The sequence below is a fragment of the Pteronotus mesoamericanus genome, unplaced genomic scaffold (assembly GCF_021234165.1).
Source record: "Pteronotus mesoamericanus isolate MK-2021 breed Mesoamerican mustached bat unplaced genomic scaffold, CSHL_Meso_final scaffold_54, whole genome shotgun sequence".
NCBI lineage: Eukaryota > Metazoa > Chordata > Mammalia > Chiroptera > Mormoopidae > Pteronotus > Pteronotus mesoamericanus.
Genome location: NW_026555321.1, coordinates 30,471,051 through 30,543,139, shown reverse-complemented (window position 1 = coordinate 30,543,139; position 72,089 = coordinate 30,471,051). Strand labels below are relative to the sequence as shown.

Genomic DNA, 72,089 nt, shown 5'->3' with positions numbered 1-72,089 from the left:
CACATGTGGTAGATAAAAATTGGGAGAGATACCTCAGGAGCAAGGGGATCTTAGCCACACAACAGACCACCCAGCCCAGGATTCCAGTGCCAGGAAGATAAATCCCATAACTTCTGGCTATAAAAACCAGTGGGGACTGGGGCAATGGAAGAAACCACAGGATTCTCAAAAGTCTCCTCTTAAAAGGCCCATAATGGATTTAGGATTTACAGAGAATCACTCACTCACTCCGGGCTTCAGGGCCAGAGCAACAACTGGAAGAGCACCAGTGGCAAACGGAGAGAAACTGAAGCGACTGGTAACAGAGTGAGTGCTGGGGGACAGCTTCTTCTTAAATAAAACTCCAGAGGCCAGGCAGCGGCATCGTCTCCTTTCTAAGCCACCCCCCCAACACAGCCACAGAGCAGAGGTACCATATCGAAGACTCCACCAACCTGGTTCACATGGGTTGCCCACCCTGGTAACTACCTAAGACTCCACTCCATCCAACTTTGCATCCCCTGCATCCAATGGTGCACTTTCCTACAATAGGCCACACTAAAGAGACAGGGAGACAAAGCAGCTCTACTGAATGCATAGAAACAAATACTATTTTGGGAGGGGGCCAAAATGAGGAGACAAAGAAATATGGACCAAATGAAAGAACAGAACAAAACTCCAGAAAAAGAAATAAACAAAATGGAAATCAGCAATCTCTCAGATGCAGAGTCCAAAACACTGGCTATTAGAATGCTCACAGAACTCACTGGGTACTTCAACAGCATAAAAAAGACCCAGGCAGAAATTAAGGTTAAACTAAGTGAAATAAAGAAAAATGTACAGAGAATCAACAGTGGAGGGGAGGAAGCCAAGAATCAAATCAACGATTTGGAACATAGGGAAGAAACAAACATTCAATCAGAACAGCAATAAGAAAAAAGAATCCAAAAAATTGAGGGTAGGCTAAGGAGACTCTAAGACAACTTTAAATGTACCAAAATTAGAATCATAGCGGTTCTGGAAGGAGAAAGAAAGAGCAAGAAATTGAAAACTTATTTGAAAAATAATGAAAGAAAACTTCCTTAATTTGGTGAAGGAAATAGACATCTAAGTTTAGGAAGCACAGAGAGTCCTAAACAAGATGGACACAAAGAGGACCACACCAAGACACATCATAATTAAAATGCCAAAGGTTAAAGATAAAGAAGGAATCTTAAAAGCAGCAAGAGAAAAGCAGATAGTTACCTACAAAGGAGTTCCTGTGAGACTTTCACCTGATTTCTCAAAAGAAACTTTTCAGGTGAGAAGGAACTGGCAAGCAGTATTCAAAGTGATGAAAAGCAAGGACCTACAACCTAGATGACTCTGTCCAACAAAGCTATCATTTGGAATCGAAGGGCAGATAAAGTGCTTCCCAGAGAAGGTAAAGCTAAAGGAGTTCATCATCACCAAACCATTATTATATGAAATATTCAAGGGACTTATTTAAGAAAAAGAAGAAAATCAAAACTATGAACATTAAGCCCTTGCTGGTGTGGCTCAGCAGATTGACTGCCGGCCTGTGAACCAAGAGGTCACTGGTTTGATTTCCAGTAGGGGCACATGCCTGGGTTGTGGGCCAGGTCCCCGGTGGGGGGCACGCAAGAGGCAGCCACACATTGATGTTTCTCTCCCTCTCTTCCTCCTTCCCTTTTCCTCTCTCTAAAAATAAATAAATAAAATCTTTAAAAAATACTATGAACATTAAAATGGCAATAAATTCACAGCTATCAATGACTGAATCTAAAAAAAAAACCAAAGCAAACAAGTAGAACAGAAACAGAGTCATAGATATGGAGATCATATAGAGGGTTACCAATTCGGAGGGGGAAGAGGGAGAACGAAGGAAAAGGTGCAGTGATCAAGAAGTGCATATTGACAGGTACAGAATAGGCAAGGGGATGTTAAGAACAGTATAGGAAATAGAGTAGCCAAAGAACTTATATTCATGACCCATGGACATGAACTAAGGGGTGGGGGGATTGCCAGAGGAATGGTGGATACCGGATGGAGGGGGGCAAAGGGAGAAAAATTGGGACAACTGTAATAACATAATCAATAACATATATTTTAAAAAGAAGGAAAACCCAACACATTTAGAAATAATATAATTCTGTGATCCTGTGTTATCGGTACATAGAATAGCCCATGACTGAGAACACTATCTATAGTTTTCTAAAATGTTACCTTCTATTTGAATAAAATTCATTTTCTCTTACTTAATTTCATACTAAACCAATGAAGTAGGTTTTACTGTTTATTTTTTACAGTTGAGGAAACTGAAACACAGAGAGGTTAAGTGACTTGGCTAATGTCACACGATAGCTAAGCTGCAGAACCTATACCAAAGCCCAGATCTTTTCATTTCTAATCTTTGTATTGCCTAGTATATCATCACTATTTTTACTGTTCTACTCTTTCTCTAAAACAATACTTTTCCAGTACTGGACACATAAAGATGACCTCCATAATTATTTTTTCTTTCAATGTTATCTTTGACTAATATAATAAAACTTTCACAAAATCACTGTTCTTTAAAATTTATTGCAGATCCTTATTTTTTGTGTATTTTTTGTTGTTGTTGCCTTTTCGTTTTTTACATTTCACAGGTTCAGCACTGTGTGTGCCTGAGGACTGGGACTGTTCTGTATCCTCAGTGAGATGTCAGGCCCTGACACATGTTTGCAGAACTGTTTCAAACAGTTATCCCCAAGGTTACACAACCTCAATGCTTAGGTGTGTGCTGAGTTTCCAAAGTCACATAATCTTACTCTTTAAAAAATAAAGATGAATGAGAAAATGCATAACCAAATTTAAGTTGTATATTAGCCTTTTCACATAAAAGACACCACAAATTGCACGTGTTTTAAAAAATAGCTTCTTAAATAGGTATCCTGAGTTTCAGCAAGGAAAATACAATTGTTGTGGGATCACGATTTGTGTGAAATGCTTCATGACTCAGTTAACCTCTAGCTGATCTCACAATGCAAACCTTAGCTGGTCTCATCCCTCCTGTGGTTTTTCCACACTGTTCATCGTTTTCATTTAAAATAATATTATCTTGAGCCTCCAATGTAACCAGGCCTTTGTTCTCTTCTGACTGTTCCTCTAGCAGAACTGACAATAGAAGTCTTTTCTCTGGCTCTGGTTAAGTGCAAACCCATTCTCAAGGGGACTCAAGGAGCTACTGGGCTCAAAGCTTTTACCACCTATCCTAGTCACCTACAAATATATGTCAGTGACAACAGTATATAAATCACCATCCTGGTATTATTATCATAATATCTACCACTTATTGAGTCCTTACTATAGGACAATATTCTACTGAGCCTTTTAGATGAATTAGCTATTCATGTAATTTTAACCTTCACAACAATTCTGTGGAATAGAATCTGCAATTTTCTTTCTACAGATAGTGAACTTGAGAGTCAAAGAAGTTAAGAAACTTATCCAATGCCATGGAGCTACAAGAGATGAAGACAGGATTCAAACCCAGGTCACATCTGGTTTTGAATCTTTGTGATACCCACATTAAATATTAAGTATATATAATGCACACACACACACACACACACACACACACACACAGAAATATAGAAATTGGTCCATTCTGTCTCAGCAGCCACCATGGTTCCTGTAAAAAAGCTTGTGGCAAAGGAGGCAACAAAAAGAAGCAGGTTTTGAAGTTCACCCTTAACTGTACCCTCCCTGTAGACGATGGAATCATGGATGCTGCCAATTTTGAGGAGTTTCTTCAGGAGAGAATCAAAGTCAACAGAAAAGCCAGGAACCTTGGTGGAGGGGTTGTAACCATTGAAAAAACAGTAAGATCACTGTAACTTCTGAGGTGTATTTTTTCAAAAGGTGTTTGAAATATCTCATCAAAAAAATTTGAAGAACAGTTTATGTGACTAGTTGTGCAAGGTTGCTAACAGTAAAGAGAGTTATTAATTGTGTTACTTCCAGATAAACCAGGATGAAGAAGAGGAGGAAGATGAGGATTAAAACTCATTTATCTGACATATTTTGTATGTGTTCTTGAATAAAACCTAGGGATGAAAGAAGAAGAGGAAGAAGAAGAAAAAGAAGAAGAAGAAGAAGGAGGAGGAGGAGGAGGAGGAGGAGGAGAAGAAGAAGGAGAAGAAGAAGGAGAAGAAGAAGGAGAAGAAGGAGGAGGAGGAGGAAGAGGAGGGAGAGGAGGAGGAGGAAGTTGAGTTGCATTTGAATATTATCATATTTTGAATATTTATTTAAACATTGCTTAATTATTTTATAGTTTCCTTTTCACATTTTGGAGCCAATAAATATTTCTGGTGCATCCAACACTTTGGTCAGCTCTGGAAAAATTCATAGGGTCTATGAGCTAGACCTGTGGTTTCTAACAAGTAAAAAATGTCATCAAATTAAAACAGCATTTAAGGAACATGTTGATCTGGGAAATTCTTATTTTGGGGGACAAGGAATAGGAAAGAGTTAGAGTATGTTTTTAAATTTTTAGATACTCATTTTAGATACTCATGCCATTGTAATAAACAATAGAAAGCAATCCCATGTACCTTTTACCCAGCTTCTCCCAAGGGTAACATCTTGCAAAACTATAGTACAATTTCCCAACCAGGATATTGACTTGATAGAATTCACAGATTTTAGCTTTTTCAATGTGGCATACTTTCTTTTATAACACATGTAATCCACAAAATTAACCCATTTAAAGTACACAGTTCAATGATTTTAGCATATTCACAGTTGTACAACCATTGCAACTACCTAATTCCAAGACATTTTTGTCACCCCCAAAAAGAAACTCCCTACCCATTAGCAGTTACTGCTCATTTCTTTCCCCACCCCTATCCTCACTAAAAATAAACCACCACTATTCTATTTCCTGTCTCTATGATTTGCTTATTCTGGACATTTAATATAAGTGTAATCATATGTATGTTGCCTTTTGTGCCTGGCTTCTTTCACTGAACATAATATTTTCAAAGTTCATCCATCTTATAGCATGAATCAGAATTACATTCCTTTCTAAGGCTAAATAAGATTTCATTGTATGGAATATATCACATTTTATTTATCCATTTACCAGTCTATGGACATTTATGTTGTTTCTGCTGGCTTGCAATTATGAAAAATGTTGCTACGAATATTGCTATACATGATTTTTAGTGTGGACATATGTTTTCATTTCTCGGGTATATACTTAGGAGTGGAAGTGTTGGGTCATAGGGTAACTCTATGGGACGATCAAACTGTTTTCTATAGCATCAGCATCATGTTGCATTCCCACCAGCAATGTAAGAGGATTCCAATTACTTTACATGCTCACCAACACATGTTATGCCTTTTTGATTATAGCTATCCTGGTGGTTGTGAAGTGGTAACTCATCATGGCTTTGATTTGCTTTGCCCTAATGGCTAATGATGTTGAGAATCTTTTCACGGGCTTTTTGGCCATTTGTTCATCTTCTTTGGATATGGGTAGGTTATTTTTTAAAGTTCTGAATCTACCTGATGATAAAGTAAATGTGACAACGTGTTTACTGAATTTTGATGTTAAAAGAAAATGTATTTTATCCAATTACATACTTACTCATTAGACATCTTCTGAGCACCTATGATATTCCAGCTAACAGACGTACAGGGAGAAGAAGAAAACACAGTCAGTCATGAGAGGTGGCATAGATAAGGTTCTGGGCACTTTTATAAAAATATGTTTCTGACTTTTCATCCAGATGATTCATCTACATTCCTGGCAGGGGCAGAAAGACAGTGAAACAATGTCCTTGGTCTCTAGCAGCTCACTCTCTAGTGGGGAATACAAACATATAAACACATCATTGCAATCCTATATGGTCAATACAATGGCGGTTGTTTATCTAAAGAGCTATGGGAGCACAGAGGAGGGAGTAATTAATTTTGCTAGGCATCTAGGAAGGATGCATAGGGGAGGTGACATTTGAATTTGGTGTTATAGAATGTTTAGACATTTGACAGAGGGAGAAAGCAGAAGGGTATTCTAGCAACAGGCAGAGCATGAGCTAAGGTGGAGGGTGCAAAGTAGGGATGGAAGGGATTGTGGGCCAGGCTGTGTAGAGCCACACTAAGGAGCTTCTATCTACAATATGGATTTAATTGTTTTTTTAAGCATAAAAACGGTGTAATTGGATCTGAGGTTTAAGAATTACTCTGGAGGCAGCTAAGTAGATGAATTAAGAGGTGGGCAAATTCCATAAAGGCCCAACTAGTAAATATTTTTGGCCTTACCAAAATATGATCTTCACCACAATTTCTCAACTCTGCTGTTATAGTACAAAAGCAGCATAGACAATACTTAAATGGATAAGCCTGGCTGTATTCTAATACAGCTTTATTTACAAAACCAAGTAGGGTGGATTTGTATGGAAGGCCATGGTTTACTGATTCCTAGGTTAGACCAAAGGAAGAGTGAAAGTAAAAAGACCTGACTTTCCTACCTCTCATTAGTGGTAAAAATCAAACCGGAGCAAGGAAAGTATGACTTTTAACTGAGGCAGAGGGCATCTTTAGACTTCAGGAAGAGTCAGGTCTTCGGTGTGGTTTGGGCTGGAAAGTGAAACTGTACTCACCACCTCGAGGCAGGTGTTTCTTTCCTACAAGGTGAGGCAGAACTCCCTATCAACCCCAAAGCACATCACTCATTCAGGCCACATGCAGGTTCTGTGTCAACCACGTGGAGGTGCGGAGCCTAAACCAGTGGCAGGCCTGTCGAGGAACCCTCAGCCAAAGAAAGGAGAAGCCTAGATAAGGAAGCAGAAAGACTTGGCAAAGATCATTAGGCCTGAGGCAGGGAGGCTTGATTTCAGTTAATTTAAGTAAAGAATTTGTTCAGGGCACTTCCTAGAACCAAGAGGTGGGGTGCGCAGGTGGTCCTAGACTAGAGTCAGGACAAGAACGTTAGGAGCAGGTGCCCTTCTTGGCCTCTCTGGGGCTATATTGACTCCTTTTTCGGTGCCTGTTGTGGGCCTTGCACAGCAGCTTTCTACCTCCGCATGCAGCCAGCTCATCAGTCAGTGTTGGGTGGAGAAGCGGAGAAGGTTTATGAGTGGCCCTATAAAAATGACAGGGCTTTCAAAAAGCCCTTTAAAACTCTCTGCCTGCTGATGAAAACTGCCAAACTTCTTTACTCTTGGATAGGGTTATGTCAACTCACGGTAGTAATACTGGTTATCCCAGACCAATCAGCTGCTCTGATTGGCTGCTGGTGACATAATGTAAGTTCCCAAATGTGATTGGTGGGTCAGGCTCCCCAGCTAAGCCACTGGAGGGAAGTTGAGACTGTGAACGGCGCATGTCCAGAATGGAAATAGCACTATAGGGGGAAAGCCAACCAACACACTTTAAAGCTTTGGGCTGAGTTTTAAACCAAAAAGAAGCCTTCAAGTGTATGAAATCTATGTACGTCCCTGAGGTGCACCTGGGTTCCCTTGTGTTGTTTCTGCCTCCCCTTCTCCCAGGTGTGCCTTTCTCTCTCCCCCTACAGACTGGCAGGCAGGTGCTGACACGTCTGCCTCCACTCCAATCCCCCTCTCTCTGCCCAAACATGCTCTCTGGAGCCCTGAGATGGGCAGGGAGCTTCCCCGCCTCTGCAACCCAGGCCAGGCTGAGCACTCGGGTCCTCCCTGCTTCAAGTGGCAGCGATAACAGCATCTCAAACTGTGGCCTTGTGCGGCCGCAGGCACCCTCCTTGGAAAATTCTCCAAACAGCAAAGCCACAGCGTGAGGGAGAAACCTAACAGGAAACACTAACGTGTGGGCACAGTTGGGAGGAGAGTGTTTTCTTTAACAGGAACAGTAACTAGGGCTTAGGGACCGGCTCACCTGGTGAATCACTGCACATTCTCTCCTCTTGGCTGGCTACCAAAAGAGAAGAGAACGCAAGCAATAGCTGGTGGCCTCAAGGGACAAAGTGGGGCGTTTTAGAAAGGCTCTGGGTTTGCAGAAGAGAACGGCACAGCACATGGTAGGGAAGCTGCTGTGGGTTGGGATTCCGTTCCTGGCTCTCAGGAAACTTGCTGTGCGGTGTGGGGCTTCCTCTTTGAGTCTCTGCTGTCCCATCTGCTGAATGGGGGAATACCAATCAATTGTGCCTAGGCCTTTTCCAGCTCAGTTTTCCCCTCCTCACAGAACACTGATGTTCACAGAGCTGGATGAAGTGCTCTGATGCCAGTGATATTACCCATGCCTGTCCTTTAGTAAACCTTCTACTATGTGCCTGGCACTGTGCCAGGGGCTTTACGTAGATTAACGCTAATCTTGAGAATAATCCTGCCCTGTAGTTATTATCTCCAATTTAAGAAGAGAAAGCAGGTTCCAAGAGTTTTAGTAATTTGCCCAATGTCACACAACTAATATTCTTGATTTAAATCCAGGTCTTTCTGATCCCAAAGTCCCCCAAATATGATTTTTTTCTTTTTGATTTGCTTTTAAAAAAATAAAAGCAAAGGCCCTGGCCAAATAGCTCATTTGGTTGTAGCATTGTCCCAATGCTCCAGGATTATGGGTTTGATCCCCAGTCAGGGCACGTGTAAGAGTCAACTGGTGAATGCATAGATGGGTAGAATGACAAATCAATGTTTCTCTTAATCTCTCTAAAAATAAACAAAAAAAATTTTTTTAAAGCTAGTCATTTTAAGTTTTTCTCCCAACATTTTTACTTGATGACTATTATTAAGTATTAGCAGAACATTCAAAACTATTGGCAAAAGGATATTGGAAATAATGTCATGGAGACACTTGGAAGCTGGAACCTGAGTAGCTCAACAGCTTGTTTTCTCCATGAGCCAATATTCTCATGGCTGTGATTTTGTCATTTATAACAGTTTGCGCAGTTAATTAAGCAGGCATTTCTAGCCCAACCCAGATGCTAAATCCATCCATATATTCTGAATTAAATTATGGTTCATATAATGAGCAACAAAATGCCAGTGTTTCATCATCTTCTGCAAAGGAAGCTGACTTTCAGGAGCTCTGCTACCTAAAACAGGTTTGAGCAGCCTTGTTCCCCAACTCTATGAATGCACACTTTATGCACAGGAAAACTTCCTGAACAAAACAGAGCAAGGGAGAGCATTCTCATCACCTTATAAGCCATAACCCTTGGGGTTGTTTTCTTCTCTCCCCTGGAATCAGACGATGTTTCTTCCCTTTATGTACAGACCTGGAAAGTTTTCCATCAAACCACCCTGACATAGGCAGGACTTCCACGCTGCCAACAAAACCAGTAATTGAGTTCAGTGTGGCTATTAACTAGATGACCAGGCTAGCACGAGATCAATTACTTGTGCCATGGGCAGAAGAGGGAGCACTTCCCATGAAGCAACCACACGCTGCAGGCCCAGGGGTAGAGCCTACAATCTCCTGACTCTCCAGACTGCCCCTGTCCTAACTACTTTCCCTTTGAGGTTGATGCCATGAGCTAGAATACTTTACTTATTACTATCTCCAAATGACCTCCAGACATTCCCTGTGAGCTTTGGAGACCTGCTCACCATCTTCCTTTCTGTCACATTCCCTGCCACTCTCTTGGAGATTATCCATATCCATGTGAACAGTTCACCTTTCAACTATGTTTTTCAAGACAGTATTACGATTGCATCAAGGAGACTAGGACCTGGGTAGTCTGTAGTCACCCCGTTAGAAACTGTTAGAAATCATAAGAGATGTGTGTGCTGAGCAATTTTAAAATAAAGTCATGGCAGAGTGCTGGTGGAATTCAGACCGGGATGTCATGATTGTTTACTGAGCTAGTGTGAGCTGGATCCTAAAGATAACATTTGAGCTTTTACTTTTTTATTTAGAGCTAATCTAACTCTGAAAAGGGGTTGGGAATCTCCAAAAAGGCATTGTGGTGTTACTAGTGATGTCAGGATTAATACTACTGCAGTTTTACAAATAACAAAACTGAATAAATATTGCCCCCAAAATCACATAGTAATTTGTATAATGAACACTTGAACTTAAATCTGAGAGATACAGTGAGAAGAGCAGAGTGCAAAATGGGAAAAATTAATACCTATCTGACAGGATTATTGTAAGGATGTAAGGGAAATACAATTTATGTAAAGTGCGGGGGGGGGGGGCGCAGAAAGTACTTAAGCAGTGCTACTTTCCATTCAGTCTTCACATTCAGAGTTCTTTCCATTACATCACACTGCCTCTTCATCACCACAGTTCATCAGAGAGAATATTATACGTAAGTTTTATGATGAATAAAATACTAAGATAGTCATTTAATTTGAGCGTCATGCCAGCCCTTGCAAGGTATGTATTATCCCCATTCTCCAGGAGAGGAAACCCAATTTTTCAAAGGATAAATGATCTCCCAAGGCCATTCAGCTGATAAACAGTAGGGTTGGGATTTGAACTCAGGTGTGACCATCCCAGAGGCCACACTGTTCCCATGAAGCCACACGGTCACTTTCTAAGTTGATAATTAAGTTTCTAACAGCAATAAGCATAGAAAGAATGTGCATATGTATTTCTTTTAGATAAGTTAACACTATGTGGAACTATCATTTAGGAACTGGAAAGTGGGACTGCTTTCCCTCTGCTACGTAATCCTATAGACACACGTAATCATATTTAAAACAACCACATAGTTAACATATCAACCTGAGGGAAACAACCTGCTTAGTACATGTTTTTAAGATAAATGTATTTCAAATGTATAAATGAGTTAAACATTTATAAAACTCTCATTATTCCTTTTTAAAATTTTTTTACTTATTGATTTTAGAGAGAGAGAGAGGAAGGGAGACGGAGGGACAGAGAGACGGACAGAAAGACAGTCATCGATTTATTGTTCCACTATTTATGCATTAATTGTTTGATTCTTTTTTTCTCTTTTAAAGATTTTATGTATTTGTTTTTTTAGACAGAGGAAAGGAGGAAGAAAGAGAGGGAGATAAACATCGATGCACATGCACGAGAGATACATTGATTGATTGTCTCTTGTCCCAACTGGGGAGCTGGCCCACAACCCAGACACATGCCCCGTCTAGGGGCATGTGAGAGGCAGCTGATCGATGTATCTCTCACACATTGATGTTTCTCTCCTTGTCTTTCTCCCTCACTCCCCCCTCTCTAAAAATAAATAAATAAAATTAAAAAAAAATTAAAGAGGGAAGTAATACAAAATTGGTTTTGCTTCATCATTTTCCTCAAAAACTTCTGTGAGAGCTTACTGTGGGCAAGGCATGGTTGACTAGAAGAAATAAATATAGTTCTTACCACTTATCAAATGAAGAGAGAACCACCTTCTTCCCACTTCAGAAAGAAACCAGTGTATAGACTGTCTGAAAATGTCCATGGTGGTACTGCTCGGTGGAGTCCAAAGTGTTTAGTAGCACATTAAAAAAAGTAAAAAGGAACAGGTGAAATTGGTATTAATATTAGCTTTAATAATATACTTTAGCCCATGTGTCCAAAATATTGTAATTTCAATATGCAATCAATATTAAAAATTAATGAGATATTCTACATTGGTTCTTTTTTCATACTAAGTCTTCGGAATCTGGTGTGTATTCTATACTTACATCACACCTCAGTTTAAACCAGTCATATTTCGATGGCTCTGTGGTCACACATGTCTAGTGGCCACCTAACTGGGTAGCACAGATCAGTGAGACCTTTGGAGAGAATTGCTAAAGTGTTAACGTATAAATGTTTAATATTTGAACACGTGCCCTGTATTACAGGGGCTCTGAAGTTCTATAGCCGACAAAGGTCTGACAGGCCCTTTTGACATCAGCACCATCCAGATTTCCCTCCAGGAATGGAGCCAACATTCCTTCAGCTGCCAGGACAGTTGATAGCTGATGGCTCACAGCTGAGACTTTGTGTGGGACTTACCACTGGCAAAAGGAAGTCACCTGGCCAAGGGTAGGCCCCGCATCCAATAACCAGTTGTTGCCATGGTACAAAGCCGGCTTCCTTGCCTCAACTAGGACCACTCTGCAAAGCCACCCAGCTCCAGAGCTCCCTGGAGGAACAACTGAGGTCTCTATTGCAGCTGCATCCCAGCTCAAATTCTCCCTGCTGCCCTCACTTTCTTACAGGTATTGTTCTTGAAAGTATGCTTTTAATAGACCTCCTGCAGGCAGATCCCCTTCTCAGAGTCTGTTTCTCAGGGAAATTGCCTAAGACTTATGTCCCCACTGTTATGTTGTCCTCAAGGGAAGTGGCTGTATCAACAGACTGAAACTTGTGTCTGTCATACTTGCATACAGACACCAAAGTCTGTGGGACTCTTGCCAGATGATAGGCCGCATATCTGCAGCAAAGGAGGAAAATATGTAATCACTGCAAATTCCCTCTTAAAAGTCCTTCCAGTTTTAGGAATCATATTTGCTTCTCTAATGTCTATAAAAGCATGATGAGAAACTTGTCACTCAATATACAAATGAGGTAAGATTTGTTGTCACTATGAGCCCAGCATTTCGGCCCTGCTTTCCTCATGTGGTGAGGTCTGTAGATACTCAACTTGAAGGTACCAGCAGCCTCTCTGAGAGCAACACCAGATGAATTATCCTGATTTTCGGTGGATGGATGCAAGCAGGGTAGCTAATATCCAGGTATTTTTTGGCACAGCATTTGAGAGGAAACCAAGTGAGTATGACACCTTTTGACTTGTCTCTGTGATCTAAAATCTAGCTTGGATTAGAGAGGCAGCTTTGGTTTGAGACCCTAAAATTAAACCTCAATTTCTCAGGCCAAAATAAATAAATAAATAAATAAGTCATACTCTCCTGTTCCCTGTCACTCCTTACTTTTCTATCTTTGTGCCCTTTTTCACGTGTCCCTTCTCCATTTTCTCAACTCCTACCATTCCTTTGCGCTATCTCAAGTACCTTCGACTCCATGAAAACAAGATGTGGTCTTTTGTGTGTGGCTTCTTTCACTTAGTGTAATGTTTTCAAGGTTCAACCATGTTGTAGCATGCATCAGAATTTCTTTTCTTTCAATTGCTGTATAACATTCCATTGTATGGGATATCCCACATTTGTTTATCCATTCATCAGTGATGGACACTGGGTTGTTTCCACTTCTTGGCTCTTGTGAGTAAAGGTGCTATGAATATTCATGTACAAATGTTTGTGTGGGCATGTTTTCATTTTTCTTGGCTATATAGCTAGAAGTAGAATTGTTGGATCATATGGTAACTCTATGTTTACCCATTTGAGGGCCTGCCAGACTGTTTTTCACAGCTGCTGCAGTATATTACATTTTCACAAGCAGTGAGGGTTCCACATCTTCACCAACCTTTGCTATTTTCTCTCTTTTTGATTCTAGCTACATAGTGGGTGTAAAGAGGTTACCTCATGGTTTAATTTGTATTTTCCTGATGACTAATGTTGTTGAGCATCTTTTCATGTGTTTACTGGCCATTTGTGTATCTTGTTTGGAGAAATGAGTCTTCAAGTCTTTTCCCCATTTTAAAATATGGTCATTTGGCCCTGGCTGGTGTGGCTCAGTGGACTGGGCATCATCCTGCAAATTGAAAGGTTGCCGGTTCAATTCCCAGTCACGGCACATGACTGGGTTGCAGGCCAGGTTCCTGGTTGAGGTCATGTGAGAGGCAACAAATTGATGTTTCTCTTGCACATTGATGTTTCTCTCCCTCCCTTACTTTCTCTCTAAAAATAAATAAAGCCTTTAACATTTTTTAAAAAATATAGTCATTTGTCTTTTTGTTATTAAATTGTAATAGTCATTTATATATGCTTAAAAGTAATTTATACATTCTAGGTACAAGGGGGCCTTATCAGATACATGATTTGCAAATATTTTTTCCCATTCTATGGGTTGTCATTTAGCTTTCTTAATGATGTCCTTGAAATAAAAACGTTTTAAGTTTTGATGATGTCCAATTTATTTTTTTCTTCTGTTGCTTGTGCTTTTAGTGTCATGTCTATGAAGACATTGACTAATCCAAGGTTATAAAGATTTAATCATGTTTTCTTCTAAGATTTTTATAGTTTTAGCTGTTACATTTAGCCTTTGATACATTTGAGTTAATTTTTATATGTGATATGAGGTGAGGGGCAGCTTCATTCTTTTGATGTGGCTATCCAATTGTCCCACCGCCATTTGTTGAAGAAATCATTCTTTTCCCCATTTAGTGCCTTGGTACCCTCTCAAAAATTAACCGACTGCATGAAACCTTTTTTGACCCTCAATCTGACATTTTCCACTTTATCAGTCAGGATAGGCTAGGTTATGCTGCAGTAACAAGTATTTCCAAAATCTCAGAGGCTACAACCATAAATGTTTGTTTCTCACCCATGAGAAACTCACGGTTCTGCTCCAGGTGATCTTTATTCGGGACCCAGACTGATGGAGTAGCCGCCAACTGGAACAGCACCCGTCCTGTAGCAGAGGACAATGAGACATGTCCTCTGAGAAACTCTGGGCTGGTTCTTAAAATTTCAGAAGTGACACATATTACTTCCATTCTCACTGCTTGGGCTAAAACAAGTCACAAGGCAAAACTTGAGGTTTGTGGAGGAAGACAATTAATCCTCCCATGGGAAGGGACACTGCAGGGAGGGGAAATCATTTACTCAGGGGAGCAGTAATACAATTTAATGTTTCCTTACCATCACCGTCTCTGCTATGACTTGACATCCAGTTCTCCTGGTTTTCCTCTGACCCCTCCATTACCCCTCAAAATTTCTTTGCCTATTCCTTTCATGTTGATGTTCCCCAGTGTTGTGCCCTTGGCTCTCTTCCCTTCATACCCTACAGATTTCCTGGGGAAATCTCATCCACTCCCATCGTGTCTTCAACCACCATCTGTTAGCTTCCAACTCTCACAGTTACAATTCCAACCCCAAACCTGTGTAGCTAATTGTCTACTGAACATCTCCATCTCCCACAGCCATCTCAAACTCAGCAAACCCAGACCTGAATTTATCACCATCCTCATGCTATCCCCAAATCTGCTCCTCCTCCTGAATGCCTAACTTGGGAAATAACACACCATTCTCTCAGTTGCTCCAGCCAGAACCTTGGCACTGCCTTCTCTATATTCAACTGACAAGCTGTACTTGCAGAAGTGCTCAACCTTTGGCATCTCTGGGTCACACTAGAAGAAGAAGAGTTGTCTTGGGCCACACATTAAATATACTGTGATACATAATCACGAAAAAAAAATCTCATAATGTTTTATGTAGATTTATGATTTTGTGTTGGGCTGCATTCACAGACATCCGGGGCTGCATGTGGCCCATGGGCTGCAGGTTGGGCACCCCTTGTACTGGATCAATCTCCCAAACATCACTTGAATCTGTCCCTTTTAGTCCCTTCTCAACAACAGCCGTAGACAACTGTTATCTCTCAGTTGGACGATGTCAGTCTTGCCCTTTCTAATCTCTTCTCCATTTTGCAACCATGATTTTTAGAAAATGCAAATCCAATTTTGCCACACTCCAACCCCACTGCTCTGAGACCATGATTTAAATTGACAGGCCATATAGGATCTTCATTACCTGGCCTCAGTCATTTCTCCAGCCTCACTTCTGCCTGGCATGTTTTTCATCTTGAGATAACTTTAGTTCCCTAAACATGCTGTGATCTCTTCATTTTGGGCTTTTGATTTTTATTTATTTATTTAATTGATTTTTAGAGAAAGAAAGGGAGAGAGGGAGGGAGGGTAAGAGAGAGAGTGCCAGAGAGAGGGAGAAACATCAATTTGTTTCATTTACTTATTCATTCATCGGTTGATTCTTGTATATGCCCTGACCAGGGATCGAACCTGCAACCTTGGCATATTGGGACAATGCTCTCCAACCTATTTGGCCAGAGCCATTCAGGGCTTTTGAACAAACACTTCCCTATATCTGGGACACTCTTCCTTCTCCTTTGGGTACCTTGCTTGTTCTTAAAGTAACGGGTTGGACATCACTTGCTCCCGCCATTCCTTTGCTTCGCTGGATGAATGCTAAGTGATTGAAAGATGATTTAGCTAAGAGGTTAAGTGGGAAGGCTCTGGAAACTGACAGCCCAGTTTTGAGTCCTGGCTGTCATCTACTACCTGTGAAACTATATGCAAGATATTATTTCTCTGTGGTTCCATTTCTTAGGGATAAAATAGAGAGTAATAAGAATTCCTATTGAGAAAGCTGTGGTGAGGATTAAATGAACAAATGTATAGAAAGTGCTTAGAACAGTGCCTGACACACTGTAAAGGCTCAACCAATAGTTGCTATTACTTCTATGCATCTTCGTATCACTGACAGGCATGGATATATTTTTACCTCCTTCATTCTCCTGTTATTTTCTACAAGGAGTGTTGGTGGTGGTTAACTTTACAGGTTAGTTTCTAGGTTATATAGTTTTTAGGTTATACAATAGCCAGGCCAGATTGTAATTACAAGAGGAATTAGCATCACCGAGATGGATTTAAGGCTCATTTTCTGCCAAAAAGCAGAAAATGAACATCATACAAATTTGTATGAAAGAGCATTTTCTTTAGTACAAAGCATAGTTGCATCATGTTAGGTGGAAGCTGGAGCCTGCCATTACTGTAGGAAGATTATGTGTGAATTGAAGGGTGTACATGGATATTCAGTCACTGGAGGAGTGGACATGGCAGTTATTTACCTGATGGGCCGCAGCCACACACTCATTCTTTTATACTCCTCTCTACACTTCTGGGGGTAAGTGTCTGCAAACATTTCCCTGGCTTTCTTACCAGGTGACTCTCTAATGAGCTTTGCCAGCTGGAGTCAGTGGTGTGAGATCAAGTGTGGGGCAAATAGAAAGTTTCAGTGTTTGGCTGCATCATCAGCAGCAGCAGCAGCTGTTCATGGTCCCCAAGTGCATCTGGGCAGTGGTGGCACCTCTTTGGCAGTTGCTACAGTGGCAGGGGCATTGGGCCAATTATCTAATGATGCATAAAAAGTCTTCCCCAAACTTAAAGACTTTGACAATAATTTTCTTATTCTCCCCCAGAGTTCTGGCAGTTGACTGGGCTCAGCTAGGCAGTATGGTTTGGAGTCCCACGCTGGGCTGCAGTCAGGCAGTGACTAGACCTGGGGTTTTACCACAAAGTCTTGCTCACTCACTTGTCTGACAACTGACACTTGCTGTCAGCTGGAACACTTATACTTGTCCTTTCCATGTGGCCTGGGCTTCCTCACAATGTGGTGTCTGGGTTCCAAGAACGAGTGTTCTGAGAGAGGGCCACGTCAAAGCTGTGTCATCTTTTAGGACCTCACCTTAGAGGTCATAGAGTACCTTGCCTGGTGTATTTTATCTATTAGAATCAAGTCACTAAGCCCAGCCCATATGCAAGGAAGAAGAATTAGACTCCACCTACTCATGTGAGTGGAACCAAAGAATTTGTGAATGTAATTTTGAAATCAATACAGGCAGCATCTCCAGGAACACAGCAAGCAGGTCCACTTGGAGATTCCAGCCCAGGAATGTTAGTTGCCTCCTGACCTCTGGGAATCATCCTTTCTTCCTTCTCCAGCATGCCCCTTCTTATGTTTGCCGGTCTTTTTAACATCTTTGTAATAAATATTTTATTAAATCCCCTCTATTTGATATACTTGACTGGATTTTGACTTATGCACATGGGATTATCTCTAGCTATCCAAACTCACCATCTGAATTAAATAGCAAAGTGATTTGTAGAAACACTATCATCATGGATTAAACTAGGTGCTTTAATACATTATCTTATTTAATTCTAACACCAGCCTGCCAGATGGGTATGAGCATACCTACCTTATGATATAGAAACTGAGTTTCAGAAAGGTTAAATAATTTGCCCAAGAACATAGCTGAAAAGAGGGCTGACTCCCAAGAACATTGATTTTTGGGGCCTTCTGGAATTTGAGAAGAGCTACTTCCTGCCAAAGAATTCCATCTATCTCAGAGGAAGTCTCACCTCTCACCCTGTGTACCTGTTTGATGATTCCCAACTTAGATATCTATATTTCTAAATGAATCAAGGAGAAAGAATACATCTAGGGAATACATCAAGTATTCATGTGGAAAAGGCACTAAACAGGAGCTTGCAGGCCTGGTCAAGTCTCAGCTCTGTTATTCACAAATAGTATAACACTAGGCAGTCACTCTTCTCCTGGAGCCTCAGGTAGTCCCAGCTGGAAAATGACACTAATGTTCTGTGCTCTAGTGAATATCTATTTTGGAAAGTAGTTGAGGACATAAAAAGCTCTATCAGACACTGGGGACAGAAGATAAAGTAAAATAAAATCAGTTAACAGATCCTGAGTAGACTTGTTATGAATGTTTATGTCCCCGCCAAATTCATATGTTGACATTCTAACCCTCTAATGTGATGGTATTCAGACATGGGGCCTTTGGGAGGTAATTACATCATGACGGTGGAGCCCTTGTGAATGGGATTAGTGCCCTTAAGAGACACGATGGCTTGCTTGGGCTCTGCCCTCCCCACTATGTGAGGATATGAGAGAACAGCCCTCTGCAAACCAGAAGAGGGCTCTGATCAGCACCCAACCAGGCTAGCACCTGAATCACAGACTCCCAGGCTCCCGAACTGTCAGAAATAAATTTCTGTTGCTTATAAGCCCAGTGGATGATATCCCCATTATAGCAGTCTGAACTGACTATTGGTAATGAGAAATTCTTGTTTTATCCTGTAAGTAGTGGGGAATTACTTTAGCTTCTTGAGGAAGAGCCAGACACAAAGGAACATAAGGGATTAGAGAAGAAAGTAAGAGCAAAAAAATAGTACAAAATAATAACAGTGATAATCATTTACCGAATGCTGTTAGGCAGTGTTCTAGTACATAGGTCCCTCTGCTCACAGGATCTTCACAAAAGCTGAAGAGATTTGTAACATTATCCCCCTTTCACAGTGAAACTGTTCAGGGGCTAAGTAGCTTGCCCAAAGTCACACAGCTGGTCAGCAGTGGAGCAGAGATCCAGCACGGTCTGGTCATACCCTCAGCCTGTGCTCCGTTCACTATACCATGATACTTCTCATTTGGGTTCAAATCAGTTGAACCCAAAGGTAGAAAACACATAAAAAAAATTGTCCAAATTTACAAAAGAACCTAAGGGTCTGCACTAGAGCACTGCACAATGGAAACAGTGAGAGGTGAAGAGACAATTTGAAGAAAAGAAAGACAAAACCTGAGGTTGGACTGAAGACACTGACGTGATGATTGAGCTGGACAAGAGAGTTCCCTTCCAGCAGCTCTCCCCTCAGTTTCCGTCCGGCGTCCACTCCTTCTCTGCAGCCCGTGGGCTTGAGGGGAGGCTGACTCTTGGGTAGGGCAAGTGCCTCAGGCCTCCACTCCTCAACCTGGTTTCATCCTTTGGCCAGTTACTGGCTTGGGGATGGACAGGTAACCCAATTAGGGCCCATGACACCAAACAGAGGCTTGGTGGGGACTGCTGGAAAGTTTCCTTGTTTTTCTAAGAGGGCTTCTTAAAGGAACCCTCTCTGTTTACCTAAATGCGGATGGGGAAGCTTATAGACCTTGAAATTGTTGCCAGCAGTCTCAGAACTAAGAGGGAAGCTGGCCTTGGTATGATGCTAACATGGCAAAGGGCAGAGAGAGGAGGGATGGAGAGACTGAGTCCTGGATGATTCTATTAACCTGCTGAATCAAACCAACTGTGAAGCCCACCACACCTCTAACTTTTCAGTTCTTTGAGCTAATGAGTCTTTTGTTGTTCAAGACACTTAGCAATGGGTTTCCTGTTACCCAGACATTCCTCACTGTTACAATAGTGAAGGCTTTGCAAAGGATCTGCTACAGGTTCTTCTCCAAAAGTCACTGCCACACATCTTCATGGAGAACTAAGAGAAACAGAAGCCTAAATACAGGAAAATATTGATGTGACACTTGAGAGCTCTCACTGGGGAAAAAAAAAAAAAAAACCAAGTGGACAGGGATGGAGAATAGGAGGAGAGAGCCAAACTCCCCCAACCTGTTTCTCCCAGGGCTGTGTGTCCATAAGCATACACACAATTTTCTCAAGTTTCAGACATTTGCCTGCCAAAAAATGCAGACCCTAGCTAAAGCTCCCAGAAAAGCAGGACCTGGGTGGTTTTGTATGCGAAGAGGCTTCTTCTCTTCTCATGCTAAGTCCCTAAAGGTATTTGGTTCTCCCCTGCATAAATATCTAAAACATACATTTAAGAGATCAAGTATAGTAAGTCCTCACTTAACATTGTCAAAAGGTTCTTGGAAACTGCAACCCTTTAAGCAAAACAATGTATCACAAAATCAATTTTACACGAAGCTAACTGAAAAACAAGAGTTAAGTTCCTATGGCATATTTCTGGTCATAAAATCATCACCACACTTCTACATAAAGACCAAAAACTCTTCTAATATTAGGCACTGAAATAAGAGTGAGCTATACACATGTTTTAGAAAGATAAATAAAAACAAGCAAGAGAATTACTTTCAAGCCACTCATTCCAGTTCATGGTGGCAAGTGGCAGGAGCTTGTCCTGGCAGCTCTGGGTACGAGGTTAAAACACCCTGGACAGGATACCCTTCCAATGCAGGGGGCGCGCGCGCGTGCATACACACACACACACTCTCTCTCAGACTAGGACAATTTAGACTTGCTGATGAACTCACATGCACATCTTTGGGATGTGGGTGGAAACCAGAGTACCCAGAGAAAACCCACACAGGCATGAGGAGAATGTGCAAACTCCACACAGATAGTGGATCTGGCTAGAAATCAATTTTTTTCCCCCTCATCAACATCATAATGAAATGACTATGAAAGAAACAATGTTATTTGAGGACCTGCTGTATTATGCAAACCAAGGTATCTTCAAATTCAAGCAATGGGTGAAAGTAACAGACACTGTTTTGTCAAAAGGGAACAGTTTATTCATCTATACATGTATAAAAGCAAGCAAAATCAGGATGATTTCCTCAGCCATCCTTTCCACATTTTATGCAGTTTTAGTGAACTATAGAGCAACGATTTCTTCATGCCTAAAAGAGAAAAGAAAAGACAGTGAGAAAACTGAGGCTTACTGAGTGGATGCTCAGCTAGAGGTTCCGTGATATCCAGACCAGAGACTTGTCTTTGGAGCGGAGCAACGATGGGCTGACTGAGGTGTCTAGGAGACCCTGGGAGCCAAAGGTTATTAAAGGTCAGGATGATCATGAGGGGAAAAGATTCTGATCTAGGCATTTATTAAAACATTGATATGGATGTCAAGGTACCTGAGTTTCTGGGGTAAGTGAATCTTTTGAGGTCCGAACATATTGGCAGCCTTTGAATTTAGTAGCTCTTAAAAAAAAGGAGAAAGGAAGAACAAAGACAAGATCTGTATGCAAGTGGGCATCCTTGGCCCTTTCTAACTCCCACTGCCTGCCTCCCAGCCAACCCCAGCTCACTGCTTCTGTGTCACTGCATTTGCTGCTGGTCTGCCCAGAGTGAATGTCGATTCCATCACTTTCTGCTGGGTAGACATCAAATCCCCTTTCAGATTCCTTCTGTAGAAGTGTCTTCCTTGACTCCCCACGCCAATTCAGACACTGGTCCTCCTCGATGCACACCACCTGTGCTGACACACAGCCCAGCACTCGCCCCACTGTTTGTTAACCTGTCCCTCTGCCTAGCCTGGGAGTTCCCTGAGGACAGGGACCTTGTCCTATTCATCCCTGTTTCCCCATCATCTAGTACAGTACCCAGCACATAGGAGGTACTTGGTAAGTGCTTTTGAAATGACAGAACAGATGCGCCTCTTTCAGATATTTGACCTTCCAGCACCCTCTATCTGCTTAATCACAAGTACCAGATGAAACTAGAAAAGTTCTCCGGGGGACTTATAGGAAAGAAGTAAAATGGAAGGGACAGAATAAATGGGACGTTATTTGTCTGTCAGAGCTAATAGGATCCTATTTGCAGACAGCATTGCGAGCTCGACTTTTTTTGTGTTGAGAATGAGATCATTTAGTCTGTGTTTCAGGGTGTGGCCCAGAGATCCAGAGTCTTTTTTTACCATGAGATACAAGCCGTGGTCTGTGCTGCAAGTATGAAATGCACACCCCTAGCAGTGCACTTTGCAAGCACTGCTGCTGAGGAGTCCACTGGAACTAAACTAACAAGATTAGTTCCGGGGACTCCCAGCACTGGGGTTTGAGGGATCTCTTGAAAATACCTGGCCCTGTTTACCTGTAAGCTGCCTACTCCACTTAGGACCTTTTAAGAGGCTACTGCAGGCAGCGGCAGGTTAAAAGGCAAGGTACCAGTAAAATCATTAGCAAATACTTCTAGAAACTCTGGCCTGGCTTGTTTACTGACTGGCTGACTACTTGCAAACTGACATAGCCTAGTCAAGAAACTCAGAGCTCTTTTCCTTGCCTCCACCCCTTTTAATTTTCTCCCTGGAGCAACCACTCTGGTAAACCTCACCCACTTGAGCATTGAGACTGGAAAGTTATTACGTAAGGTGCTTTTTAAAAGTTCCAACCAGAGCCAATCAAGACACTAAGCAGAATACAGGTAGTTGTATACGGTAAGGTTAACGCAGCAACCCCAGGGCACTGAGTCACAGCTACAGGAAGATGCATCGACCATGATAAGTCCCAGTTCAACTTCAAAAAATTACTCACAGACTCCTTGGAGCTTAACATTTAAGGTAAATACATAAGGTATATCAGAGACACCATGTAGCTTTTTTTGTTGTTGTTGTTTGCTGCTAGTCCATAGAAACCTCCCTTAATTAAAAACAGTCTCTCCCTTCGATGGCTCTGCCAGAGAGATATTCTCAGAAAGACTGCAGCAGAGACCTGTGTTACAAAGAGCACTGGAATAGCAGTCAAAAGGCCCAAATTCCAGTCCCAACTGGGCCACAAACTTACAGTGTAGCTCCCCCTCTCTGGCCTTGATTCCCTCATCTGTACAATGACTGGCTTGGACTAAGTTAAGGATTCTCTAACGAGGGGCCCACGGACAGGCTTCAATGTTACTCTATGAATTCCCTGACACTGTATGTAGCAGTTTGCTGTGTAGATGCAAATGTGCACTTCTGTTCAGAGGGTCCAGAGTTTTAGCCAGATTTTCATAGGGAGCCAGGATTTGCAAAAGGGTAAGACCCAACAGAATAAAGGGTCCTTTCCGCCTCAATATTCTAATTGCAACAAAGGTGGAGGACTTAAACTTCATAAACCCGGCAGAGGCCAAATTTCATAAATAGGACACAAAAAGCTGCTAACCATAAGGATAAAATGGGTAAATTGGACTAAGTAAAATCAAGAACTTCTTTTCACCAAGAGACATCATTAAGGGAGTGAAACGACAGGTCCCAGAGAGGGAGATTTTTGCATTACATATATTCCAGAAAGGACCTATATCTAGCTTACACAGAGAAGTCAGTAAGGAAAGGCATACAACTCAGCAGAAAAATGAACAAAAGATAAGAAAAGGTACTTCACAAAAGAGGAGATCCAAATAACCATATGACCAAATGCCTAACTTTATTAGTTGTCAGAAAATGTAAATTAAAACTCTAGTATAATACCACTGCTCACTACCAGAGTGTCCAAAATGAAAAAGACACATAATATTATTAAATTTTGGCCAAGGAAGTGCTGCAATAGAAACTCTGCTAGTGGGAGTGCAATTTGGACAATTGTTTGGTAGATACCACACAGTTCAACATTCACACACTTTATGATCCAATTAATTCTGCCCCTTGGTTTATCTCTAACAGAAATACATAAATATGCTTACCCAAAGATAGGACAAAACCAGCAGCGCTACTTGTCGTAGCCCCAAACCAGAAACAACTCAAGAAGCAATCAACAGTAGAGTAGATAAATTGTGTATAGTCACACAATGGTGTGTAAGCAATGAGAATAAATGAACTACTGCTACTCCGCTCATCATGATGGATCTCACTGATGTTATGAGAAGTGGGAGACATAAGAGAGTATATATTTATATAAAGTTCAAAAATGGGCAAACCAAAAGGATGGCATTAGAAGTCAAGATAGTAGTTAACTCTTGGAGGAGTAGTGGCTGTAACTAGGGATTTCTGGGGGACTGGTTGGTACTGTTCTATTTCTTCATCTGGATACTAGATACATGAGTGTGTTCACTTTGTGAAAATTCACCAAATTTATGATTTGTGCACTTTTCTGTACAGATGGAGATTTTCCCTACTACCAGAAGATCTAGAATCTTTCATTTATTCAGTCACTGAAATACACCAAATGAGTATTTACTGAGCACCTACATATAAGACACCAAGAGTTGCTTGGGGACAGGGTAGGAACAACAGTTACAGCCTCTGCCCTCAGAGAGTTTACAATACAGAGAATTCTACTTGGCCTACGTTTAGCTTACTTTTGGTTTCTGCTTCCTTTCTTTAAAAAAGGATGATGATTTAGAAAGCCTGCATTAAGAAAGGGTCTTGAGGGAAGACAGCCTCCTAAGAGAGAAATTTTACTCCAAGACCCATCATCATTGTCTTTGTTCCTTCCCCAAAGGATAAAGATGAAACATTTGAAAACAATGTATCTTCTTTAGAAAGATGCTTATTTACCTATAGTTAGTAGGAATTCTGATTAGTATCTAAAGTCAGGATTTTGTTTTGGAAGGATAGAGAAATTGACTTCAATATATATCTTTTGTTGATTTCCAGCTTGTTTTATATGACCTACAGCAAAATTACTACAAATGTAAGGCTATAAATTGCATACGTGACCTTAAACTGATGGATCCAATGACAGGCAAAATTCTTTAGGAAACCATGTGAGGCAGAGATATAAGTAGGTTATAAGGGGGTCTCTACCTTCCCATAATTCTATATTTCAGATCTTTAGGAGAGAAAATCAGTAAGCCCTCAACATCCTTCTTATTAATTTCCAACCATAGTTAGATATATCTACAAATATATCTCTTTTGAAATAGAAGTACAACTTATTTTAAAAGCTTTCAAGTTCAAATGATAAGCTCATTACCAGAAAAAAAATTAAATATTAAATATTATTATGTGTTCTTCTGATTTAAATATGTAGGTACCCCAAAAAATGGAAGAAGTGTTTTAGTTATAAGAAATCAGAAGTAGGGAACAATGAATGATCCATTCTATTGCGTTCCAGGAAAGGGCAGGTAAGAATCAACTGAGGCATGCCAGAATCTTTTTAGGAACAAGACTAAACCTGTCTTATTAATTCAGCTGACTTTTTTGAAGCTAGAGAAGTACATAGGTATCCGTCCCCAGAGTTAATTCTGATTGACCATGAAGTCAGGTGGGGAAAAATTAAAGCAAGATTTCAAAAATTAAACTCATTATCCCCTCCCAGTCTTCCTCACCTCCTGAAATGGCACCACCATCTGCTTCCCAAGCCTAAAACCTGGGAGTTATTTGTGACTTCTCTCTCTCCTTCACTTCCCAAATCCCTCCAATCACTAAGACCTGGCCATCTGCCTTCTATCTACTGCCGGCATCTTGTTTCTCTGCCTCTACTGCAGTGACCTGAGTTCAGGCTGCCATGATGCCTCACCTGCCTGGCTGCAACCATATTGAACTAGTTTCCTAAGCAATAGCTTTATCTCCCTTCACTCTGTTCTTAGTTCTCTAGCTATAGTGGTCTTTCTGTAGTCCTTCAGTGGCTTTCTTCTGTCCTCAGAAGAACCTCTGATTTCCCTTTCATGGTTTTTAAGGCCTTCCCTTGTCTGGCTCCTGCTTACTTCTCAGTTTAATCACTAAATGCTCCCCCACACCAACCCCGCCATTTTTCTCCTAGTTTCCACAGCAGAATACTCAAGCAGTTCTATTTCTCCCCAAACAGATTAGAAACATAAAAGACTGCTGGTTCTCAGAATATGACAGCTTGCTTCAGCCGGTCTTCTGTTATCAGTTTGAGATGTGATGCCATCTGCCGCTACTATGAAAGGAGGAGCAGGCAAGCATTGGGAGACTAAACAGTCTTTCACTACTGCTGAGCTGGCTGGCTCCAGCTGCTGATCTGCTACCTTGACGAGAACTATGCTATTCTACCAAAGAGCACAGTCTAAGAGAAGTCAGCATTAGTTTTTAAATGATGAAAACTCAGCCTAAAGGGGAAAAAAATAGTATTTGGTTTTGGAAGCATTTCTGTATTCACTTCTCTGGGTGTATCTGATTGTCAGGGAACTTCAAGGGAGCTCAGAGTGTGAAAAGACCACATGAGAACACGCTGCCCTGTTATCCCACACAGTTTATGAGAAAGGGTAATCCTCTGAGCTGCTGATAGATGCCTGGCTTCCATCTTTTCTAGGTGAGATTTAGATCTAGACTCAGCCAAGTTTATAAAACACCTACTTGGTACTGGTTAACAGGCCGGACACTCTCAGAACACACTGTGAATTGAGTATTAGTAGCCCCACAATTTCAAGGCAGGGGGCTAATTAACATACCAAGGTTACAGTGCCGAGAAATGAACAACTTCAGGCCAATGGTTTGTGACCCCAATCTTAGCTCTTCAGTTAGTTACCTGTCTGAATTGAATATAAAAGGTATTTGCTTTTGGACCTTCCTTTTTACCCCTATGAGTAAGAGGTTGAAAAGAAGCAGAGTGATAACGGCTACAACGGAATAACATCTCAACCAAATACACTGGGTTTTCTCATTCTGCAGATGATTCATCAGCTGCCTGAAATACTGAACAGAGGCAGAACTCTGGGGATTCAGGGGAGACCGCCCTGGCAAATGCATGGCAGAGCAACAGCAACTACAACTGCAACAAGAAGACCTCTAAAGAACAAAGTGCAGGGGGATGGAGGTTCTGGGAGCTTGCTGTGAAATTAGAGGGAAAAGAAACAGACAGATTGGCCACTCAGTTCCTTTCATTGCTAGTTCACTCCAGCGGGAGACCTGGTTAAGGGACTAATGCTATTTGAATATGCCAGTGCAAGAGCCATGTTTTAAGAGAGGTCAGGAAACTTTTAGGTAATGATTAAAAAACAACAACAACAAACTAGGCACAGTACCAGATACTTTTATATATTTAAGGTATGATTTTTAATTATTCCCATGAAATTAAAGCTGAGAATAATTAGGTAACTTGCCTAAGTCAAAGTGGTTAAGTTGGAATTCGAACCCCACTCTCTGGGGCTCACAAACCCCTGCCCATGGCCTGTGCTGCCTTCATCAGGCCACCGCCTTCAGCAACCAGACAAGACAGAGCGTAAGGTAAGTAAACCTATAGAATCTGAAGGGATGTTCAATCACTTTCTACAGTTTCTGCAACCTCAGTGCAGGTTACAGACATTCTAATACTCTGGACTTCCTCAGTCCAATGACGTAGCTTTAGAAGGAAAAGGGAAACAGGCATTAAGCACTCAGGGGAACCCACTATGGGCATGCACCCCACCGCCACAAGGAAATCTGGGTTGTGTTCTGTGAGGTGTTAGTCACTGCCCTCTGCTGGTCACTGGAAAGAATGAGTGGAGAGAGGACCAAAGGTTCTTAGCTTGAAGTCAAGAGATGATGATGATTGATTTTTAAAAAGCTTTTATTAGAGAAAAATGTAAATTTATAAAAAAAATAGTATAATGTTCCCACGTATCTTCACCCAGCTTCAACACTGTATCAAGTCTTGACCAACCTTGTGTCATCTACTCTTTATCCACTTCCCTCCACCATGTTTTATTTTGAAGCAAATATCAGATGCCCTGTCATTTCATCTGTAAGTATTTTAGGATGTATTTCTACAAAAAAGGAATTTTTAAAAACTCCATTCTACTACTATTCTCACAACAACAACAAAATCATCAGTAAAGGTAGTAATTCCTTATATAAGCACATGAAGCTTAAAAAAAAAAAGGAAAGAAAAAGAAAATAAACAAAACTGCCCAAACCATTCAGCCTCACCCAAGGAGGTATATTATAGAAAGGGAATTTAAATCATGCAAAACACAGATTAATAGCCCAAACCACCCAAGCAAACAAAAGTACCTCATCTTCAGCCTTGCTGGGATAAACCAGCAGAAACACAGATTATATAATATCTTAATTAGAAATGCAAAGCTATCTACTCTTGAGTGGAGAAATATCTTCAGATTTGGCACATGTGCTACTAAATCTTTCTTGACTCTGGCTGAATCTTTCCAAAGATTCAGGAGGGACCACACAGTGTCCTAGGGGCCAAACACACAGCTGTGTATCCAGGCAGCTGGGGTGAAACGTTAAGAGGCGTGACCATGCCAGCCCCCTTGGCAATCTCAACCCAGGGATCAGAATCAGGTTGAAAGGTCACTCCCATCTCTGTGTTACCTCTGAATCATTTATGCCCTATTTATGCAGTATGACTGCAAATTTCTATTTACATGTCTGTCTCCCTTTCTAGACTATGAACTTCTTGAAGACAGGATAGGGTTCTGTGTTTACCTTGAATACTGCATGGCTAGCACGTGAGAGATTTTCAGTATATGGTTACATAAGAAATATGTAACTAGAAAAGTCCATGATTTGACAATACCAAGCACTGGAAAGAATGGAGAGAAACAAGAACTCTCATTTACTACTAGTGGCATTGATATAACTACTTGGGAGGGCAATTAGGCAATAGTAAAAGATATGTTCAAATGCTTAAGCCTATAAATCAAGAACAGAAGGTTTTAAGATTTTTTAAAAAGGATTATTCAGAGAACAAAAAAAAAAAAAAAGAAAGAAAGAAAGAAAGAAAGAAAATGAAAGAGCTCCTAGAAATGAAAAGTGTAATAGAAATTTAAAAAGTCAATAGAAGGATTGGAAGCTAAAGTTTAGAAAATCTCCCAGAAAGCAAGACGAAAGGATAAAGAGATCAAACACAGGAGAGAAAAGAAAAAAAAAACCAAAGGACTAGTTTAGGAGGTCCAATATTTGAATAAAAGGAGTTCCAGAAGGAAAAGAAAGAAAACAGATGGGAAGAAAATAAAAAAGAATAAATACAAATTTTCTTATATTCCAAGTACCTAAATTGAAAGAGCAATGGGTAACATAACAGATAAAAACAGACTGTGATCAAAGCACATCAGAGTCCTACAGGAAAATGAAGGCCTAACAAGCCTCCAGAAAGGACATACACAAAGGATTAATACTCAGAATATCTTTGGATTTTGACAGCAATCCTGGAAATAAGAAGATAGTTGGAGCAATGATGTCAAAGTTCTAAATGAAAATTTATCCCTTGCCTAAGTCTCAATTATGTGGGAGGGTAGACTAAAGATATGTTGAGACATACATGGTCTCCAAATTTGCCTCTTATGCACCCTTTCTCAGAAAATGACTACATGATGTGCTTCCCCAGAATAAGAGTATACATCATGAAGATGAAAGAATGAGAAACAGGAAAGAGGGTATCCCTCGCTTGAGACAGGTAAAGATAATCTCTGTGGGCAAAGAAAGTTCTACAGAGAAGGAAGAGTGTATTATGTGGCGCACCTGTGAATCTCATTAACATAGTCATATGGCATAAACTCTGAAGACTGACTTTACTAGAGCTACAATATAACTGTATTAGGAGGACTGAGGGATGCGAGGGGTGAGTGTGTGTGGTGAGGTGGGGTAGAGCAGTAGAATTTTAATCTACTGTAGTGAGGAGTCAACAAATAATGTCTAAAATTGAAAAGCAAAGAAGGAGAAATATAAAATTATTTAGTGAACTGGCAGCAAAAACAAAATAGTAAGAGAACTGAAAGTGGTTGTCTCTGGAGCAGCGGAGTGGGGGAGAAGGGCAAGTACTGCTCTTTCTGCAATGATATGGATGTGTAACTTTCATAAACAGAAAAACATGAGGGGAAACCTGCACACAAGGTGAGTTATTCAGAAAACTTAGAGGGGTATTAAACTTTCCAACAGTACCTCATATGTTTTAACTTTTTCAGATGACCAGATCACAGTGTTGTCTGTCTGTCTGTACATTATTGCAATATCCTAGTTTATGACCATCAAAAGTCAGCATTTCACAAGTATTTGCAGGATACAGACAAAGCTTTACATTTTAACCAGGGGCCCTGAGGCCACTCAATCCAGCAGTATCATTAAGTATGGATTTTCTAAAGTTCTTACCAGCAGTGAAAATGCCTTTGGTGCTCTGTCTCAGACTAGAAGGTCTCACGATCGCTGAAAGCCCTGTGAGGAAAAAAAAACCAACAAGGATGCCAAAAAACCCAGATGTTAGTCATCTCACACTTTTAAAACCTGGAACTAAATATTTTTTCAGTTATCCAATAAAACCAGCACATCTATCTCTGTCCTGGTGTCACAGAATGACAGTGAAAAGGGTACCAGGACCAAGGGCAGAGAGGCTGGAGTTGCCAGCGGTGACAGTGACCAGCTATGTGAGCACAGGCAAAGGACCGACCCCTCTGAGCCTGGGCCTCCTCGCTGTAAAACAGGGTGGGGCAGGTGACCTTCAAAGGTCATTTTATGCCTTTAAATATACTTAAGGCTGCTGGTTCTCAATTCCAAGATATAAAAGGACTAAAAAAAAAAACAACAACAAAGAAATGAAAATTAAAACAAAACAAATGTTTCTGCCCAGTACTAAAGCTTTAATTCTTAAAACACACAGAGGAGACTCCTCAGAGGATCAACAGTATGGTCCTTCATGCCCTATGAAAGGCAGCAGAGATCATACTGTGACCAGAATAGTGTTAAAATGAAAAAAAAAAAAATAACAACAAAGAATATGCCTCCACATTTATCTCCAAAGTGGGTATCTAGTGACCTCAACCTATGTTCCAACAACCTGGCAGGTCCCTGAGAGACTGTGCGTGGCACCCGCCTGTTGCAACTCATGTTCAATATTGTCATTGTGAATATCTAGCATACTGGCTTGCACCTTGAAGGGTTAAGCTCAGTAAAGTACGTAGTCAGTGAAATAGCAAAATGCACTCATCTGAGGGAGGGAGTCATTTTCTATTTCAAAATTATTTGTGTTCTGACTCATCTCATAAATTACCTTTAACACCTCAAAGGGAAGTGGGTCTCTGAAGATAAGGGTCAGATTTTTTGGTAAATATTAGGGAGGACCCCGGAATAATGTGTAGAACATAGGCCAGGCCAGATGAAACCTGCTGAACACTCTATGAGACACACTGAATGGGAGTCGGCTGATGAAGGCTGTGTTTTTAATGTTCTCTGATGGAAGCTGTGTTCTTGATATTATAAAAGCATTAAAAGTGTCACTAGTCTCCTTGCTCCTCAGACCACCATGAAGAACACTTGCCTTTGAAATAACTGCTAGAAGTTATGCTCTTGGGACCAAAAGAAACGTTGTTTTCCCCCTTTGACAGTGATTTAGGGCCCAGGAATTTGAAAACAGAAATACTTTTATACCACCCTACTTCAAATAAATGAAAATTTAAATTTGGAAACCCCCAGATTGTTAATGCTTTCTTCTTCCTAGAAGCAATCTATTTCTTGATCTCACCAAGTAAGAAAGAATAAAGGATACATCACATCACAAAATTTGCTTTTAACCAAGGCCAGCACTTGCTCAACGACAAATTCATAAACATACCTAGTCGCACCACATCTCCACAGTCAGGATCATGAGCAAGTTGTAATAAAGTTTCTTCCACATCTCTGTTTTTTCCAGGAGGGTCCATAATACAATTTATTTGTTGCTGTAAGGTTTTGGGCAATGTCATTAGCTGAGTGAATTGTCCTTCTGGGCTTTTGTCTATCTAAAGAAAGAAAAAAAAGATGATGTCTATGGAAAGTACTTTGAATTCTATAAATATTCAAAGATGCGTGGCTTCTCTTCAAAGTCACACAAACATATATGAACCCATATGCTGGACGAGACAGCATGCTAAGGAGACAGTCTCCTTTCTGAAACTAAATGTGTTAGTGTTCAGAATTCTAAGTTCCTTCAAAATAAGCCAAATCCTTATTTAAAATAGTCCATTTTTTACAGGAAAAAAGAGATGCCTCTTTCAAGGATTGATTTCTGATTCTCAGTTTTAAAATTTCTATTTGTTTTAAATCCAACAGTAAAAGGAAGTAAGGCTGCAGCTAACAGTTACTGTGGCCCAGCAAATCCAGGCTCTCAAATTATTTCTTCCATTTTAAACACAACTACACAGAGTAACATAGCCAGGATCACAGAGCCAATAAGAGACAGTAGTATCTAAATTTACGTCTCTTGCCTTTAGGGTCCTTTACATACCATGCTGTATTTCATAAACTATAGGACTAAAGAGATGATGAAACTAATCATATTCCTTTTAATCCCATGGCACATAGTAGGTACTCAAAAAAACATTAGTTGAATAAGGGAATTACTGCATCAATAAGCATTAGTTGTCATTATTTCTTAAACAGGAGTAAGTTATATCAGTGCTTTCTGTTCCCAACATACTCTAAAATACATCAAACTGAAAGATAAATACAGAAATAAAACATATAGAACTATACATCAAACTTGACTTAGGGAGAGATAAACAGCTGAAGGAGACAGCCATAAACAGATTACTGGAAGTCTTGAACTGACTGCCTAAGGTCAGACAGGGTTGACATCTGACATCATCAGAGGCAGACCCAGAAAGTAAAAACAGCAATCTCCAACCATAGAAGTTCATACCACAAAGTCAGGAAATCAAGACAGATCAATTTAAGAAGCAGAAGCAAAAGAGAAGAGTCTCATAAATAATGGGAACACAAAGAAATTCACCCCACTCAAAGGGAAAGGAGGAATCCCCACAAAGAGAACTAAATGAAATAGGGGCAAGTAAACTACCAGATACTGAGTTCAAAACAACGGTTATGAGGAAGCTCAATACGCTCAGTGAACTCAGAGGGAATTACCAAAAACTACAGGGAAACTATGAGGAACTTATGCAAACTATATCAGCATGAAAAAGGACATAGAAACTATCAATAAGAGACCAGAGGAAATGAAGAATACAATTTCTGAATTGAAGAACACAGTAGAAGGAATCAAAAGCAGTCTAGATGAAGCCGAGGATCAAATCAGCGAGTTGGAGGACAACGTAGAAAAAAGCTCCCAGAAAGAGCAAGAAAATGAAAAAAGACTCAAAAAGAATGAAGAGGCGTTTAGGGAAATGCAGGACAACCTGAAACGTAATAATATCCGTGTAATAGGGATATCAGAAGGAGAAGAGGACGAGGAAGGGATGAAGAACCTGTTGGAAAAAGTCATGATGGAAAACTTCCCTAATTGGAGGACAGAAAAAGTCACACCAGTCCAGGAAGCCCAGAGGGTCCCATTCCAGAGGAACCCAATGAGGCCCACTCCAAGACACATTATCATTAAAATGGCAAATATCAAAGACAAACAGAGAATCCTAAAGACAGCAAGGGAGAAAGAGGTAGTAACATATAAGGGAGCCCCGATACCGCTAGCAGCTGATTTCTCATCAGAAACACTGCAAGCCAGAAGGGAATGGCAAGAAATATTCCAAGTAATGAAAAACAACGGCCTGCAATGAAGACTGCTCTACCCAGCAAGGCTCTCAATCAAAATAGAAGGTGAAATAAGGAGTTTCCCAGACAAAAGAAGGCTAAAAGAATACACCTCCACCAAACCAGCACTACAAGATATGCTAAAGGGACTGCTTTAAGATGAAGAAAAAATTTCTATGAATACCTAGTTTGTTTCACAGTTGTCAATACTTGATAATACCAGTATTTTTAATACTCATTAATGTGATTGTGACAATGTCATTTAATTTTGTTCTTTTATTATTTGTTGAAACTAAACTTGTTTTAGTATATTTCTTGCCTATTTCTATTATTTAAAAAAAAAGCTTTAAATGACTTTTTGGTATTCTTTATCCATTTATTGATTAAAGGTCTGTAGAACTTTTTTCCTCAAAAAACAAAAACAAAAAATAGCCTATTATCCATGTTTTAGATGTGTTGCAAATACTTTTCTATTTTATTCCTTGTCCTTTAACTATTTTTATATGTATAGTACTATATAGGTAAATGTTTATTATAGTCATATTGTCAATATTTACTTTATAGCTTCTGGGTTTGAATATTTTACCTCAGGTCATGAACAATATTAGTTCTATTTTCTTCTAAAACTCCTTAGATTCTACGTATTGGTTTTTAACTCATTTGAATATTTCTTGTATAATGTGTGAAATAGGACTCTATATTTGTTTTTTATCAAGTAACAGTGGTCCATGCACCTTATTTATTGAATAAGCCTTATTTTACCCATTGATGTGAAATATCAACTTAATCATATAGTACATTGCTAGACAGATATATACATTTGTCTCTAGAATGCTCATTGTATTTCACTGATCTACTTGATTATTTCTGTGCTGGTGTCATGTTGGTTTAATTCCTGAGATTTTATAATGGTTTTAAATTTTTTAATATTTTATAATTAACTTTGACATTTAAAAAAATAGATAAAATTAATCTGCATTTAAGAAAGAAAGAAAAAGAGAGAGATGTAACTCCTACCTTTTGCGACAACATGGATGGAACTGGAGAATATTAAGCTAAGTGAAATAAGCCAGTTGATGAAAGATAAATACTGTATGATCTCATCTATAAGTGGACTCTATTCAGCAAAATAAACTAACGAACAAAATAAACCACAGGCACAGAAACATGGAGCAGACCGAAAGTGACCACAGGGGATGGGGAAAGAGGACAATGGTGGAAGGAATGGGAAGGGACTAGACAAAGAACATGTATGAATGACCCATGGACATGGACAACAGAGTGGGAATTGACTGTGGGAGTGGGGGATGGGAGTGGGATGGGTGAGGGGGGGAAAGGGGTAAAAATTGAGACAACTGTAATAGAATAAAAACAAACTTGACTTAGGAAACTTTTTAAATTTTTTTTTTATTTTTTTCAGTGTTGAAGAGAATTTTTATTAAGGGCAGCAGAACAGGATCACAGAATCTTGGAAAGCCTACTCTGCCACGGAGGACAGGGAGGAGGTGGAGGACCTGGCCTACTTAGGTTCAGTTCAGGCAGGAATAAATTCCTAAGTGAGCTCAGGTCAGTGGTGACAGCTCTCCCCTTCCCCAGAGGACCCAACTATTTGGCTGTGGAGCTGCCAGGGCACCAGTGTGCTCAAAGCCTACCCTGACAGCTTGGCGACCACTGGCACTGCTTCAGGTTGGATGAAGCAAGCCACCCAGGCCAGATGGAAGGACCAACTATGGCCTTGCTCTCCCAAGGCCAGGACCCTCCTGACTGGGGTAAACAGTGGGGTGTAATGCCAGGCCTGAGAGAACCCTGAGGGGCTGCCTGTTTGACAAAGGTACCTCCCATGTGAACAAAGAAATGAGAGATGACGGGTAGGCAGAACTACGTTGGTAGAAATATGAAGCAATGGGACAGCTTCCAAGAATGGCAATAATTTTGGATTCAGAGAAGCAATGATGGTGGCTTATCTGGATAGCTTCTGACAGAATTTGGCATTTTACTACAAATCTGTGTGTGAGTGAAATAAAGTCCATCATCACCTTTCTGCTAATGAAGAGACAGATGTGGAAAGCTGGCTCAGCTCTCCTGGGCATACAGGAGTCTCCAGAACCTGTCCCATGAGTAAAGCAGGTCTAAAGAAGCTGAATTCATTGACACCCTTCAGGGGCCACACACCTGTACAACTAATCAATGTTGTGCTTCCAAACCTACCCATCACTCCCATTTCTGCACAGGCAAAACCAAGCTGTCTTATAGGTCATAAGCCCTGGAAAGATCTAAATTTTTAGAACTAAAATTAAAACAAAGCAAAATTTCTTTAAGTCATTCCTCCACAGAATCTAGTACCCTGGAGAGCCAAGAAGGATGCCACCAGTGGCCAAAGTAGAGTTGGTGCCTTCCTCTGGGTGTCAGTGACATGTACTCTGGACTATTTCAGGGACAATCCCACTTGCTTTACAAAAGACAGTAACATTCAAATCCTGACAAGTTCATCTGAGGATAAACTCTAAGGTCAATTTTTATTTCTACAAAATAATGCAGTCAAAACAATATAAAAACATGTGTAAAGGATATTATTGAGTGAGCTTCAAGTGGAGCTTGGCTTTGCAAAGGCTGTGAGTCCAGAGGGAGAGGGAAGGCCGTCTTGTTCCTGGGCTGGGCTGGGCTGGGCTGGGGTGGCCCGGCCCACTGCTTTGAAAGAAGAGGCCAGCAGGGCTCCAGTGACCCCAGACTGGTGCTGGCTATTGCCGAGTCCTGCCAATTCCATCCCAGAGTGCTGAGGGGGTGCTGAGGTGGGGCTGCCGCACTGAGAAATTGGAGAGCAAGCTCTGTGGCACATTTGGATGAAGTTTGCTGACAGGTGACCATGGAATTTCAAATAGGTATTCTGGCTTTAGCGTTGTCTGCAATGACCAACACATCTTCTAAAATGGCTGCAGGGAGGAGCGCCAACCTTTGACCTCAGAAGCCTCTCTGATGAGAAATTCCTCACACAAGTGCAGTGTCTTCTGGCTGGCAGGCCCTCCCCTCAGGTGGCCACAGGCCTGATATTGCAGGGTTTTCCCTAGCATGCCGGGCCAGGCTAGAGTTCAGTCACACACACAGACACTGGGTTGCCATTTAATCAATTTATTATGGTAACATTGGCCATTTTAGAGATGTGTTGGTCATAGCAGACATAAGATTTTTACATAAGGGCTGGGCCTCCCTTTTCACAGCTTTTTTTGGGGGGAGGGGGGTTGTGGGGGTGATAGTTTGCTTGTTTTTAAATTTTTTAAAAAAGGATGTTATAAATTGGAACCAGTAGAATTTGAATAAACTCCCACACCAGGCAGTGTGCAACACAGAAGAGAAGCCACCAGACTGGGCAGAGCTGTCTCCTCCTTTGTGAAGGAGACAGGGCTGGGTCTGGGGAAGTGAATCAATGAAAAATAAACTGAATGCAAGAAAGTGGGAGTTGCAAGGGCAGGGGAAGAAAGGGAACCACGTTTTATGTTAAACCTTAAGGTCTAAATGTAAATTGAAGACTGTGGATAAATTTGGACCAAGAAAACAAACACCATTCTTTTGGAGTATATTGAAGCAGTGATTTTTAAAACAAAGAGAACAGAACTAGAACATCTTACATTTTTAATGCTTTCTTTACAGGTTACCTATATCACTTTTGATTAAGAAAACCGTAGAAAGTTAGGAACTGCCACAAGTGAACGCCAGGCGGTGGCACATGTCAACTTTCCAGAGACCTGCTTTGTAAGGTGTCTGAATGCACTGCTCTGGTCTCTGCTTACACTCATTGGAATTACTGCAGCAGATTTTAGTCCTCAGGTCGCTTTTCTCCATATTTCTTTGTAAACTCTTCAGCATTTTTACAGAATTTTTTATGGTCCTTAGAATATTCTTTAGCTAGGTCAGCCCGCAGGGGATGCTCGGACTGGGGGTCATTTACCCGTGCGATAGGGGACTGGATTACTTGGCTGGTTTTGGTTGATGGCTTCCAGTTTTCAGCACTAATTACTGGCAGACAGACCTGCCCCTTTTCATTGATGTTGGGATGATAGATCTTTGTTTTAAATGTGATCTTAAGTGGTTTGAATAGGTACTCTGCTGGAAAGTTGATTTCAATTCTGAAGGTCCCCTTATCATATAGAGGGTTGTCAGGAACAATAAGCCCTTGTAAGCCCCTGCCAAGCCAATATATTAGCCTCATCAACCTGGATGTTACAGAAGTTTTTCATTCCACATTTGCAGATTTCATCAAGCTCTTTCATCAGCCTCCTGCTGGCTATCATCTTGGATCTGGTCTGACTTTGAAATTTTTAAATCAAAACTTAGTCACAGAGCTGAGGCCACACCTAGCTTCCTTAATTCCCAGCCTAATATACTTTACTTCATGGAACTAAATTTTTACAAAATCATGTAAACACTGACTGTCTGCCAAGTTGAGAACCAGTAACACAGCCCCTCAACAGCTCATCACATTATTTTCCAAGTAAGAATCTCTCTTGTATTCTTTTAAACAAATGTTTAGGTTTTAACTTTAAGAGAACAATAAGAAAACAATTAAGGGGGCAAGGAAAAGTGGTGGGGGGAAGGCAGAGACAAATGTATTTGAAAAAATAAAGTAATTAAAAAAAAGAAAACAATTAGACAAATGAATGTACTAAATTTTACATTCAGGTTTTCCAGACATGACCAACTTTCTTAATTAGAATTCAGTCATTTTACCACTTTTTTCATTCAACAAATATTGAGTACATGCCAATGTCTTGATTTTCTAGTTTTATCTACAAAAATCTATGCAAAGAAGCAAATGCTATTATTTAGTGGCTCCAATCAAGATAAAGGTTTTTATTTAACCTAAATATTTCATATTTATCATTAAGATGGTTCTAAATTCACAGAATTCAACCTCTACTTAGCTTTGGAGAATGATAAAAAAGTGGGTACTTCTGTAAAATATGCTAGAAATGACATTTATGGACTCATATTTTGGAGCTGAGTATTACTAGTGAAAAGAACCAAATATTTCTGTAAAGTTTTACCTATAAAATTTCTAGGAATTTTAGAGAAGCCAAAATGATTTGACTACTATGAGGAATCAGAAAACAGTATTTGCTACTGCTTTCTCTTGCAGAAAAGAATGAACTGGAATTTTTGCTTGGAAACATGTTTAAAGACAAAATATTAGGTGACATGTTCAAATAAACTGTTAAATTCTAATTATCCTTACTATTTAATACTTCATGTTTTAATTACATGAAAATGAAAGCATTCAGTTAAATGGTGAGCCAAATTGCAATTTTAAATCAGATGTGGGAAAAGTCCACATATTGTATTTATACAAAGTATCTAGAACAGGTAAATCAGCAGAGGCAGAAAGTAGATTAGTGGATGCCTGGGGGGAAGGGAAGCTAGGGACTGCTAATGGGTATGAGATGAGATTTCTTTTCGGAGTGATGGGAATGTTCTAAAATTAGATTGTGGCAATGGCTGCACAACTCTGAATATGCTAAAAACCACGGAATGTTATGGTATGTGTATCTCAATAAGCTGATTTTTAAAAAGCAGATATGGTCATATGATAGTGGATGCTGTGTTGCATCACCCATATCCTGGCTGGCTTCAGGACCAAAGTACTTGTTTCAGTGGCAGCTGACACTTTCAGAGTCCCTCCCAGAACTGTTCTCCGCTAAAGTAAGCTGCCTGTATCCAATGACTGGAAAATGTAGAAGTACAAAGGCCTGGTGTCTCTGCCTGCTGTTGGGACAACTAAGAAGCCCCATCTGCCTCCACAGTGCCACCACAGGATCAGAAGAGGTCTTTGTTTCAAATCTGCCCAATCCTCATCTTACACAATTGGTACCAGGAATGGTCCTAGAATGCACACTCTAAGGTGGCATTCTGGAGCTGTTACAGTGTGGAAAGCAAAGCAGGAACCTTTGAAACTGCCATTCTCATTCCCTAGCTAAAAGAGTAATTAAAAAATAAAAGCATCCTGAGAGATATTACAGAGACAAGTGTCACCTGTAGACTTAAAAATGCAGGGGTGTGTTTAATTTAATGTGTCAAAGTTGGCTAGGCAATGGTGTCCAGTAGCTTGGTTAAATATTAGTCCGGATGTTACTAATTTAGTTACATCTAAAAATACCTTTATTAGATGGAATTAACATTTAAGTCAGTAGGCTGTGAGAAAGGCAAATTGCCCTCTATAACATGGGTAGGCATTACTAATCACTTGAAAGCCCTAAAAAAAAAAAAGATGAGTCTCCTGAGGAAGAAGGAATTCGGTTTTTAGATTGCCCACAAACTCAAGACTACCCCATATTCTTCCCTGGGTCTCCTGCTTGCCAACTTGCCCTGCAAATTTCAAACCTGTCAGCAACCCACAATCATGTGAGTTAATTCCTTAAAATAAATCTCTCTCTCTCTCTCTCTCTCTCTCTCTCTCTCTCTCTATCTCCTATTGGTTCCGTTTCTTTGGAGAACCCTGACTAATACAAGGGCTGATGATTCTATCATATGTCCATTAAGTCTGGCCCTCACAAAATCTAAATGGAGTTTGTAGACTGTAGTTGACTGTACAGATTGTAGTATATTACTATAGACTCAACCCAGGCAGAAGCCCCAATTATGTCTACTGTGCCAGATGTAATAAACCTGCCAGAGCAGATCAACAGAACTACTACAGGTACCTGGATGGGGCCTCAGACTGGCGAGTACATCCTTTCTACTACTTTTAGGAAAGAGGATCAGAAGCAGCTTACATTCATGTGGCACATCAGTATACCTTGTGATTTGCCTCAGAGCTATGTTAATTCTCCCATCATCTGTCATAAGATTTTCAAAGGAAACCAGACTATTTGCACATTCTTTATAGTCTCATGTTGGTCCACTACCTCAATGATATGCTGCTACTGTCACCTGGTGGGAAGAAGGGGCAGATACACTGGAGGCCTTGGTAAATACATGTACTCCAGACCATAGAAGATAAAACCTATGAAGTTTTAGGAACCTAACACATCAATGACGTTTTCATGGGACAAGTGATCTGGAGCATGTTGGGACTTCCTCTCCAAAGTAAAGATGAACTTACTGCATCTCACACCTCTCACCACTAAGAAAGAAGCATAATGCCTGGTAGGCCTCCTCAGGTTCTGCAGGCAGCACAGTCCCCACTTGGGAATAATGCTCAGACCCATTTACTAAGTGACATAAAAGGATGCCAGGTTTGGGAGGGGCCCAGAGCAAAAAAGAATTTTCCAACAGCCCAGGCAGCAGTGTAAGCAGCTCTGCCACTTGTGCCATACATCCCTGTAAACTCTATGGTACTAAAGGTAACCTCAGGGTAAAAAGAAGCCACGGGAAGCTATGGTGGGCTCCCAGGAGGAGAATCACAATGCAGACTGCTAGGGCTCTGGAGGAAGCCCAGGCCATCTGCAGTAAAGGACCATACACCATTTGAAATAAGTTCCTACATATTAGACCCTGGTAGAAATGGAGGTTCTAACCATGGGACATCAAATGACTATGCATCATTATTAGCCTGGATGTTTCAGATTCACCAAGTCCTAAGGTCAGGCAGACTCAACAGCAATCCACTGCAAGATGAAGTAGGCACATTATTAGTATTAGACATGAACAAAGCCAGAGGACACAAGTAAGCTGTATAAGCAGGAAACCTAGACCCCCTATGATATCCACTATGCACTACTGCATCATTGTCCACTGGTCTACTTTCCCACTGGTTCATGCATATGGCCACATGGAGGCTCTCTTGTGACTGGCTTTGGAAGAGGATAAAGAATGAGCTTGCTTTATGGATGATTTGGCTTAGTGTGCCAAGCCAAATGTATGGGAGCAAGATGTATGGGAGCTGGGAGCTTGCTGAGGCTGGCTGCTGCTTGTCTGAGAAAAGTTAGGAAGTTGTGAAGCATCAGCCAAGACCAGCCACTCATATAGAAAAACAACTGTTAAGAGCTTGGGTGAGCTCATAAGTTGGGTCCAGTGGATCCTCAGGGGATCTCCAGGGTGGGACAAACAGTGTTAGCCAAGTGATGGAGTCTCAGTTATTGCCCCTGCCTGCCTGCTCTGTGGCTCTGTCAGGGGTGGGTTCAGAAAAGGAAAATGGTCTCTGCTTGCCTTTCTGCCTGGGAGGAAGCTGTCCCCCAGCTCCCACCTTGATGACCGGCACTTCAGTTCCTCCCCATATGTCACTGGTGCCTTTCAAGCTGCCACTTGGGTGCTGGAGCTCAGAGGGAGTGAGTCTGAGTAAGTTTGTGTGCAGGTTCTTTAAGAACAGCTTGAGACTCCAGAAGTTTCTTCTGTTGACTCAATCCCCACCAGTTTTTGCAACCAGAAGTTATGGAGACTTATCTTTCTGGCCCTGGAACCCTGGGCTGGGGGGCCTGGTGTGGGTCTGGGAATCCTTACTCCCAAGATATCCTTCCCAAATTTTTATCCACCATATGTGGGTGTAGGAGCAGCGCATTCCACGTCTCCATCTCTCCTACTAGTCTGGATGGATGTGGTTTCTTTAATTCCCTAGTTGTCCGACTTCCATTCAACTCGATTTCTGACAATGGTGTTCTGAGAGATGGTGTTCTATAGTTGTAATTTTGATGTGGTTGTACATAGAGAGGAGCAGTATTTACCTTTGCCTCCATCTTGATTGGAAGTTTTAAAGGGAATCCAAAAGTGTGTTGTTTTTAAAAACAGGTCATAAAGGACATCCAAGCATTTGAGGAAAGCCAATACACTAACAGATGTGAGTGAATCAACAGAAAAAGGAACAAAGAAATAATAGACAATGTAGAGAGCAAGGAAAAACTTCTAAATTATAATAAAGATCGTTAAAGAAATAAAGATAATACAGTCATAAAACAGAATAGAATGTAATATAAAAAGAATATTCAGAGAAAAATGAAATATCAATAGAAGTATCAGATGATCAATTTGAGAAAATCTGGAAAGCAGAAAAAAAAGAACCCAAGGAAACAAGAGGAAAGGAAAAAAAGTGATCAAACTAGGAGGTCCAACCACCTACTAACAGGAATTTCAGAAAGGATAAAGTAAAAAAAGTGGATTGAAGAAATTATTGCAGAAATAATAAAAGAAAATTTCCTAAAATTGAAGGTCACGAATTTCAGACTGAAAAAGCTCATGAGGTACCAGAATAATAAATGAAAACCAGACATATACAAAGACAAAGGCAAATTATCATGAAATGTAAGGATACTTGGAAAAGAAAATGTAAGGGTACTTACATCATAAAATGTAAGGATACTGGCCCTAAACAATGTCAGAGAGATACAATAGTCACATCCAAAGAATAGAGAATCTGAATATCATTAGACTTTTTAATGCAACACTAGAAACTAGAAGAAATGAAAGTATGATTTAAAAATTCTGAGTAAAAATTATTTCCAACCTAAATTTAGTCCAAACTGTCGATCACTGCAGGGGTAGAATTTTCAGATGCATGAAAACTGAATATTGTACTCCAGGGTATTATTTTGCATACAGATATTGTTATTGCTTTCTAGAGTTACACTTTTAATGCATAAGTATAAATAAAAGAATTAAAAACATTTTAAAAAGGTATAGAATTAGTACTACCCATGTATAATGCACATCCTTATTTTTCCCTCAAAAATTTGCGCAAAAAAGTGTGCATTATACACTGCAAAATATGGTATGTGTGGAGCAAAAAGTAGAGAGGTGGGAGAGAAAGTATGTGCGTGCATGTGTGTGTTGATGAGAATGGCATAATAGTAAAATATCCTTATCGTTCATAGACCTCATCTTTTGTCATGACAAAAACAGAGTCTAAAATTTAGAAAGAGAAATGAGTCAAATCATTATGTAGAAATATGGAGGTAAACATCAAAAGAATCAGCTACTGAGAGAAAAGCAGTTGTCTCTAGGAAGTAGCACTGGGATGTAGGAAGGTATATAGCAGGGAACTCCAATATTTTGTTATAAACTCTGAGCTGCCATTTAGTTTTTAAACCATGTGCATGTGTTACTTTGAGAAAAGTGAAAATTAAAAGCAAAAAAACCTCAATCTGATGCCAACATGGCAAAGTCTGTTCTGTGGAGTGGTGGGTATTATAGACATTTCATGATACTCTATTCTTTCCTTTTGTTTAAAATAATTCTTATTTTTTAAAGTTCCCTTTCAGTTCTAAATATTCCATTAATTTTTTATCCAAGATAATATTAGTTGCCCCTGTTACTTGGAAGAAGAGTATAAAAAGGTAGAATACAGTGTTATTTATGCTAAAAATTTTTTTTAAACCTGAGGTTTTGGCTGTGGCCTGTGTGGCTCAGTTGGTTGGAGCATCATCATTCCACAACCGAAGGGTTGGGGGTTTGATTCCCGGTCAGGGCACACACCTAGGCTGCGAATTCGATCCCCAGTCCAGGTATATACAATCCCCAGCCTGGGCCCTTATGATTCCCTGTCCAGGAGTGTACAGGAGGCAACTAATCAATACTTCTCTCTTACCCTTCCTCTCTCTCTAAAAGCAATGGAAAAAGAAATGTCGCGGGAAAAGATAAAAAATAACAATAAAAATAAAAATTAAAATTAAAATAAAAAAACCTTGAGGTTTATATAGTTAAAATAAATATTAAACCGAAATTATTCTTCTAATAGGAAAATTCTTCAGTATTTATTTTCAAACACTTAATATTACCTTAAAAATACCTTGAAAGTTTTACTTAATGTATCAAAAGGAGACTCCCAAGACATAATAAATATAACAAATGGGGGAAAAAACAAGCTTCAGAATAGTATGTTTGAGTCCATTTATGTAAAACAAAACTAAAGAAAAAAAAGACCAAACCACTTTGTACATGTGTATAAGGCACAAAAACATACAAAAATTTCTGAAAGTTTAAATGACAAACTTTCAGGTTACCTCTGAAAAGGCAAATGGGACTGGGGACAAAAGAGGGTTATCCGAGAGTTTATTTTCACTTGTTTTTGACTGGTAATTAATATGCACAGTAAGAATTTCGAATGGCAACAGAGATACTTGGTGAAGACAAGCTCCACTCCCACATCAGCCCTTGGCTCCCTTCTCCAAAGATGGCCTCCTATTACCAGTCTCTTTTGTTACCTTTTTTAGCATTATTCCAAATATACAAAAGAACATGTTTATACACAAAACTTACTTTTAAAAATATGTTATTGGTCTATGATGGCAAAAAATATATCCCAGCCCGACAGACACAAGGAAAACTACAAAGAAAGCACTTATGGCTATAAATAATTTTTTTTTATTCCTCATCTGGGTCCTGAGGCCTGTGATTTGACCCCAATTTTTCATTTGTGGTTGCTTGTTTTAGATAATAAAACTGTTCCTTTAAAATAATGGAGTCTATATTAACAAAAAATGTTATCATACTAATTATACTGTTTGAATCCTTACTTTCCCCCTTAAAGTAGACCTTGCCTTAGAAACAGTAGAAGTTATTTACCACAGAGTTACCTCCAGTCTGCCTTGCTGGATTTTATACACCACTTGAGGATTTTCCTGTAGAATGCTGCCATAGAGCTCACGAAAGTGGGCTATGTTGGGCTTTACAATATTCAACACTTTTGTCTTATCCTCTCCAACCACCATCCGAAAGTCGCCTGGTTAAAACAAACAAAAAAAACAAATTTTTAGTTAATAATCCATACTCTGACCAATGGACTACAGCCCCACTTTGGTCCTGCACTAGTTCAAGATGGCAGCATCCCTCATTCAGAATATTTCCTTTTTCTCCTTAAAACCGTGAACACATTGCCCAAGGGATGCAGGCACTTGTTTGGGGTAAAGCAAAGCCTCTCAAATCATAAAGCCTTTTATGACAGTTAAAATATAGTTACCCAAGTACAAAAGGTAATCATCATTGACAAGTTAATTTGTTTTTGCTTTTCCAGTGCAGAAGCTTCTGTACTTACAACCTTTCATCCTGTGAACAGAACATTGCCTGTGACCCAGCATGGAAATCACCTTAGACATGTCCTTGTTACTGCTTACTCAGCTTGGACCTGTTTGCTGTGTTTGCCTGAAAACTTTTGAGGTGCTTTATGAATGTAAACACCTTATTATATTTGATGAAGGCAAGAGCAGCAAGTGTTGAAAGTCCTCGTATCTTGTTTACATTTAAGATGAAGTTGAAAGCAGATTTAATTTTTAAAATTTTAAGTGAAGAGAAATGAGAAACAGAACATTTGCCTGTAGAATGAATTAAGCTGCACAATAAATCACTCTGAAGGACAAAGAGCAACTTTTGAAACAAATTTAAAGTGCCCTGCCCTGCCTATGCCACTGATAATTATCAGCAAGATATGTGTGGGGCAGAAGGTGATAATATGGGAAAACTTGAGTAAATGTCTATTAGGATGATGTTAATTCAAGGCTGGATATATGTGAAGATCTCCCACCCAAGTGAATCTTGGTGAAAGTGATGTGGCTGAAACCTTTATTGGACAGGTAGAAAGTTGTCTAGGGGGGTAATTAGATAGCAAGTCAATCAGATACCCCAGCTGCTGAGGAACCCCCTGGGATGAGATGACAATTTAATTTATCATCCAAACTAGTTCACTTTTGAGGATGAAGGGAGCACTATGAATACTTACACAGGGACAAGTACAAACTGGGCAAACCAGGGCTAATGATTACCCTGATGGATGTCTTTTGTAGGGCGAGGGGATGGGGGAGCAAGGAGGGTCATCAAATCAATACGTGCCACAACAGATTTTCCTAGAGCAAGCCATTGGTTGTCTTAGAAAAAAATAAGAAGATATACAGTAGTATATACTTCTGTAAGGAATAAAATATGCCTGGTTTCTAAGACCAACTGATGCTACAATTTGGTGGAAAACAGCTGGGGACTGAAAGCTCAGGAAAGCATACAAATAGCCTCTGGAATCCAACCTTCATGACACGAGGCCCTGACTCTTCAGAGCAATGAACAGAAGTGAATTCTGTTCATAACAAGCTGCCCAAATATGGATGAACTTGTTTTTTCACTATTATTTTTAAAGAAAGAGAGAGTTAAATATTTAAAACCTGAGATGACTGCTGTGGTTATCATAAATTGCTAAAACCAGTATCTGGAGAGTGAGTGTAAAGAAACAAACCCAAACAGAGGTTAAGAGGTAAAGTTCATTGAGTATCTGGTAAGTGTCAGGCACTGTTCCAAGTGCTTTGCTGTATTACCTCATTTAACCCACATATCTATCCTGTCAGGTAGATACTAGTCTAACCTCACTTAGCATCAAGGCAACAAAAACACAGAACTGAAGTAAACTGCCTAGTACACCACATACATACAACTGTTCACTGAAACACTATTTATTGAAATACTGGAAGCAACCCAAATGTCTAACAACAGGGGAATGGATAAGCTATGATGGTACACCCATACCCAACCATGGAAGTGTACCACCATTAAAAATTGCACTAATCAGCCCTAAAAGGGTAGCTCAGGTGATTAGAGGATCGACCCAGTATGTCAAGGTTGTGAGTTCCTCCCTGGTCAGGGAACATAAAAGAATCAATCAATGAATGCAAAAATAAGTGGAACGACAAACTGATGTTTCTCTTTCTCAAATCAATTTTAAAAAGTTACAGTAATCATACAGAGCAAGAGGAAAAGGGTCATATAAAAAAACAGGATACATGCCCTGGCTGGGTGGCTCAATTGGTTGGGGCACCATTTTATACTGCAAAGGCTGCGTGTTCAATCCCCAGTTTGGGTGCACATATACAGTGGTGGCGGGGGGCAGCGGATTGATGTTTCTCTCTCACATCAATGTTTCTTACTCTCTCCTTTCTTATCTCTCTATAATCAATTAAAAACAAACGAACATATCCTCCGGTGAGGATAAAAGAAAAAAAAAGAAAGTACAAAAAAACAACTTGGTAAAAAGGCAGGAAAAACAAGACAAAGGAACTACATAAAAATGGTTATTTTTGCTCTAATAATATATACGTTTATTGTGGACTTTTGTGGGTGTGTGTGCTTTACATTTGCTATCTTGTATTAGTCTCATTATTCCCAATTTTACAGAGAATTACTGAGGAGAGATTGAGATGCAGGATCCAGCTGCCTTTCAGTGTCAGGGTAGTGACATTTGAGATGACTAGTTTTAGTCTGTAATTTTCCTCTACTGCCCTCACTTCTGTAATGTTGGCATATCACTTCTAGCATTTTAAAATAAATTCACAGGATGCTGAGATGTGATGACCTGGCAAATGTGAATGGAAAGGAAGTTGGATATCAATCATGTAAACCCTTATGCTTTTATTTAGAGTCTACAAATGGATTCTATTGATCTGTGAGGGGATGAAATGCCATCAAACTCTGAATCAAACATGGCTGGCTCTGAAGAGAAAGACCAGTGTGTATCACTGGTGGGCCCTGAATATTTGTGTCATTCCTTCTTTTTCTGTACATTCAACCAACAAAAAATTCTTATGTTTTAGATAGCAACTTTCTGAGAGTGGGACTGCATTATGCCAAAATGTAAACACAAACTAATCCAAATCCTCCCTATACTCTGGTTTCTCTTCAGATCGTACAAATCTTTCACCTTTTACCAAATCCTCCCAAAAGAACAAACTCATGACATGATTAAAGGACCTGGAAAATACTACGGACCCTCTGAGAATAAGAACTGGGGATTTCTCATCTCTGTCTTCCCAGCTCCTTGCATACTGCCTGGCACATGGAAGGCATGTCAATAAATACCTGCTGAATTGAATTTATCCAACTGCTGTGCAGCAGAACTAGCTCAGCCACAGGGAACAGCAAGCAAATGGGCTTGTTACCCACTTCTTCAGAACAAAATAAATAAAACTGTAGTCACAGCATGAACCAGCATCTGATCGTAAGAATCAATTTTTCTGTCAGAGATGTTTGCAACAAAACACAGAAACTGAGAAAAACTGACCGCTGACTTTTATTTTATGCCTCCACTGATGGGCTTAACTCTTGACTGCTCAAGCCAATTTAATAAAATAGGTAACCAAAAGGATAATTTCTCTTTGGCTCTGGAATGAGACAAACTCAGAGGCTTGTGAGCCATCTGTAGTTGGTGTAGTTGGCCTGCCCTGTGACTCTGGCATGTCATCAGTGGTCAGAGACCTTATTATGAATGTGGGGCTGTGAAGTACAGTGGAAAGGCCCTGGCTTTCGGGTCTGGAAATGTCCCATGGTGACTGGAGATTAACTTTTCTGAGTTAGTTCCCTTCTCTGTAGAATGGCCGTAACAATCATACTAACCTCACAAGGTTGCTTTTAGGTTTAAGTGAGTTAATGTATTTGAGAATGTTTTGTAAATAATAAAGCGGCTATTGTTATAATACACACACACACACACACAGACACATACATACACAATGGGCAAAGGATAGGGGGTAGAGGGAGCCAAGTCTTTGAAGACAATGACTGGCTAACTCTTTCCCCTCTTAAACTGCAGTACTGCTGTCATTTCAACTCAATGAGTATTTGGGTGGCTAGTAAGTATGAGGAGCTATGCTAGACATTGGAGATATAAAGATATATGATCTACCTAAGGCAGCAAGTGATATAAAATCAGATCTTCACAATGCAGGTTATGGAAGTGGGGTATATCTTAGGAGGTAGTATTTAAGAACCAGTAGCCCACACTGGAGGTTGACATGGCAAAATAATATTAATTTTTAACAGGTTTTTCTTGAGATATAATTTATGTGCCATAAAATTCACCCATGAGAAGTATACAATTCAATGTTTTTTAGTTTATTTATTTAGTTATGTAGCCCTCTTATTTTAGAAAATTTTGGCCTCCCTAAAAAAATTCTGTGTCCGTTAGTAGTCACTCTCCATTTCCCTCCACCCTTCTACCACCAGCCCTAGGCAAAGATAATCTATTTTCTGTCTCTACAGATTTGCTGATTCTGGACATTTATATAAATGAAATTGTACAACATATGGTCTTTGATGACTTAACATACGTTTTCAAAGTTCACCATATTATAGCAGTCATCGGTACTTACTCCTATTTATGGCTAAAAATACTCCATTGGATAGAAGTGTCACATTTTATTTATTCATTCCTCAGTTGATGGACATTTGGGTTGATTCCACTTTTAGGCTATTTATTATGAATAATGCTGCTATGAAGATTTGTGTACAAGTTTTTGTGTGGATATATGTTCTCATTTCTATTGGGTAGATACCTAGGAGTAGAAATTGGTAACCCTTACTTAATATTTTGAGAAACTGATGAACTTTTCCCAGAGCAACTGTATTATTTTATAATCCTACCAGCAATGTATGAGGGTTTCAATTTCTTTACATCCTTACCAACACTTGTTCTTGTCTGTCTTTTTGATTACAGCCATTGTAGTGGGCATGAAGTGGTGTCCTTGTGATTTTGATTGACTAATGACTAATGATGCTGAGTATTTTTTCATGTGCTTATTTACTACTTGTATACTCTGTTAAAAAATGTCCATTAAGTCCTTTGCCTATTTCCATACTGGGTTATTTGTCTTTTTATTGCATTATAAGAATTCTTTATATATTCTGGATACTAGTCCCTTATGATCAGATACGTGATTTGCAAATCTTTTATCCCATTTTATTGGTTGCCTTTTCATTTTCTTTCCTTTTTTTTTTTTTAGATTTTATTTTTTATTTTGAGATAAGTGTAGATTCACATGCAGTTGTAAGAAATAGTACAGAGAGATCCCCTGGACCTTTTACCCAGCTTCCCTCAATGGAAACATCTTGCAAAACTATAGACCACTATCACATTCAGGATATCAACAATGATACAATTTCCCAATCTGAATCAGGTTTCCCCAGTTTTAAATGTATTCACTTGTGTGTGTCTATTTTATTCCATACAACTTTATCATATGTAGGTTTGTGTATCCACCACCTCGGTCAAGATACAGAAAAGGTCCAACACTACAAGGCTCCCCCAAGTTGCTCCTTCATAAGCAGAGACAAACGTATTTGAAAAAAGAAAAAAAAAAAGGAACCCAAAAGCGTTCTAGGCTAGGAGGTGCGTAGGTGTGCCTTTTCATTTTCTTGATGGTATCATTTGCAGCACAAAATTTTAATTTTTATATAGCCATGTATCTATGTTTTCTTTTGTTGCTTGTGTTTTTAAAGTATATAAGAAACTACTACCTAACCCAAAGTCACTCTTTTAAGAGTTTTATAGTTTTAGCTCTTAAATCTAAAACCATTTTGAGTTAATTTTTTGTATGGTATAAGTTAGGGGTCCAACCTCATTCTTTTGTATGTGGACAAAATAATACTTATTTATTCAAAGATGACTGAGGCAGTATTTCTAGGACGCATTCTAACACACAACTCAAAATGCATCCTCAAAAATATCTTCACGGCTGCAGAAGACTAATTCACATGTGGAGGAGAATGAAGTAAGAATAGCTGACGCACTTAGTGATATGCATTTGAATCACTTTTTCTTTTACACACTTTATAGAACACAAAACGGATGGGTGTGGGAAAGAATGGGGAGAAATCAGGTCCATGATACTGGTTCAGGAAGGAACCAGTACCACAACTATTCATCCACCCATTCATTCATTCACAATTTATTGAGCACCTACTAAGCACTGGAATTGAGTGAGCAAAATCAGACAAAAATCTCTGTCCTCTCCATATATGTGGTGGAACATAGATCAAAAATAAGCAAACCTACAAACAAAATAAATAGTATTTCAGGTGGTGAAAAGTGCTATGAAAAAAATACAAGCAGGAAAAGATGACAAGGAGTGGAGGGCAAGAGTCCCTGAGGGAGGAGTGACCTAGGTGTGAACCAGGAATGACACTCACCGTGACATATCCTTTGTATAACAGTGAAAGGTTAAGAGTGAGGGTTCTAGGACCAGACTACCTGTGTTCAAATCCCAGCTCAGGCCTTACAAGCTACATGACCCAGGATAATCTTAACTTCTCTGGGCTTCAGTATCCTCAAATGTGACATGGGAGCAACAGCTTATACACTTCAAGGATTAAATGAGTTAATACATGTAAAACACTTAGAACAATACCTGACAGGTGGGCACTAGAATTATTGGAAGGATCACTTCATAAATTATGTAATTGTTGTCTACCACTATGCTGTATACCTGAAACCAAGATAAAATAATGTTGTGTTACCCGTAATTGAAAAAAAGAATAAGTTAAAAAATAATATCTGACAAACAGTAAATAATGCATAAATGTTAGATATTATTGATAATTAATGTTCCTTTAAGGGTATGCATTCTCAGAAATTAGCAAGTAATGAGGGCAAAGAGTCCCAAATGAGGCTTCAGCAAAAGCTCAAGCTTGTTAAGCATAGAGAAATATGCTTCCAAATTTCTGAAATGGCTAATCCCTAATATGCAAGTCATCAAATGATACTGCGTGCAAGGTTTCAGATAGTGTGACTATTATGAAATAAATCCTAATAGCTCTCAGTCCAGAAAAAAATTCACTGACTTTTACTAGGATCCAGAAACAGGATGTTTACTCACACTTAGAGTGCTGGCACCCATTTCTAATTTTTTTCCTCCAAGAATCACTCAGCTGGCGACTAAACTTCTTCACTGCTTTGTCTTATTCCTAGAAGTAACTGAGCCTGTGTTCAGACAACTTGGCATTGAAAGAAACCCATTCTCTCTTCTTACACAAGAGTGCTGGAAGGTGTTTTTCATTCCTAAGGACTATAAAGGGCCAAATAAATCCACCTGATGTCAGAATTCTGATAATCTTTGACAAACATTGTGTAACAAGTTTTGTAATTCTTTTTTTTAAAGATTGTATTTATTTACTTTTTTAGAGAGAGGGGAACGGAGGGAGAAAGTGAGGGAAAGAAACACCGATGTGTGAGACAAACACTCATTGGTTGCTTTTCACATGTCCCCAACTGGGGACCTGGCCAGCAACCCAGGCATGTGCTCTGACTGGAAACTGAACCAGTGACCTTTTGGTTTGCAGGCCCTCACTCAGTCCACCGAGCCACATGGGCAGGGCAAGTTTTGTAATTCTTATAATTACATAATTCCACTTTGGAGAATATGTCTAAGGGAGTCAGTGCCCCCTGTACCCCGTCCCCTACCAAAGTAATTTGTCCAAGTGATTCACAGCAGTGTCATTAATAAAACAATAACAAACGGAGGCAACCCTGAGTGTCTGTCAATCACAGAAGGTGCAAAACATGGTGTCTCAACCTGGGAAAACCTATGTTGCCAGCAATTATACATGATGATAGTAATAAATAATAATAGCAACCGTTTTCTGACCACCAACTATCAATGAGATATGATCCTGGGGGCTTTTATATATATTATCTCATTGAAAACCTTTTTATGAGATAGTTATTTCCATTTTACAAATAAGGAAATGGGCTCAGAGAGGTTCAAGCACTTCTACAAAGCTAGTATTCTCACTTAGGTCCGAATGCAGTATTTACCTTTCTGTTGTCTATTATATCAAGCAGCTGTGTTAATACAAGCAAACATGTATCTAAAATAATGGCTAACATTTACTGAGCATTTACCATATGCCAGGCACTGTGTTAAGCACTTTATATGACTTAATTTAATCTGTATAAAAATCTTCTTTAGAGATAAGGAAATTGAGTCATAACTAAATAAGAAACTTGTCCAAAAAATTTAATTAAGGGAACAGCTCAGATTTAAAGCCAGGCATCTGATTCCAGAGCCCCCCAGCTTTAAACATTTCACTAAGGCTGCCTTCCATGAATTAACATGAAGTTTTTAAAAAGCAAGGTTCAAAATAGGATGCTTAATTTAAATAGATAAGTTTTTTTTTAAAGATTTTATTTATTTATTTTGAGAGAGAGGGGAATGGAGGGATAAAGAGAGGGAGAAACATCAATGTGTGGTTGCCTCTCACACGCCCCCTACTGGGGACCTATCCCACAACCCAGGCATGTGCCCGGACTGGGAATTGAATCAATGACACTTCGGTTCACAGGCCGGTGCTCAGTCCACTGAGCCACACCAAAGCTAAGAGCTTTGTAGTACAGCCAGAGCTAAGTAGTTAAGATTTTAATGTTGATTGTTTTCAGGTAAAGTTGTTCCCTTCACTAAGGCACTGCTCTAGTTCAAGTCCTCATCATTGTTCACAATCGTTGGGCCCCCTGTCCAACCATCCAACAAATACGTAAAGAGCCTACTCTGTGCCACACAGTGTTCCAGAGACTGAGGATACAAGGGCAACTGAACACAGACACTGTCCTAAGTATATTCCCCACAGGCTCCTCTCTGCCTGGACAGCTGTCATCTGGGCTCTCCTCACATGTCCTCATCTGCTGGTGCTCAGTTCAAGTGTCACCTCCTAGAGAGGCCTTCCCAGAGGCCATGCTCACCTTCTTCCCCTAGTCTAGAGCTGCCACTCTTTGCGGTCTGACTTTTCAAGTGGAATGAAAGCCCCACGAGGGCAGGGGCAATGACTGCCTTACTTCCTTCCTTCATCTCCAGAGCTTAGAAGAGCACTTAGCATAGGAGATTCTTGCAATTATTTGCTGAATAAATGCAACTCCTCCCTGTTTTTAGTTTCTCTCTCTCCTGCACAGTGCTGGCAAAATGATCTTTTCACAACAACAAATCTCAGACTACCTTGCAATGGCTGAAAACTTCTATAGCTCCTAGTTGTGTACAGCTTGTCAAATTCTACTTTTTTTTCATTTTGTATTCAATGCCCTACCCAACCTCACATGAGACTAACCTCCTCCAAAATACCAGAGAAGCAATGAAATTAAATGGTTAGGAGTATGGGCTAAAATTTCAGCTCCAACACCTACTAACTTACCAAACTGACCTCGGGCAGATCTGGGCCTCAGTTTTTTACAATACGTGTCAATTAACACAGCTCCCAAACCAAAGGGTTGTTGTGAGGATTAAATTAGTTACTAGATCAGCCCTAGCTGGTGTGGCTCAGTGGATTGAGTGCCAGCCTGTACACCAAAGGGCCGCTGGTTCGATTCCCCATCAGGGCACATACCTGGGTTGTGGGCCAGGTCCCCAGTTTGAGGTGTGCAAGAGGCAAACACACATTGATGTGTCTCTTCCTTTCTTTCTCCCTTCCTTCCCCTCTCTCTAAAAATAAATAAATAAAATGGTAAAAAAAAAAAAGTATTGAGAGTCATTTTTGGTACAAAATAATAAATGCTATTTACTACTCATAAGCCTTGGATTTCAGTCACATCAATCTACTCCTCCTTCCCTAAACAGGCCATGTTCTTTCACACATTCCCTTTCCTTTTTTAACATGTATTATTTTGTAAGTCTACTACTGACTCACTATGACTACATATGTTGATTAATGAAGTTCCTTAGAGCAAAAATGGTATCTGCAATTCTTTGTAAGGTTTGAAATGCTGATTTGCTTGATAAATGTTAAACCAGGATAATTACCTAAAATTAGTCATTTTAATAGTTTGTACTTACATAAGAAAGTTCAAGGTGAACTTTAAAGTTTATTTGGTTTTCCTTTTCTATTCACTTAAATGCTGACTTCTAAGAATAACCGAAGATTAGACGGCTCTCTCCTCTCCCACCTTGCAAGCTCTCGTCTTCCACCTACTCCTTTCTCACCATCATGTGCAACAATAATGCCATAAATACTGACCACAAGGCAGTCAAAGTGATCCTTAAATATTATGTTAAATGTAGGGGCTATTATTACCACTAGTTATACTGACAGATCTTGCCTCTGCTAGTAATTACTGGCAGAACTTGCCCAATAATATGGAGAAACACTGTTTTGTTTTGTTTTTTTCTGGTTTTCCCCCATCCCTTCCAGGGAGAAATGCTGAACTTTACAAGTTAGGGACAACATATTATCTCTCAAATGGAAATTGGTGAAAAATAAATGTCAAAGTTGTAAATAAAATGAGATTGGTAGGTAATTTAAAGTTTGGAGTATTCTGAGGGATATACCAAACTTTATATCCTTGGGAGGTTTGGGTGGTCTGCCAATGGGATAGAATCTGATCCGTTCAAGGATACTGGGTTCTCAGAAACCTAGGAAAGGCAGGAGGAAAAGCTTGCCTTTCAACATATTGCTTCAGGCAGATTTCATACCTTTGAAAGATGTCTACCTGCAGGGCCAGGATCCTTCCCTACCCTCACTATTCTAGTCTAATTCCAACTTATTATAGAGTAGGTAACTGTTAATTACACTGTTTAGTATACATTAATTCCTGGCTTAGGAACAACCATCGTATATATTATGTTGTTTCAATGACAAAGTATGTTCCCAATTCTAAACAACTGGCTTATAGAAGGTTTTTTGGAAAGTGTCTCATTCACAAGCTAGGGATTGTAGAGAGTTGTAACCAGTTCCCTCTGAAGAGGATTTGCCAAGTAGCGTGTCCCAAGTTTTGCAGCAAGAAGCAGCCAACCTCATTGAAATGAGTATTGTAGGATACTTGGCCAAATTCTCAGATCCAAATCTGGGTTAAGCAATCAATAATATAATGGCAAGAAAATAAGAGGAAACTACATGAGAAATGGGAGTGACTGGAAACTGAGACAGCTGGAGTCAGACACACACAGATTTGAAACCTGACCCTTGGGAAGCAACTTCCCTTCTCTGTTTGCCTTTCTCCCAATGGCCCAGGGTTGCCCTTTATCACTAACTAGATCTCAGCTTAGGTGTCACCACTGACTCTCTATTGTGAAGATGGTTACCCTCACCTGATTCATTTTCTTCTCTTCATAGCATTTAACCACTACTTGAAATTATCTTATTGCTTCTTTATTGTCTGTCCCTGAAAGAGCATAAACTCCATGAAACGTTTCATTCATGTCATGCTCACTGGAGTATACCTAGGGCCTAGCAAAACATGCATTGCACATGGAAGGATAAATATTTGTTAAACAAATAGGGATATTGTGCAAGGATTCAATGTGGAATAAATTATCTATCTGCATGCCCACCTACCTACGTTTTTGTGTCTGGTACAGTGCTGCTATACAGCAGACCTTAATAAATACTGTAAAAGATACTGTTATGAGCCAGAAAGTATTTACTGAAAAACTTGGCTATGTCTCATAGCACAGGAGAAACCAGGAGTATAAAAACATGATTCTTCTAGGGGGCAAAGAAAAAAATCAGCTAAAGACTGATAGCAGCTTCAATGCTAACTTAAAGTCTGCTAATAGGGGGAAAGCGGTTGTCATTGATAAACTCCTTTAGTCAATGTTTAGAATTTATAGAAAACTCCTAGAAGCTGCCTAGTCCTATGCTGATGTTGATAACACGGGAAAAAATGGAAGAGTGGTTGCTGTGTGGGTGAAGTAGAGAACGGTTCTGCATTTCTTCCAGAAAGTCAGTAAGAGTTCTGGTCCATCTTTCTCACAAAGAGCAAGGTGAGGTGATTCCCTAGCAAAGTGACCCCATTCCCCACATGATGGGTTGCATGTAAATCCATTCATCCAGGTACACAGCCACATCACTCTTTTCCCCTCTCCCACCTTTTGTTGAACAGCAGGGATGCTGCCACGTGAAACTGGAAGCAACCAACGACGAGGTTATTTCACTTCCTTTCTCCACAGTGTTGCAGTTATAGCCGTAGCCATGCTAGACACATTTTGGGAAAAACACTGAAGAACAACGCTTTTAAGGTCTCTTTCAGCATTACATTTCCATGGAATCTTATCTGCACAGGGATTCAAAAGTTAACAAACTGCTTTTGCAATGTTTTGACCATAGTTTGTCTCAAAAGTTGGAAAAGAGGATATTTACTTAAGATAGTGGTTTTCAAACTATTTTTAAAGAAGACTACTTTCTTGTAAATGAAATTTTATATAGCTCCTTAATACATTAAAGGGGTAAGTGTGGTACTCCTCTGGTTGCAGCGAGGGCGAGGGGCCAGGTCTCTATCCTCTCAGCTTTCCTCTTGCCCTCTAAAGGAGCCTCTGACATCTCTGAGAAACACAACTGGTTAAGGGGAAAGAACTAGGAAGTTAATGTTTAGATAGATAAATAAATAGGGAAGAAGGGGAAACTTTTCCTTGATGTGGAGGGAGAGGTAGAGTTGGAGAGTTACCACTTTGCAACCATCATAGTACAAAAATGGGTTTGAGCAAGAATCATCAATGGATGCTCATCCTAGGGGGAAAGTTTGATAAAAAGCAGGATATCTGCATGACCTTCAAATGTCTCCCAATAAATTGTTTAGAAGTGAGAAAATACTACTTATCAGGACACAAACATCACTGGTGTGTAGACTTCAAAAATGTGACTGTCATATAAGACAAAGGAAGGCTGAGGAAGTATTCCAGATTAAAAGATAAAAGAGACAGGACATCTCAATACAATATATGATCCTTGACTGGATTATGTACTGGAGGGGAAGAAATACTATAAAGGAAATTATTTAAATAATGGACAACACTTGGAATCTCGATCACCAATTTCATAAAAGTACTAAATTGGTGTTAAATTTTCTGAATTTGAAAACTGTATGGTGGTTATGTAAGAGAATGTCCTTGTTCTTTGGAAACACATATTGGAAGTATTTGGCCTAAAGGGAACATATGTGACCTACTTTCAAACAATTCTTAAAAAATACATAATACAGGGTATTTACATATACAGAGAGAGCAGTGGTTCTCAAAGTGGGATCCTGAAGGAACACTAGCACACCCAGGAATTTGCTAGAAATATAAACTCTTGGGCCCCAGCCCAGGCCTACTAAAGTCAGCTCTCTGGGAGCAGGCCCGGTAGTCTATTTTAACAAGCCCTCCAGGGGATTGCACACTAAAGTTTGAAAACCACTGATACAGAGAGAATGACCAAACAAATGTGGTGAAATGTTAAAATTAGTAAATCTGGGGAGAGAGTATATAGATCTTCTGTATTATTGAACTTTTTTGTAAGTTTGAAATTGTTTCAAAATAAAAATTAACAATGACAACAAAGGATAACCCTGGGGTGATTTATGTACAGGTGTGGAGAGGAAGAGACTCTGGAGGCAAGGAGGCAAATCACTGGATTTTTGCAGTAACCTACTCAGGAAGTAACGGGATTTGGAACTAAGGTTGCTACAGCTCCACTGCAGAGTGGGGAGCTGGGTGTTTGTGCAGTCTTCAAACAACAAATCTTGCAGAAAACATGGGCACCAAACCTACTAACCTGAATAGGAGAGTCCGGCAATCTCTATAAAGAGGTCCTCTTCAGAAAAGCTTTCGGGGAGCATGAGGAAAGCAGCAGTCACAGCACTCTTCAGATTTTTATCTAGGGCTGACCTAAGAGCAACATTCTCATTCATTGCTACGATTTTCACCTGAAAAAGCAGAACATTCAGAAGAAAAATTCCAGAAGACTATTTCTCAACCTAAGGGGTTTACACAAGCAGTGGAACTCTCCCAAATTTAGTCTTGACGATCTTGGAATATTAGGCCAGTTGACACAAAATAATAATTATTCTAATTAGCAATCCCAGAACCTCCTATTTTGTGCCAAATCAGAGAAATCATCACACAGGAAAAATAAAAATAACTAACTAAATAAATATTTCCCTTAAATGGGGTTTCAAAAAGAAGTTGGTAGATATATAATAAATGTCCTTTTGGAAATTTAATTTGTATTGTATAATCTCATTGTTCACTTAATTTTATGATGACAAAGGCAAAATTTTACTTCTTTATTTAGAACTCTTCTGTTATCCACACATAACCTGAGTAGTTCATACTCTATTTTGAACTGATTTTGAACTTGACTAAAGATATAGAAAAGAAAATTAGGGACAGTACAAAGAACATTGGTTTTGGGTGTAGGTATGGGGTCAAGTCCAAGTATTTATTAGCTGTGTGAATTTGGGCAAATTACTTAACTTCTCATATATAAAATGGGGATAACAGACATGCATCAAAGAACTATTACAAAGATTGAATGAGATAATAAATGTAAAGTGCCTAATGTACTAGTGGATACCTTGACCAATAAAATAAATTTTTCTCCTGAATATGCAGCAGAAGCTGCTGTCCTTGACTTCCCCAAGTTCATTCCCCAAATGAAAAAGATAAATTGCTCTAGTCTGTTCTGAGAGTCTAGGTTTTAAAGGATGCACTGTATTTGAGAGAATGAGTTCAAGTCCCAGTTCCATCTTTTACTAGCTCTGTGACTATGGGTATAATTTGTTATCAGTAAAGTGGGATTAATAACAGAATCAAGTTCATAACATTGCTGGGAAGAGCAAATGAGTTATTACATATGAACTCTTAGCTGAGTAAGTTTCCTTATGTGTTTTGTGGTGCATACTGCAAGAATTTCTCTGGGCCAGAGGTTCTCACTGTTAGCAAGCAGTAGAATTCCCTAAAGCGCTTGTTAAAACACACATTATTAGGCCATTCTCCAGCGTTTCTGATTCGGTAGGCCTGGATGAGGCCTGAAAATGTACATTTCTAACAAGTTCCGAGGTAATGTCTGTGCTGCTGGTCTGGGGCCACATTTTGAGAATCACTGCTGTAAGGTATATACTCAGAAGTAGAATTGCCAAATTGCTCTTTGGAATAGTTGTGTCGATTTACATTCCTGCCATAATTTATTAAAAGCATCATACTCCTTCTGACTGATGTTCTAAACAAGGAAAAAGGGTCTAGAAGTCCCTAATAAGAACTCCACAAATCTCAAATGTATCCACCATCTCTAAACTATGTAGTTTCACACCAAATTTCCTCCTGTTCTAGAAACAGGGCTTAAGTTGCCTTTTATTTGTCAAATAGAGATAATTTCTGACAAAATTAAGATGGTACATAAAAGACACATACATATAAGAAACTCCGAATTAAAATTTTATTAGCAAGGAAAAAGGCTGATGTATATCTCAAAGTATAGCTTCTTTTTAAAAATTAATTGTAAAAAGCAATATCATAAAACATAACTTTTATAAATCAGGCTTGAGAACTTAAATTCTATCTTTTTACCTTTTGTCTCTATTTTTTTTCCTAAGGGAATATTAATAATGTAAAAACCTCTCATATGTTAGGTAAGCCACTTTATTTAATACTACCACCTCCTCCCTTGTAATTACAAGGACTTAACAACCCTTAATTAAACCTTTCAGCACTTGGGGGAATTTAGCATTATTGCAATCATCTGCAGAAAGTAAAACCAAGTAACAGCCCAGCAGCAGGACTTGCCCAAGGTTGCATAATGAGTTGATGGAAGTTTTTCAGAGCAACACCCTTATGCTTGGCAAATCTAGCTCTAAATCATTTGAATTATTCTCATGCATTAGTTAGGGATCTGCTCTGGTTAACTTCTTTTCTTTAAAGATGATTAAAACAAATATCAAGGCCCTACTAATAACTCCTGTGTTTATTTCTTGAATAACTTTCCCAAACTTTGTATTCTACATAGAATCATGGATGTTGAAAGGTAACCTCCTCATCTCACTCATGGGGAAACTGAGGCCCAGAGGATTAAAAAGATTTCTCCAAGAAAAGTATTGGCCCAAAGAATGAGGATCCAGAACCCTGATTCGTTCAGAGCTCTTTGCGAAACCCTGAAGCCTCACTTCCAGATTCTTATTCTTCCTCCTCATTCACCAGGTCCTGCTCAATAATTTTCCACCTCTCTTTTTTTTGGTAGCTTTTACAGAAACTCCATGAAAACAGAAGCTATTTTGAGATGCTAACAACTCCAAGTTTCAAAGAAAAGAGTAAGTTTAAAGAAACTTTTCTATTTAATGTGATACCACATATTCTCTAAGAAAGTTTGTTCTACTTAGGTTATAAAAAAAAAAAAGCAGTCTGTTTGCTATTTAAGGTTAAGAGAGTGTAAATAAAAGCATCCTTACTCAAAGGAAAAATGTCAATTCAGAAGAGTCTGCTACTGTGCTGATCTGGTTTTCCAGTGTAAGGTGAACTAGGAACTTGTCTCAGCAGCACTGTTATTTGTTGTTCAGAGTGAAAAGCCAGTGAACTCTTGGGACACTGCCAGAGAGGCCTGGGAAAAAAAGAAAGCCCTCAGATGTGTAAATAGCTGTTTGTATCTTACTGGAAATGGCCCCATCTGAACCGCATGGATAGCATTAGTGCTACTGCCAAGGAGAAAATCTTTACTGGAGAGAGGAAGGGGCAACACTTGAAGGGACTTTCAAAAGCCCAACTTGAGAGATTTGTGAGTACCTTTCAAGATAGAAAAAAAGAGAAAGTCACATGTGGTCTCCTCTATAATACGGTCACATGGAGACAGTACTTGAATAGCAAACAGTGAAGTTACAGGCACAAAGAACACAGCCCAATCTAGTGTTCAAATACCCAACCACGAACCAAATGACCCTTCCCATGGAAGTTTTTCATTCCAATGACCGGAAAGGCTAATTTTTTTCTAAATGGTCATTGCCTGCAGACCAAAAAGAAAAACTGAACATCGGAGCTGGGTGAAACCTTATTAATTACCTGTTGGTCTCTGGGCTCTCCCCAGATACCAGTGTAGTGTTTTTTCTTCTTTTTTAATTCCTTTGGCATACACAGAGGAGAAACTTAGTTGGTCTTTTACTTAAGTAAATGAATGGCTCAAACTTTGCATTTCAAAGGCTAGAGGCTCAAAGATTTGCAGAGCCAAAACTAGTAAGCCAGGTTTTCCATCCATCTCCACTCAGGGATCTTTTCTACGGGGGTTTTTTTCTTTTCTATCTACAAAAAGTAAATCAACAGCTACACTATGATGATGTTTGCAAAATTGTGAATATACTAGAAACTACTGAATTGTACACATTAAATGGTTGAATCCTATGGTATGTGAATGGTATGAGAATGCTATCTCAATGAAGCTGTTAGACACTAAATATGACATGCAAAAATCCAAACTTACGTTAAATAAATTAGGGAAATGACTATTAATGTTACTTTGGAGTTCTTTTGACTTAAAAAAGGATTAGCAACAAGGTTCTATTAAATATTTTAAATTTACTTGTTCTTTATTTGGAAAATGACTTGGTAAATGACTCAGAAACTTAAGGCTGAACTAAAAATAATGAATTATCTCCTCAATGATGAAGAAAGTTAATGGCAAAGTACTGGGTTGGCAAAAGAGTCTATTTAGTTTTTTCCATAAATAAAAGTCACATTTTTCGTTTTCACCGATAACTTTATTGATTTGGATATTTTGAGTATGTCGGCTATCTCCATCATGGTATAGCACTGATTTTTCTCAATTAGTATCTTGACCTGATTGCTATCAACTTCAACTAGCCCACCTGACTGGATCATCATCTAGGGAGAAATCTCCAGCACGAAACTTCACAAACCATTTTTGGCACGTTCGATCAATCACAGCACCTTCTCCATACACTGCACAAATCTTTTTTTGCATTTCAGTTGTGTTTTTACCTTTCTTGAAATAATAAAGCATAACATGCTGAAAATGTGTATTTCTTCCATCTTCAATATTAAAATGGCTACACAAAAATTCATCAATTTTGATAATTTTTTAATGCTTGCTGATGACAGCTGTCACAATACAATCTAACAAAATTGTTTCAAATGAAGTTAAAGACAAATAAGTGCTCTCAGAGCCATCTTACGGAAAAAACCAAATGAACTTTTTGGCCAACCCAATATGATAGAATTTTAATTTACATTCAACTTTTTCCAGAAATGTCCATCTTTTAAAGCAAAGTACTCCTTTAGTATATCTCTTTTTTATTAATAAGCTTTATTTTGTAGAGCAGTTTTAGATTCACAGCAAAACTGAATGGAAAAGTACAGAGCTCCCATACCCTCTGTATATTTTAAACAAATTGCAAGTGATTAAGAAATTCTATTCTAGTTGCAATATGAGAGATAATTTTAGAGCTTTAGACAATATCATTTAATGTAACTCCTTTTAAAACACATACATACAAAAAATTCATATTCTCATAATTCCTTCCTAGGACATTCACCCATTCTTTTTATTAAAATACTACCCTTGCTTTCCATCCGATCTGTTATAGTTTGATTAATACTTGCTGCCACCTAGAGGTAAAAATAGTTTGTTTAACGGCAGTTTTCTTTAGCCCTGACCAGGATGGCTCAGGTCTCGCAAAGCGAAAGATTCCTAGTCAGGGCATATGCCTGGGTTGTTGGCCTTCCCCATCCCTGGTTGGGGCATGTGTGAGGGGCAACCTACCGATGTTTCTCTCCCTCTCTTTCTCCCTCCCTTCCCTTCTCTCTAAAAACAAATAAATATAATCTTTATTTTAAAAAAGATATTTATCTTGAGAATAGTTAAGTAATTTCTACTAGAGAGGGAAACTAAAAGCAGGAATGGGTGTAGGAGTTAATTCACCCATTTATGATTTTACCATGTGTATAGTCAAAACTTTGAAATGATTTTTTTTTTAATCTTCACCCAAGGGCATTATTTTCATTGCCTTTAGAGAGAGGAAGGGAAAGAGAGAAATATCTATTAGTTACCTCAAGTCTGTGCCCAGACCAGGGATTGTGAGTGCCCAGATCAGGGATCAAACCCCCAACCTAGGTATTTGCCCTGACCAGGAATCAAACCTGCAACCTTTCAGTTATAGGACGACATTCCAACCAACTGAGCCACACCGGCCAGGGCTCAAATAATTTTTCTTAAGCTATCCTGATTTTCTTGTGCTAGAAACTTAGTAAGCCTGAGGGATAATCATTGTTACCAACAACATTTTCTTCTTCAAGTTAGCTGAGAAATGCCATTTTGCATGATATAAATGTAGCTGCTACTACTTGTCTTGAATTGCTGTTTTTATTTTATCAGGATATATGACATTTAGATAAAATCTGAGGTCATTTTCAGTGCTTATATTATGAGGTTTCATGGTGTTTTCAGTTTTCTAAAGTCTATTAAAAAAAAAAAACAAAACTGAAACATTCTAAGCACAGAACACAGTACAGAGGATAACAGCATTTCTACATTCAATACCGCATTTTATCTCAAAGTAACTGAGATGGGCAACAACAAAGGGAAGTGAAAGATCATTTTCTGAGTGTCTACTAAGTACCAGATATTTTTAGATCTAGGTTTTTCTCAAATGTCTTTTGAGGTCAGTGCGATCAGCCTTATCCATGGATGATGATGTTCCAAGGCTCAGGGAGAGTAAGTCACTGGTACAGGGTCACATAGCTGGGAGTGTCAGAACTGGGACCAAAACCATAGATCTCTGATTCTGAAACACTGTTTCCTTTCCAGTATTAACATTCTGCTTCTACTTTCCAGCAACTTGGAGCAGACAGGGTGAATATTGTTGTCCCCATTCTGCAGACAAATTATCGGAGGTTCAGAAAGATAAAACAAGTTACCCAAGTTCACATAAATAGCTAACAAGTGGCAGGAATGAATAAGACCCAAAGCTTCTCATTCCACATTCATTATTCTTCTCATCATTGACATATTTTGTAAATTAAAAAAACTTGGAAATAAAATTAATATTTATAAATTTTCAACTACATTTACTTGCTTAATTATGAGCTTTAGTAGTTATCTAGACTAGAAATGAAAAATTCATCTACATAGATATGAAATTATTTTGGTAAGCCTATTATTTCTAAACTTCAATGTTTTTACTGAAGTAAAAATTACACACAGTAAAGTATACAAATCTGACAGGTACAGCTTGTGAAATTTTTACATATGGATATTTCCAAGTAACTATTGCCCTTATCAAGTGTTTTGGATATTTTAATGAGCTACACCATTATTATTTTCTACATGGAATTTTATTTATTTTCCTTTTTATTTAACTTAAGGGGTGACAGTGGTTAACTAAATGATATAGGTTTCATGTGCATAATTCCACATACACTAGTAAATTTTAAGCCCAGATGCAAGGCAAGGGAATCTTGACCACCCATGTATATCAAGAGAGATTTTTATGACACAACCAAGTAAGCTAAGATTGTATAAATGTCTCTCTAATTTTTTGCCATATATGACAAAAGGAGAAGCAGCAGAGTCACTATTTTGGGAGACATTTGAGAACAATCCATACACATTCTTTTGGGCCCTGAGACCCTCTGACAGCACAAAGAAAATTTTTCCTTGCTGAGAGATTAGCAGCTGCGACTATGTCACAGAGTTCTCAAACTATGAAAAGACACCTTCTCAGAAAAAAACAAAACAAAACTATATATTTGCAAAAGAGAAGAAACATAACGTTTGCAAATACAAGTCCAAAGTTGAAGTCCTCTCCACTTTTTTTTTTTTTTCTTGTTTGGTTTGTTTTCTGTTTCTATTAAAGCCCGGGAGATACCTACCTCACTACAGCCTCCTCTAGCAGTACCCCAAATGAAGGAAGGATGCTACGGCAGGATCTCACCATTGGCCTGAGGAGGATAATAGCGTGGATTAGAATCCACCCCCCTCAACGTGACTATCTGGTTCATTCATTTATTCAACAAATATTTGCTGAATGCTAACTATGTGCCAGGCATTGTCCCAGGCACTACTGAGATACATCAGTAAACAAACAATGCCCTATGGCACTTACATATTAGAAGAGACAGGGATCAGGGTCAAGCTAATAGAGGCTCCCCTGAGGCACTGGGCGTTTCTTCTGCCATCCTCTCCAGCTCAGAGGACTAGCTCTGAGCCTGATCTACCCAAACAATTGAAGAATCTTTGGAGAGAGGGCAGGAGTAGTATGAGTAATATCTAGAAATTGTTTGGCAATGAATTTTTAGGAAGGAAAAATAGTCTAAAACTCATTTCTATTTCCTGGAGTTCCATCTTATTGCAAACAAATATCAAAGTAAGGTCAGATTCAGAGAGGAGCAAGAGCCCTAATTGCAGCAGACAAAGAAAACACTCACCGGTTTTTGGAGTCGTCCAGCAATGTATAAGTTATTCCAGTTAAGGAGATCTTCAATCAAAATACTAGTGCTAATAACACCATATTTTATAAGCTGGAAAAGAAAAGAAATGTCCATAAAAAGGAGTAAAATACCATACTGTTGCTTATGCAAATACAAAATAGAAAGTAATACATTTCTGCCTGAGTAGTACCTTGATTTCCAAAGCCACTCAAAATGCTTAGTTTGTAAAAAACATACATCTCTACCAAAATTTTTCACAAGGGATAAGTTTCAGAGACTAATTTGTCCTTTCAGGTATATGAGGTGAAATGACCACTATTTTAACTTAGGCTCTTGTGATGTTAAAGGCAGGATCGCTATTAGAGGCTATCTAGTATTGGTCCTCAATGAATTAGAAATAAAAAATGGGTCCTTCAACACAGACAGTTTGAGACGCAGTAATATATTTCATGCTTCTCATTTGAGAAATAAGAAACCCGAAGCTCAGAGAAAATGAATGATGCACCCAAGGTGGCACCATTAGTAGCTGAGACAAAACTAGGTTCCTGAATTTTAGTTTGGTCTTCCAATGTTCATTTTATCACAAAGTACAAGAAATTTTAAGTTTTTACTGATATCCTTTACATCAGGGGTCCCCAACCTCCGGGCTGTGGATCGGTAATGGTCTGGGGCCGATTAGGAACCAGGCCAACAGCAGGAGGTGAGCTTGAATGTAATGCGCTTGAATCATCCCCAAACCACCTCCGACCCGGTCGGTGGAAGAATTGTCTTCTATGAAACTGGTTCCTGGTGCCAAAAAGGTTGGGGACCACTGCTTTACATGATGAATTTCTCTTTCACTATTGACTCTTCCAAACACTTTTATACTTACAAAGCCACATCCAAAAATAAAACCTCTATCACTGCTGAACACATGGAATTATGTTCAAACTCATGCAACAGGAATTTCTACAAACCCTGAATGTAATTGTCCCAGGTTACAAAATCCTATTTGTTTCAACAAATATCTCTGACCTCACTTTGCTGAACTCTAGTATCCCAAAAGCCTTCTCAGGCTGCAAATATCTAAAAAGTAGCTAAAGAAATTTTAATTAAAAAGTACAGGCCCTCTGGCATATAATCACGCCCAAATATTTGGTTACTGGAGCTTTTAACATTGTTTGAAACTACTAATTAGAGATAGGCTCAGCATAATACTAATTATGAAGAAGTAAGAAAGCTGTGTGTTTGGCATGACTAAAGTGGACATGGAAGGCTGTGCTGAATAACCTCCCTCCACTGGAGCCACAGTGCTGCAGAAAGCCTTCTTGCTGCAGGCACGTAAAAGCTGGGAGCTAACAGAAACATCACTGTCCTGGAAGGCAGGGGCCTGTCACTAACTACCTGCAGGAGCTTATGGAAGTTATTTTTTCTCTCTGAACCTTGGTGTTTTTTTCATTTGCGAAGTGCAGGTGGAGCAGGATTGGACCTCAACCAAAAAAGTAACTATATGGCCCAAAGGTTATGCACACATCACCAATCAATCACAGCACTCACTCCTGTCAAGTTAGATAGGTCTTCAAAATCCTTCTCAGTCAGTACTCAACATCTTGGCCTTCAAAGTGTGGACCACTGACCAATAACATCAGCATCACCTGGGAGCTTGAAAAAAATTACAGAATCTCAGGCTCCATTCCAGACCAGCTGAATCAGAATCAGCTCCTCAAGTGATTGCACATCAACGTACGGCTACTCTAAGCAATCAGCATCATTGAGCAGAGCTGACACAGCTGGTGGAACCTGTATGTCATTTTTAGCCCCGCCTATCTCTAGGAGGCATTTGATTTAATCCCCATTGGTCATCTTAGGCTGGGCTCCTGCCTGCTTCTTGGCAGCCCTCTTAGAGATTGGGCCCCTTCATCTGAAAGACAGCTCAGGGTTCCTGCTGTCAGACAACCCTCTGCCAGGATCCGTGCATCTTACACATTCCCCAATGATTACCAGTACAGGTAATCATCAAATTCCACCCACCTGATGGCACCACATGCTCCCAACTACCTATAATGTCCTCTTTACTTCCAAATTCTTCCTGGGAATGTCAGCCCCTTGTATAGATAACATTAATTTCCATTCTGATCCTTAATGGGCCTACTTATTCCTCCCACTGACCAAACCATTGGTTCTCAAAGTGTGTTTTTCAGACCAGCAGCAGCATCACTAGGAAGCTTGTTAGAAATGCAAATTCTCATTACTAAGATAGTGAATCTTTCAAGTTTTCATCACAAGGAAAAAAACTGTAACTACATGCAGTGATGGATACTAATTAAACTTATTATGGTGATCATGTCTATCAATCTATATATATATATCAGTGTTGTACACCTAATATTAATACAATGTTATATGACAATTATATCTCAATTTACTGCAAAAAAAGAAAAGCCTCAAACCCTACCCCAGACCTAGTGAATCAGCAACTCTGGGATGGGGCTGAGCAATCTGGGTGTTTAACAGTCACTCTAGGGGATTTTGTTGCACCTAAAAATTTGAGAACCACTTGGCCAAAGGCAAAAAAACAATAAAGACAATCACACTTGATCATCTTCATCCAGCAGGAGCTTGAACATTTCCTGACTGCAAAAATATACATATTTAGTTGGTATTCTAATAACAAAGGTTATTAATCCAGGTTAAGACAAAAGCCCAAAGTCACTTACCCTACCATCACACATGATCAATGTATTGTAGTAAACTCCAGCACCATAGTTATTCTGGATAGTGGTGATAAACTTGGGCCCCAACACTTTTAGGAAAGAGTAATGGTTCCAATTTTTCTTCAGGTTCTTTGAATGCCATGCAACAGGGTCATCTACTGTGAACACAAAGTCCAGCATAGCATTCTGGGAGGTGAAAAAAAGAGAATGATTTTAGTTTTAATTCCTGGGAAGGCACCCAGATAGAATGAAAAGCTCTAAAATCCTATGCTGTTACGATTAATAAAAGACCAAGGATTGTCATCAGAAATTTAGGCAAGTCTCTTGAACCAATTCGAGCTTTGTTTTCATCAATACACATTAATAACAACATTTATTTAACGGGTATTCTCATGCCAACACTCTTCTAGATACTTTATATATTATATATACAGGAACTCACTTTATCCTCAAAACAATTCTACAAGGTAGGTGCTGTTACTATTCCAATTTTATGGGAAAGGAAACCAAGGCACAGAGTAAATTCCTTGTTGAAGGACATGTAGCTAGTGAGTGGCAAACGTAGTCTGGTTGCAAGTTCTGTGTGCTGAACCATTATTCTACACAGCCTTTCATATAAATGTTGCTGAATATGCTCCACTTTTCTTCCAGATGAAATAACCCCATATGGATAAGCTCTGTAGCATATTATGTAAAGAGAACTGCTATTTTAACTTTCACCCATTCACCAAACCACTCACTAAGGACCTATAATGAGTTCTGATATATCCTGACGTAGAGGTAAAGAGCTCAAAGGCTACTGGGGAAAAGAGACAAATTATTAGTAGATGGACTTGAGAGAAGAATGTAAAATGTGCTAATTTTACTCACAATTGGGTCAGAACAGGAAGCTGAAATTTTCTGCATTTAGTTTGCTAGGGCTGGAATAGAATGCAGGCAGGGGAGTGGTAGGGATGAGACTAGAGGAGGGTGGTGGCCATACTAAGACATTTTCCTGCAAAAGAACTCATGGGAAGGGAGAGAGAATAAAGGCCAAGAAACCACACAGGAGGCTACCTGCAAGATTTCGGGTGAGAAAAGATAGTAAGGCACTGAAAGGTATAGAGACTGATCTGACAGGCACTTAGGTGTTGGAAGTTACAAGACTTGTTAACCTGTAGGAAATGAAGGTGAGGGAAAGCAAAGGAAGAGTCTTTTCTTGGAGGGAATTCCACCTCTGCTTAAAGGAAAATTTTCATGGAAAAATGAAGAGGTGGCTATAGAATCAGGAGGCTAAGGCCTGCTCCAAGTTTCCCAAATGTGATCCACAAACAACTGGTGACACGTAAGATTTTAGAGGGGACATGTTTTTAAAAAATTAAAATTATGCTAATATAGTCAGAAAAATGACTACCCTATAATAACCTATAACTCATACACCTATCATCTATAAATTCTCATATGTTGTCATTTTAAAGTATTACTTAAAAACTAGTGTAGGTAGAAAACAGCAAATCCAAGCAACGGTATAGATGGCCAGATAGATAACAGCCAGGCATTCAAATCCAGAAGGCCTTTCTGCAATCTGCACACTTCCATTTCCCTAATTTATTAAAGAAGAAAATGAACTGTTAGGCTGTGCATTAACTACAGCAAGTAGAAATCCAGTTCAGAATATAGGTGGCACACACAGAGGACAACTCTAGACTTTTGCTTTTTATATTAATTCAGCAAAAGCTCTAAGGCCCTGGTACAAAAGTAACTAACAGTTTCATTTAAATGGAAAATATTTGCCTTTCACTCTTCTGCTGTCTTGAATCTTGCCTTCACCTTGGAAGCAAACTTTATTTTCAGGAAAAAATCGTCCATTTTAAGGAAAACTGTACCCTCATTGCTGTTGTGCTCTGCCAACTCTGAAGAGTAGCAATGCCTAATCCTAAATAGCCCTGAGCATGGGTAAATATACTGGTCACCCACTAACTTTTGCTCTTAGTTAACTTCACTGCACCTGCCTTGGCCCTACAACAAGTCCCTCAGCTTCCTGAAGTCAGGAAGATCATTTTGAATTTCCTCCTACAGGTAGAGACACTCAAACTTGGCTGTGCATTAGAATCACCTCGGAAGGCTTCGAAATTCTTGAAGCCCAGCCCCCCACCCCTCTGACCAATTAAATAAGAATCTCCATTGGTGGAACCCTGGCATCAGTAATTTTTAAAGCTTCTCAAAGAACTCCATGCTCAGCCAAGGCTCAGATCACTGAACTAGCACCTAGCAAGTATTTCTTTTCCTTTCTACCATCTTGCCTCTGCATCAGCTTTCCCCTCCGCACAACTGCATCTCCTGCTCTAGAAGGAAGTGGACCCCTACTTATCCTAACAAGTCAGCTCACGTTGTTGTTACACTAGGAACACTTTCATATAGTTTGCACTTTGCTAGTCGAGACGTGGAGAGCGCAGCGCAGACAGACAGCTCCACGGCTCTGAAGGGATCGAAAGCAAAAGGAAACTCGTGCGAACGGGCCGATTCCCGTCGCGGGGCTGGCCCCGGGTCGGGCTCACCTTCTGGTCTGAACTGGGCCCCGCCTGGCGGTACACCCCAGAGCCATAGGCGAAAGCCAGGCTCAGCTCCTCGGGGAAATGAGACAGGATCTTGCGGAAGGCCACCCCCGAGCTCTGCAGCGCCTGCAGCGCCATGGGGCCGAGGCCCAGACACTCGGACCCTGTGCAGAGCAGGGCAGGGCAGAGGGCAGCGGGGCGGGGCACGAATGCAGGTGAGGCGGTTAAGGGCGGGGAGATGAAAGACGGGACCCGCACCCGCGGAAGTATGCTGGGACCCGCAGAGGCTAGGGTGACAGTCGTGCCCCAGAGCGGCCACCCCCCCGCCCCAGCCACACCTCTCACGCTCACGCGTAAAAAGGCGCAGGAGAAGGCGCTCGCCCACTGTGAGGGCGCGAGGGCTTTGCAGAGACCCCTGGCGGTCGGAGGAGCGCGGTGCAGGCTGGCAGCTTGGGACTGTGATGAACAACATATGGGTGGGGGAAAGTGTTGGCTAATTGCTTTTAATTGAGAATCCTTTTTAGTTCTCGCCTCAAACCATATTTTAATAAAGGACTATAAAATCGTGCGCGTGTACTGCAGAAGATTTTTAATG

At 39.7% G+C, this 72,089-nt stretch overlaps 1 protein-coding gene and 2 pseudogenes across 2 annotated transcripts; 1 reads left to right on the top strand and 2 right to left on the bottom strand.

The window, feature by feature from the left end:
* Positions 1 to 3,645: 3,645 nt before the first annotated feature.
* LOC129087961 (60S ribosomal protein L22-like) lies at positions 3,646 to 4,055 on the top strand (annotated as a pseudogene).
* A 16,837-nt stretch (positions 4,056 to 20,892) lies between these two features.
* On the bottom strand, positions 20,893 to 71,704 carry TAMM41 (TAM41 mitochondrial translocator assembly and maintenance homolog). Of its 2 annotated transcripts, XM_054595116.1 has the most exons (8): positions 71,498 to 71,542; positions 68,964 to 69,118; positions 66,265 to 66,357; positions 58,616 to 58,766; positions 44,935 to 45,080; positions 31,536 to 31,701; positions 30,080 to 30,142; positions 20,893 to 21,023 (listed from the first exon to the last, which is right to left on the bottom strand). In XM_054595116.1, exons 2-8 carry the CDS (start codon positions 68,976 to 68,978, stop codon positions 20,947 to 20,949), a joined length of 711 nt encoding a protein of 236 aa, XP_054451091.1. In that variant the 5' UTR covers positions 68,979 to 69,118; positions 71,498 to 71,542; the 3' UTR covers positions 20,893 to 20,946. The 2 variants fall into 2 exon arrangements, with proteins under 2 accessions (XP_054451091.1, XP_054451090.1); XM_054595115.1 differs by lacking the exon at positions 66,265 to 66,357 and having other exon boundaries at positions 68,964 to 69,146; positions 71,498 to 71,704.
* Positions 37,254 to 37,728, bottom strand: LOC129088009 (ubiquitin-conjugating enzyme E2 L3-like; annotated as a pseudogene).
* Positions 71,705 to 72,089: the final 385 nt, after the last annotated feature.

What these genes read in the sequence shown, in the direction of transcription:
- TAMM41 (XM_054595115.1), bottom strand. Translation starts at nt 71,632, where the DNA reads ATGGCGCTGCAGGCGCTGCAGAGCTCGGGGGTGGCCTTCCGCAAGATC. An exon ending in TGATCATGTGTGATGGTAGG is followed by an intron (nt 58,767 to 68,963) that starts GTAAGTGACTTT and finishes CTGCTTTTTCAG; the next exon opens with GTGAAAATCGTAGCAATGAA. An exon ending in CAAAGGCATTTTCACTGCTG is followed by an intron (nt 21,024 to 30,079) that starts GTAAGAACTTTA and finishes TTTCTCTTTTAG; the next exon opens with GCATGAAGAAATCGTTGCTC.